General features: G+C 37.4%; 3 protein-coding genes across 3 annotated transcripts in view; 2 read left to right on the forward strand and 1 right to left on the reverse strand.

Moving 5' to 3' along the window:
* The window catches only part of rab31 (RAB31, member RAS oncogene family), a 10,192-nt gene extending 3,639 nt beyond the window's left edge, over window positions 1-6,553 (forward strand). The window contains exons 4-7 of the mRNA XM_066719045.1: window positions 669-740; window positions 2,122-2,228; window positions 3,378-3,487; window positions 5,507-6,553. Coding sequence (XP_066575142.1) covers window positions 669-740; window positions 2,122-2,228; window positions 3,378-3,487; window positions 5,507-5,604 — 387 coding nt within the window. The 3' untranslated portion in view covers window positions 5,605-6,553. The remainder of the gene's footprint in view (window positions 1-668; window positions 741-2,121; window positions 2,229-3,377; window positions 3,488-5,506) is intronic.
* A 6,658-nt stretch (window positions 6,554-13,211) lies between these two features.
* On the forward strand, window positions 13,212-37,734 carry LOC136764746 (vesicle-associated membrane protein-associated protein A). The gene is made up of 6 exons (XM_066719058.1): window positions 13,212-13,368; window positions 31,174-31,326; window positions 31,643-31,746; window positions 32,996-33,076; window positions 35,236-35,415; window positions 36,877-37,734. The coding sequence occupies exons 1-6, from the start codon at window positions 13,311-13,313 to the stop codon at window positions 37,036-37,038; spliced, it is 738 nt and encodes a 245-aa protein (XP_066575155.1). The 5' UTR covers window positions 13,212-13,310; the 3' UTR covers window positions 37,039-37,734.
* Window positions 37,735-43,946: 6,212 nt separating this feature from the next.
* Window positions 43,947-60,797, reverse strand: LOC136764756 (protein APCDD1). The gene is made up of 5 exons (XM_066719068.1): window positions 60,171-60,797; window positions 54,904-55,087; window positions 51,335-51,866; window positions 45,764-46,085; window positions 43,947-45,114 (listed from the first exon to the last, which is right to left on the reverse strand). Exons 1-5 carry the CDS (start codon window positions 60,226-60,228, stop codon window positions 44,666-44,668), a joined length of 1,545 nt encoding a protein of 514 aa, XP_066575165.1. The 5' UTR covers window positions 60,229-60,797; the 3' UTR covers window positions 43,947-44,665.
* Between the last annotated feature and the right edge of the window lie 11,292 nt (window positions 60,798-72,089).

The following is a 72,089-nucleotide window of genomic DNA, read 5'->3' on the forward strand; positions in this document are numbered from 1 at the left end:
TTCAGTCAAGTTAGTCCTAGTGGGAATGTTTGTGTTAAATCAGTCGGCTTCCTGTTGAAGCCTTTAGGACTAATAAGACTAAAATGGCACTATTTTAGAGATTTAAGATTTGTATTAGTCTTTCAAGTTATTTAAGAGTTGTATTTAATTATAGTGTAATTGTCTGCTCATTATAGCCCACTTCTTTCCTGGAGTAGTTAACAGTATTAACACTCTGGCACTTGTGTGATTATAATGATGACTAACACTGATTAGCGTCTTTAATCATGATGCTGGAAGACGGATTGACCAAACATGTCTTTTCTAAGAATCAGTTACTTTAAACTGATGTTCTAAAAGTACACATTTTCATGTTAATTAATGTAAGGTCTAAACATGGCTGTTGACTAGACCAATCAACAAGCATCATGTCATGAACTAAACATGCTCAAATTGCAAAAAAGTGTTGCAGTTTACCGTATCAGATGAGATACAGGATATTAAATGACACTCTTTGTGTGTATATTATAAATATTGATATATCCAAGCAGTGTGCACCCAATAATAATAACTGAACCCTTAAGGCTGGATTCACAGCCTAGTCCAGGGATAGTGCTAATTGAGGTCTCTGAAACCAGCTGTTAGACTCCATCTTTATCAGTATTTTCCCTCTGTTCTTTATTTTTCAGTTTCATTCTTTGGCCCCAATGTACTACAGAGGATCAGCAGCTGCAGTCATAGTATATGACATCACTAAACTGGTACATTTCTTGGTACTTTTTTAGTTATTGTTATTGTCATGGTCTAATTTATTTTTATTATTTAATCTTACAAACATTGACTAATTTGTCTGAATCTAATGAAAACACACAAACGCATATGTACAGTGTGTCTATAAATATATATGTATGTGTCTGTGTGAGTTTTCATAACAAATCTATACATTGACATTCTTATAATGTTGCAGGTGAGGTGAGTCAATTTAGAGTGACACCGTACACTGAGTTGAACAGAGTATAAAACACTGGGATCTGGTGGTGACAAGCGAATGATCTCATAGAAGTCACCAGGGCCTACATTTAGACATTTGAGATGATAATGCTATTAAGGAAGCTCTTGAAATATCAGCATAGCAAGATTATAGCAGATATTTTGTCCAGCTCCGCCTACTGAAACCTAAATATTCCCAAAATGCTTCTATTATATCCTAATCTGCTGATGCTCTCTTGCATAGAAGGGTATTTTATTATCCCATTAGTGTTATTAATAGGCTTAATTGCAACTCAAATGCACATTTAGCTTCTCCGCTGCAGTGTAGTTTCTCCACCGCATAGGAGCACCAGTGTGGAAAATGAATTGTGCAGCAGCAGTCGAATTATTAATCCCACCTTGCAAGAAAGTAATTTCATAGAACTCACTAATGGTCGGGAAAAGCTACTCAGTGTAGGTCTTGGCAGTGACTTCAACCTTGCTTTCTTAACCTCATTAGCACGGCATGATAGCTAATGGCATTTGATCCCCTGTGTACTTGTTGAGTTAAAGATGGAAAAAAAAAAACTTGCTGCCTGACAAAAAAACTATTTGCATTCCATATGTTTTAACATTAATATTTATACTGCTGTGAAGAGACTACATTTGAACACCTACATTCACATGTGAGAGGCAGTAATTTATTGGTTTTTGGCATATGATCCCCTGTGTACTTGATGAGTTAAAGGTAAAAACCTGGCACCTGACAAAATCAATTTGCATTCCATATGTTTTAACATGACTATTCATGCTGCTGTGAAGAGACAAAATTTGAACACCTACATTCAAATATAAGAGAGGCAGTAATGTATTGGTTTTGTCACTCTCTCTGTCTCCCTGAGGTTAGTATGTTATGTGCTAAGCCCCTTTTATTCCTGCCATTTTTGACCCAGGTTGCACCGACTTGTTGGTGGTCCTGGTTCAAATTCCCATAGTTAGAAACCACATACCTTGGTCGAACGTCTACATGAAAGTAATATTAATGAAAGTAATGGGATGCCTGAGTGAGTTCCAGTCTTTAATTTAATCCCTTGTCATAGTTTTTGCTTGTGTTGAGCTCCAACGCAGCACTTACAGTTTGTTTAATCCTGAAAAATGTCGTGTTTTTTGCAGGACTCCTTTCAAACGTTAAAGAAATGGGTGAAGGAGTTAAAGGAGCACGGCCCAGAAGACATAGTTGTAGCAATAGCTGGGAACAAGAATGACCTTGGGGACATCAGGTACGCTTTCATTTAAAGTACAGACTAGACTCCACAGCATCTTCATCTATCGAACAACAGGAACTGTAAAACAATATCTTTGTATATTAGGTGACACTTTACACACGCAATGTATTACTGAACATGCATTGAACTAATACATTAGCATTACCCTATTACACTACCCTACTGAGCCAGAACTATATAGCGTGTTTGTAGAGAAACACAGCAAAGGGCGAGTGTGTGAAGTCTCTGTTTTTGTACTCTTAGGGAGTGTGTATACCAAGTAATTCAGATTTTAGAGGCATCCATATGCACTGACAAATGTGTTTCTTCTTTGTTTCTATCTTACAGCAGCTTATCTCATGGCACAAGAAACTGAGTATGATCTCATTAGTTGCCCTAACAAATTCAGTGTTGCTCAGATGTTATGTTAGCTTTTGTACAGTCATTATTCTAAATTGAGTAACTTGAACCTTTTGAATCGTCTGTTTTTTTTATCTTGTTTTAATTCAATAATATATTTCTGTGTGATTCCCTTTAGCAAAATTCTGCTTAGAATGTTATTTATGAAGCTTTACTAACCAATTCAGCTAATAAATATTCTGAACAAACATGTCGAAACATTTAGCAAAGATGTGATTTTACACAAGAACAAAATTAGCACTGCTTTATACTAATAATAAATGCAGTGGAACACCAAAACACTGCATACAGGACTGCTGATAACACTCTTAAGACGAAATGAGTAAAAATATGTAATTGGATCTATAAACCGTAAGCATAAGATTCATTTATCTGAATAGATACATTTATTTATAGTTTCAAATGTGTAAAAAGTAATTGTGGGAAACTACATTACGTGTAATTTGCATACCTACAGATAATAAGGACAAGCAAGGAACCATCTCATAAAGTCAGGCATATGAATCAATCACAGTACAATTACAATTTGCAGAATTAAAATGATTTTGTTTTAGTGATTGATATGCAAGTGTTTATAAAGGGTTAAATTAAAGCATAAAATAATTGATAATCTCAATTCTGGAAATGTATTCTTCTAGGTTAAAACTGCACAGATCTGGCCAGTGTGAAGTTGTGTAGGTGGTCAAAGTGGTGCATTGGGTATCTGATGTAGTTTGAACTGTTGAACTGAATTTGATTTTGCAGAGAGGTTCCCATGAAAGAAGCTAAAGAATATGCAGAGTCCATTGCAGCTATTTTTATTGAAACCAGTGCCAGAAATGCTGTCAATGTTGAAGAACTGTTTCAGAAAATAAGTAAGTAGTTTTTCCTGTCTTGTCAATATTGACTGGTGCTGCTCAAGTTTGAGATGATTAACTAAGTATTCGGATTCAGAATGCACATAAAATTACAGCAAATGCCCAGAATGGCAATCTAATGATTTTGTTTTTTGTATTTGCATAGTTAAGTATTTATAAAGTGTTACAGATGTGACAGTATTGATAGAACAAAACAGCAGTATATCTCAGTGAAAAGTATAAAGGACTATAAACATACTGCATAAGAATTTAAACCTCATGATCACATGGAGAATTTCCACGCATGAAATGCAATTCTTAAATGTACAGTGAGGGAAAAAAGTATTTGATCCCCTGCTGATTTTGTACGTTTGCCCACTGACAAAGAAATGATCAGTCTATAATTGTAATGGTAGGTGTATTTTAACAGTGAGAGACAGAATAACAACAAAAAAATCCAGAAAAACGCATTTCAAAAAAGTTATAAATTGATTTGCATGTTAATGAGGGAAATAAGTATTTGATCCCCTATCAATCAGCAAGATTTCTGGCTCCCAGGTGTCTTTTATACAGGTAACGAGCTGAGATTAGGAGCTCTCTCTTAAAGGGAGTGCTCCTAATCTCAGCTCGTTACCTGTATAAAAGACACCTGGCCACAGAACTAATCAATCAATCAGATTCCAAACTCTCCACCATGGCCAAGACCAAAGAGCTGTTCAAGGATGTCAGGGACAAGATTGTAGACCTACAAAAGGCTGGAATGGGCTACAAGACCATCGCCAAGCAGCTTGGTGAGAAGGTGACAACAGTTGGTGCGATTATTCGCAAATGGAAGAAACACAAAATAACTGTCAGTCTCCCTTGGTCTGGGGCTCCATGCAAGATCTCGCCTCGTGGAGTTTCAATGATCATGAGAACGGTGAGGAATCAGCCCAGAACTACACGGGAGGATCTTGTTAATGATCTCAAGGCAGCTGGGACCATAGTCACCAAGAAAACAATTGGTAACACACTACGCCGTGAAGGACTGAAATCCTGCAGCGCCCGCAAGGTCCCCCTGCTCAAGAAAGCACATGTACAGGCCCATCTGAAGTTTGCCAATGAACATCTGAATGATTCAGAGGAAAACTGGGTGAAAGTGTTGTGGTCAGATGAGACCAAAATCGAGCTCTTTGGCATCAACTCAACTGGCCGTGTTTGGAGGAGGAGGAATGACCCCAAGAACACCATCCCCACCGTCAAACATGGAGGTGGAAACATTATGCTTTGGGGGTGTTTTTCTGCTAAGGGGACAGGACAACTGCACCGCATCAAAGGGACGATGGACGGGGCCATGTACCGTCAAATCTTGGGTGAGAACCTCCTTCCCTCAGCCAGGGCATTGAAAATGGGTCGTGGATGGGTATTCCAGCATGACAATGACCCAAAACACACAGCCAAGGCAACAAAGGAGTGGCTCAAGAAGAAGCACATTAAGGTCCTGGAGTGGCCTAGCCAGTCTCCAGACCTTAATCCCATAGAAAATCTGTGGAGGGAGCTGAAGGTTCGAGTTGCCAAACATCAGCCTCGAAACCTTAATGACTTGGAGAGGATCTGCAGAGGAGTGGGACAAAATCCCTCCTGAGATGTGTGCAAACCTGGTGGCCAACTACAAGAAACGTCTGACCTCTGTGATTGCCAACAAGGGTTTTGCCACCAAGTACTAAGTCGAAGGGGTCAAATACTTATTTCCCTCATTAACATGCAAATCAATTTATAACTTTTTTGAAATGCGTTTTTCTGGATTTTTTTGTTGTTATTCTGTCTCTCACTGTTAAAATACACCTACCATTAAAATTATAGACTGATCATTTCTTTGTCAGTGGGCAAACGTACAAAATCAGCAGGGGATCAAATACTTTTTTCCCTCACTGTATACAGGGAATACCATGTGCTAGTTAAAATTACTTATTTAGGTTTAGTGCAGTGTAATGTATAGTGTCATTATAATGAGTTTGCTTCTTACTCTAGAATAATAATGATATTTCTCTGTTTCAGGTCGTCAGATTCCACCACTAGATCCTCAAGAGTTAGAGAATAATGAAGCCTTTAAACTGACTAGACAGCCACCACCTTCAAATAAACGCTGTTGCTAGTAAAAGTAGAGGGTAGGGGAAAGTGACACACAGGTATTACTGCAGTTTCGAAAACATGCTCCAGTCACACTTCCCAGTGGATTGAGTTAGCAAAGGGAGAGGAATGCAGTAATGTCAAAGTTAGACGGGTACTTGCAGTTAAAAAGGTTTTGGAGTAAACCTGGTATCTAGTTAAAGCTTTATGCTACTTTAACACACTTGTTTTACATCATCTCTCCAGTTAAAGTCCTTTTTTCTTCTACTTTAAATTGTGTAAAATGAGCTTGATTACCTGGTGAGCTCAGTCCTGACAAATACACTGTTCAGTAGTGTTGTGAGTTTTACATTTACTGATGTCAATAAGCAATAATCATCTTAACGTTTTTATTGTCCCAAACCAGAGATCATGTAGCGTGGGTGTTCCACTTGACTGGTTGATGTGCTTCAACTTGACAACTTGTTTGAGTGCCTTTCTGGTTAAGATTGTATTTAACAACAATAGAGGATCTAAAATTCAAAAATTTGGTACATGGATTGCATGTTTTCACCTTTTTATTAAATACAAATTTACCCAATTAACAGTCATATATATTTGCCCTTTTGGAATAAACTATTTTAGATGACTTTTTACACTTATTGTATACCGTACATCTTTTATTGAAGTTAAAATTATAGTTAAGATTATACACATTTGGGGCTTTCAAAGGAGATCACCAGTTGTCTTCATCATTACTTTATTCAATATTGTGTGAATAGATCTCAGTGTGTTTGGTGTATTCTTATACTGGAGTATATGTCACACAAAATAACCACCTTATCATGATCAGCAAAATTTAGAAGATTTTTAAAAGTGTCCCTTTTTCATTATTTGTAGTTATTTTTAAAATGCAAAAAGCAAAAGTCTTACAATACATGGGTTTGCAGTATGTGATTGTATACCTTGAATAAACAATTGGAAAGTATAAACCTCTTTTATTCTGGAGGTGATGTTTTTATTGTATTTTATTTCTAATGACTGTGTCTAGGGCTCTTTCCTGCCAGAAGCCTCACCTCTTTTGATGAGAATAATGGTTTACTAGAAGAACATCCTGCTGGCAGGATGTCTACCAGTGTGTTCGTTGTAGGAGTGTTGTGTCCTGCTGGAAGCTGACTTTAGAAGAGAGTATTTACAAAGTCCTTTGCAACCCCATCATACTTAGAAGCACATTAATGATTTTCTTTCTCCTACACTGAAGGGGAAAAAACCCTTCAGGATAAAGTTTTTCTCAGGCTGCAGTTAGGTTGAAAGCTGCTAATGTAAAACTTACTACTGCTTGTATGTTCAAGAAGATTAGGGGAACACATTAAGTGAAAAACGTATTTTCAATTGCCTGTGTTTTCAATTGGCAGAGAGATTAATGTTTAGAGGTTTACTGCAAGTTAAATTTAGAAAGTTTGGCGCATTGCAGAGAAGTGTGAATGATCTAGGGATAGTCCCTCGAAGTGTACATTTCTACAAGGGTGTGCCAAAGCAGAGAATTAGGACATTGTACCTGACTGAGTCATTCAATTACCAGCCCTGATTAAAGAGGTGGCACATCAGATTAAACTAAAATATATACTAACATCCCCTCCATTTTCTGCCCTGTTATAAAAGTACATTCCTATTAATTACATTCAAGTATAACATATATTGTTTAAATACTAACTCTGTTAATGATTGTTTCCAGAAAAGTAAATGAATGTAGAAATACAGCATAGGGCTCAGTACAGGATAACTTATTTCAGGTACAGGAAAGTAGCAGAATATGTCACTATAACTGTTCACATAGTTTAGAAAATACAGTTTTTTCTCTTAAATAGCTTTGTATTAACCCATCTGTCTATAATACCTTGTGGGTATCATAGTACTAATCCTATTTTTTTTAATTATTTACTTTATAAATAAAGGATCAAGTACTTTATTTACAATTGTTAGATCATGGTGACATGCCAAATATGCCTTGTATAAGAAACATGACTGTAAACACTAGAGGGGAATATTTGATGTGTTGATAGTTTTCTAAAAGGTTTTTAATTTTTACACAATATCGATTTTCTAGCTTGTGGATAGTGCCGAATGGAACAATGAAAGGTGGGTGTAGGCTAATTTGTTGTTGCTCAATATTTTTTAAGTCATCGCTGCAACAGGATCAATACTAAATTTAGTATCATGTGCATTATTTTCTAAACAAACAAACCACTTTGCCTCAAAACCCAGTTATATTATTTGATGAACGACTTGAAAATTTTATTTTGTGATACAACAATTATGCAAACAGTCATTAAACATGAATTGCTACTGGGCTATCTGAGTTGTATAGCTGTGGCTCTAGATTGATTACACAGCTCCTGGGACTCAGTTTGTAGTGTTTGCACATCCAGCACTTTTCAAAGGAGCCATTCCTCTCAAAGGAGTCCTCTGGTGGGAGTGAGGGGTCATTTATTGTTCGATTAACCACATCATTTTCCTGTTTGACAATACTAGACACAGTCTCTTTCATTTTATTTGAGAATATTCTGATGAATGGGCTGGTTCCACACAAAATAAATGTGCATGTTATTGTAGGATTAGGTGTCTGTATACTTGTGTGAACTGCCATTTTGTTAAACTAGCAAAATGTATAATCAATGCAGAAAATATTAACATTATATATTAATCTGTACATGTTAATAAACCCTGATATTATTATATAGTGTGTCATTTTTATTTCTAGTTCTAAGAGTTTTTCATATTGTTGATAGTGATTAATGTTTCCTTTGGGAGCAAGGTCAAATAAACTGATCATCTTACTCACTGTTTGAGTTCTCAATTAGTGACCGAGAATTTGCAAGTTGATTGGTTGAGAAAGTCAATAATGGTGACCATGTAATGAAAAAGGACTCTCAGTATTATTTTATTTATTTATTTATTCTGCCTGTTTCTTGGCTCCGTCACCATTTTTTGAAGTTTTTTCCAGATAGAGCATAATTTGTGCTTATTATGCAGTTGGTAGCTAGTTCTGCTTTAAGAAGAGAAAGTAAACTCACATCAGTGTCACAAAATCACCTTTATAAATGTTCTAGTACTATGCTAGGCAATTTTAAGACTGCATTTAATATACATACCGATCATCTCGATAAGCATCTGCAGTACTAATGTTTAATGGATACAGTTATGCAACATATTGTGAAGGTAAAGGGGGCAGTTAGGCTTCTTTACTAATGATCTCTGTGCTTCAGCAGCCCTGTTTAGTGCAAGTGAAAAGACCAAAGCTTTTAACTGCTGCCAGTCCTCAGTAAAACACTCTGCTCCTAAATCAAATTCCCACTAGCTACTGTATATACTTACTTTATACTGTATATACTCTATCTCTTCAGTGTGCAAGTTAATATAAATATCTGGCATTCTTATTTATGCTATATGAAAAACAATGGTTGATGAACAGCTCATAAGATATTTTATTGTACATTAAACTATTAAATCTTTGTTTTTCAGGAGTTGAGACTTATGACTGTGTCGATTAACCATTTTTTCTCCTATTGTATTTTCTTGTTTTTTCATCATTTATTTACTAAGGAGAGGTTCCTAGAATAGTTTTTTGGTTTGTTTATGAATTAGAAATAAATATGAATAATTATAGAATTTCTGGCTTATCTAGTGCAAATAAAATACAAACATTAAATTAACAGAACAATTAAGTCATTCTTAACAAGTAGTAATTTAATTTCAGGTTTTGGTTCAGGAATTGCATCACAGCTTAACTTCATCAGCAATCCATTTTGAGTAACCAAATCATTTTTAAGACTGTTGTCCATCCTTCAGTGGAAGTCTCTGAGATTGTATCTTAAATGTAGCAGAAGACTGTAACGTTTATAAATAGACAATGGGAGTTACAAACAACTGGAGCGTGTCTGTGCCTGTGTGCGTTCGGGGTGGAGTTCCTGTTGCTCACGTATAGCAGTATGTGTAGAGTATGGCCAACAAGAAATTATGTTAACTGTGGTAATTGGATGGTTATTAGACAGTGGATGACATCATCACATTATAAGTACTTTAAAACTGACAATAAGTGCCTGTTTCCATTCATTCTTATGAGGTGTTTTTTGTGCTCCACATTGTTTGTGTCTGGGAGTGGGAGAGTCCCCTATTATCAAATCTCAGCATCCTGTAGTTCTCTCATATCAGTAAACAGTGCACAGTAGTGGTGATTGCTGCTACAATGACTTATCTGTATTAATTTGCTTTACATATAGCAAATTTAAAAAAAAACATGCTTTTTCACATGGAAACTGTTTTTCATTTTCTTAAAATGTCCAAGATAATTACACACATTGTGAATCTCAAATAGTCAATATTTAATTGGAGTCAAGCAAGTATGGAATCCCTCTGCATAAATGCCTAAGACTGGGCTGCAATGTGAGGATGGTGGTGCTGCACCAAGTAGTGAATTACTGATTTAGCCCCATCTGTTGGATGAAAGGGGATATAGCGCTTGGTAAGATTGTTACTGAGGAACATCTCCATAAAAACACTAAAAATCGTACTTGTTCGCCTTTTAGCACAGGCACATTTCATAACAACCATTCCTTTGGAAGGGGTTGGATTGTGACTTTTAGTTGTGGGGGTCTGTACCTGGACCCAGCTCTTTCCTCCACATCTCCGCTGTCAGCGACAAAGAAAGGTGCGTTTTTTTGTTTTGTTTTGTTTTTTAAGATTTTTTTTAATAATGTATTCAGTTTGAGCTGTTACAGAATTAGTAACAATGTAATGATCCCTGTAATACAAAGCTTATGAATTAATTCATTACACAACTCATAGCTGCAAAAAGAACTGGGAACCTACATGAGAAATCAACACACCTTTTGCCCAACTGCACTTAAGGTGTGAAATTTGAATATGAATAGCACGTTTTTGTGATTTAATTTTTGAATGAAAGAGGGGTGAATGTAAACAGTTTAAACTATAAAATGCACAAATCTAAATTGTTAATTTTAAACAGTGCAGCTTATCTCAAAATAGGTAGGCTTCTTATAGCAGTTTTATGTATCTTACAGGGTCTAGCAATTACTTTTTTGAGGTAATCCATTTACAAAACTGTGATTTAGAAATTCTAAGATTAACAACCACTTAATTGAGGTTGTTTTAGTTCTGTATTCTTAATTGGCAGCTGACCTACTAGGAGCCTCAAAATGGCAATACTTTGGAGGAGAGTGAAACACATTCCACGGTCTCTACGAACTGTGTTCTGGATTTACTCTTAGGAAGCTCATCCCTGTCTAGTGCCAAGAGACCTGCACTTCTTCACTTGTCACAAATCCACACTAATGCTCCTTGTTGGCCTTAAAAATTGGCAGCAGACTACTTTTACAGCGCTTTCATTTTCAGCTAAAAGAAGCTGTTTTTTAAGCCTTTTTTGATCATTTTCTGACAAGTGTTCAGCATCATACATCAAAACTATTTTGGAAAAAAATACCAGATCTATCTATCTATATATATATATATATATATATATATACATACTCACCTAAAGGATTATTAGGAACACCATACGAATACTGTGTTTGACCCCCTTTCGCCTTCAGAACTGCCTTAATTCTACGTGGCATTGATTCAACAAGGTGCTGAAAGCATTCTTTAGAAATGTTGGCCCATATTGATAGGATAGCATCTTGCAGTTGATGGAGATTTGTGGGATGCACATCCAGGGCACGAAGCTCCCGTTCCACCACATCCCAAAGATGCTCTATTGAGTTGAGATCTGGTGATTGTGGGGGCCAGTTTAGTACAGTGAACTCATTGTCATGTTCAAGAAACCAATTTGAAATGATTCGACCTTTGTGACATGGTGCATTATCCTGCTGGAAGTAGCCATCAGAGGATGGGTACATGGTGGTCATAAAGGGATGGACATGGTCAGAAACAATGTTCAGGTAGGCCGTGGCATTTAAACGATGCCCAATTGGCACTAAGGGGCCTAAAGTGTGCCAAGAAAACATCCCCCACACCATTACACCACCACCACCAGCCTGCACAGTGGTAACAAGGCATGATGGATCCATGTTCTCATTCTGTTTACACCAAATTCTGACTCTACCATCTGAATGTCTCAACAGAAATCGAGACTCATCAGACCAGGCAACATTTTTCCAGTCTTCAACTGTCCAATTTTGGTGAGCTTGTGCAAATTGTAGCCTCTTTTTCCGATTTGTAGTGGAGATGAGTGGTACCCGGTGGGGTCTTCTGCTGTTGTAGCCCATCCGCCTCAAGGTTGTACGTGTTGTGGCTTCACAAATGCTTTGCTGCATACCTCGGTTGTAACGAGTGGTTATTTCAGTCAAAGTTGCTCTTCTATCAGCTTGAATCAGTCGTCCCATTCTCCCTTGACCTCTAGCATCAACAAGGCATTTTCGCCCACAGGACTGCCGCATACTGGATGTTTTTCCCTTTTCACACCATTCTTTGTAAACCCTAGAAATGGTTGTGCGTGAAAATCCCAGTAACTGAGCAGATTGTGAAATACTCAGACCGGCCCGTCTGGCACCAACAACCATGCCACGCTCAAAATTGCTTAAATCACCTTTCTTTCCCATTCAGACATTCAGTTTGGAGTTCAGGAGATTGTCTTGACCAGGACCACACCCCTAAATGCATTGAAGCAACTGCCATGTGATTGGTTGGTTAGATAATTGCATTAATGAGAAATTGAACAGGTGTTCCTAATAATCCTTTAGGTGAGTGTATATGTATATGTATATGTATATGTCCACACACAGGGCAATTTAGGGTAGCCAAACAAGAAGCATGTCTTTCGATGTGGCAATAAACCAGAGCACCCAGAAACCCCTCACGCAGACACATGCAGACACCCCAGGATGAAATCTAACCTGGGTCCCAGGAGCTGTGAGGCAACAGTACTAATTATATGTATGTATGCATGTGGAGGCAGGTTGAATCTCTGTTCGATAGAGAGACTGTCAGTCAGTATTTACTTGTGTCACAGGCATAGACAGAGTACCACTATCACCAACAACTGTGCCAAGAAGCTATTGACACTGGGCTTCTTCTGGTTTGGCTCTGTGTTATTATTATTTTTTGGCCACAGAATAGCAAATTATTAATGATGTCCCAAACACCTTGAATGAGGAATATTTAAAATTATTCAAAAATCTGAATGAAAAAAATACATTTATGATGGCCAATGGATATATATTTTTTAAATATTTGTAATTTATTGGCATTCTGCTATACCGTTTATAAAAGTAATAAGGTATTTAAGCACTTCCTTAAATGCTCTGTATGGTACATTCAATAACAATATTTTCAACATCATTTTTAAAGTCCACAGATTAATACATGAATATAACAACAATAATAAGCCTTATTCTTCTTAATAATGGTAATAATAATAATAATAATAATAATAATAATAATAATAATAATAATAATAATAATAATAATGGACCCATTTCTCATGTAGTTCGGGTTTACATTTTCATTAACTTGAGGACTGTAAACAAAGAAGAGTTTAAAAGCTGATATGGGCGTATAAATATGATTTAAAAGCAGGAAACATGCTTATCCACCAGTGCGAGCACATGACTGTCGCAGAAGCCGGAGCCCCGGATTGCGCCTGCGCCGCTCGCCCTCAGTGACTCAGTGCTGCTCTCGCTTACTCTTACGCGCAGCGGCTCCTGGGCAGCGACATCACCGACACATCCCCGCAAACATGTCCAAACTGGAGCAGATCCTAATCCTCGATCCCCCGAACGACCTCAAATTCAAAGGTAAGGGGACATCGTCGCTGTCACGGTTAAAAGCGGGCATCCAGAGCCGCACTGGAATCGCCAAAACCGGAGAGAATGGCACCCCCCCCTCCGGTTACTCAGGGTAAACCGCCGCCGCCATTTTGAGAAACTGAGCGAGAGTCGGTGGGCCGCGGTGCATCCCCGCACTGGAGTGAGCGGCGCATCCCGCCCGCAAGGTGGAATTGGCCGCGTCGGTACCGGCTGAGACGTCTCTTTGGCCCATTGGCACCACTTGCCCATCCATGTCTGGCAATGCGATTAACTGCAGTTAGTGAGCTGTGGGTTTCAGTGGTCTAGATTTGTGTCAGGCCTGTCCACTTCATTGTTTTTTCTGTTGGTGATATGATCTGAAGTAGCAGTCCCTACTGGAATGGTGTTTTTTATTAAGGGTTTCTGTGTGAAATAGTGACATAAAACGAGTATTTCACGAATGCACTACGTACTGGTCAGTTGCATGCCTGAAATAACCATAGGGTGGATTTGAATAAAAATAGACTTTGCATAGTAGTATAATAGACTGCAAAGCTGCATTTTACAGTGAAGTGTATCTTGCGCGGTGCATATTACATTCATTGTACCAGGCAGTGGAATTGATTGAGTGTATTAAGTTGGCTATGTAGTAATCGTACTGGAAGTTTTACAAATCAGTAGCCAAACCGTAAAAGACGTTGTCGGTTTGTTGAGCTTGTGTATTTGTTTTTCTGTGGTTCCTGTTCTGAAGCCGCGAATCATTGTGTGCAGAAAGATAAATTGGGAAGTGTGTTGATTTCCACGTGTTAAGGCGAATAAGAAAAGTGAACACCTCTGTGCTGTTGAGCTCCTGTAAGACCTGAAACAGCTACGGATCTAATCTCGCATGTCAGATTCAAAGCTAAAATACAAATATAGTAAAACATCTGGATAATATGATCTACTGGGCAGCTAATATGTGGATTCAGAATCATATAGGCTAATTGTCACCAATATTCAGATTCAAATAGGTTTATTATGAGTTACAATAAGTGACCTATGTGAAAGCAATACAATCACAGTGACCAACTGTTGAAGGTTTTCGAGAGGCTGCTACCAGGGTGCAGTAGGTCTTTCAAGCATATCCCAGATATGTTCAAAGGGGTCAGGTGAAATCAGGTGACCTGGTTGCCATTACTTCCTGGTGATTCCTTTGTTTCTGAGGAAGGAGTGACAGTGATTGGCTACCTGAGGGTGAAGTTTTTTTTTTTTTTTTTTTTTAAATACCCATTAAACCACAAACTGAACCTATTTGTAGCTAGGCCTAGTTGTAGAATTATGTATTGTTGGTAAAAGCAGGAAAAGGGCTCTGTTGACCACATGGTGACACTATGGTGCTGCTATTTATGATGATTGTACTCAAACCTATCCCATCCCTTTGACACAGTTTTCATAGGCCACAGTGTCATGACGGCTCACATGAGCTATAGATTAAAAGGGACACAGCCAGTCTGGTATAGTGTCCATATTCATGTAGCTAATTCCAATTTGTTTGTTTTAGAAAATAACTTCCAGTGGTTGAAGTAAGATCCTGATGGTACTCTCCAGTGGTTGTCCAGTTTCTTTTTTCACAGGCCTAAACAGCAAAACAAACAAAAAAACAGTTTGCACAGCTGTATGATGTGCTTTAGATATAGAAAGCTACAGGTTCTTACACAAGCCGTGCTTGTTACAGTAGAATATAATGAGTGCTATCTGGCACCAGACTGCTGTCTTGGAAAACTTGGAAAGGATCAAATTGCTTTGTATTGACAGTCTTCTATTTCTCTGCTGAGGACCTCAAACCATCAGCTATTATAGCTGAGCATGGCGGCAAAGCAAACTTTGCATCACACTTTGACAAGTTAATAATCAAAGGGCTTTGCAAATAGCCTCCGTCAAGCTAATGGCACAAATTGGCAGACTCTGATATGTTTAATGTTGATTTTATTTCAAGATTGTTTATCCTGTTAATTACTTTAGAACCTGATGGGTCATTAAAAATATTAGGAGAGGATTTAATCCTCTTGACATGGCATGCACTGGAGTGTTGCAATCTATGTGTAGTTTGATTACAAAGTACATTATGTTATTTGTGCTATACTGAGTGACTTTGAGTCTAGTTTTTCACCCTTTTCAGGTAGGACAACTGGTGTATATCGGCATCGGCTATATTTAAGCATCGTGATAAGAAATGTTCACAGCAGCACTTGGTAAACTGATCACATTAAATGAACAATTGGCTCAGATGTGAACACACTGATTGTGTTCTTGCCTTTAGTATTGTGTCAATGGTAGCATCAAGTTATTTTCTCCTGTTCACTTTACTTATACTAACATACATTTTTTTACAAGCACTAACATACAGTGAACTATACAACAATACAAGCATTATAAAACAATTGCTTATGCATTTAATTCATGTTGCAGGTGCATTATGCTGGTCAGAGTTGGGCTGTGTTCAGGGATACATTTATTGTGGACTTTACAGAATTTATACAATCTTATTAGGGTTTTTTAAGGATTATACTAAATAGAAATCATATCTTGCATTCCGGTTTAATAGGTATAGTTGTTTTCAGGAAGTCTTACTGCCTATGTATACATACATGCATACATTTATCATCTGTGACTACACCCCACCAATAAAAAATGTCAAGTTGTATTTTTGAATAGAAAAAGCATGATTCAATCTGAATGGAGTGTAAAGGAGAACTATACATGATTTATTTTCCAGCCATCTTAATTTAATGGTACAATGTAGTTAAGTATTAAGCCATTTGCCTAACATGATATATGGTCCGACAGTGATAAAATGACTGCACCTAAGTCCATTCTGTTCAGACAAAGAGTTTCTACAAATGCATTGTGAAATTGGAAATCTAAATGCTCACTGACATGCATTGGGTCAGTAGAAAGACATGTATGTTGCGCACCAAAGACACTGGATGAGATGTTTGGTAATTTGCAGCATGCCGATAGGCACTTCACAGCAAGTAAGTACATTTAAGTAAGGAAAATATATCTTGTGATTCAGGGTCAGGTTAGAGTCTGGTCACTATCAGTCCCATTTTACTTGCCATTTATGACAGAAAGAAATACTGGTTCCAGAAGTAAAATTAGCTATCTTATGTCCTGCAGTACTTATTCTTCTTGAGTAGATATAATGCACCTGTCTTCCACATTACCTATAAACAATATTAGAAGGTATTCTGAACATCTCTCTTCAGTGTCATGTTACATCAGTGATTTTCATTGGTTTCCTGTATAGCTAGACATCAGGATTCTCTTTCCCATATTGGCAGTTAATCTGGTAAACTGGTAAAGCTTCTACTTATGTCTTCCACATAGCCTATAGAAAATAGTCTTCAGTGTTGATTGTATGACTGAATATCTTCTACTTCCATTTTTATTATTATTTCCTCCCTCTACTGTTTCCTCAGCAGCTGATGTATAGTTTGTATGGTAGGATCCCTCTTTTCCTTGATGTTTATAATAATCTCTGCAGAGGGATTCTCTCAGTCTAGATCTTTTAAATCGATGTGGCTCTGTGTTTCATGGACACAGGGCACTGGCTTCGCACTGAGTTGAGCTTTTTAAAGCTGTGTGTGGAAGGAAACACAAGGCAGCTGTTTGTGTAGTACTGTCATCTGTATTCTCGGCACCCTGCATTTATTCTTTCATCTTTTTTGCAGAGTCCTTCTCTTAAATTGCCAGATTTAGACTGTTTATTATTTTTGCATGCATCTGCTAACCAGTTGACAAGGAACTACATGCTAAAACCAGCACTTTCAATGAACACAGAATAAGGTTTGTAGTATGCACATTATTATACACACACCACTTGGATACAAAGCTTTCAAGACTTCTGCTGTTGCAAGAGTGCATCTTACACTGGACCACTGAATTTCTCTTACAAACCATTAGATTTCAAAGGCACATTCTGTTAATTTAGTATTTATAGATAGCAATGTGACATGCTTAAGGTGTAATCAATTACAGATAGATTATTTAATTAATCAAGTGTATGTCCTGTAAAAGCTGGCAGTAGACTAATTATTATGTAACATTGCAGTTTAACACCATATGATTCTATGTTTTTTTTAGCATCAAATTAACATTTAACTGGCCTATACGGTACATGGAAGTGTGTGTTTGGCACGGCTAGAATAAATTGTTACTGAACAATGGTTAGACTGTCTCTAAAAAGATAAAACTTTGTGATAAATTGTAATTTCAACTCTGCTTTTATAGTGGTTTCTAGCTTGTGAATTAGGAATGTTAGTGGTTTTCTGTAATAGGAATTCCAAGCAACCGTTGCTCTTCCTGGTAGTTTCAGGCTGATTTTCCCGAACAGTGTGATTTCAGACTACTGAATGTCAAATGTAATGTGACCTCTTGTACCTTGTAGGCTATTCAGTTTACTTCATATGTCCCTTCCAAAAGTCATGGTAAAAAATTACAGGTTTCTTCCTAAAATAAAATTTGCTCAATTTCACCAAAACAATATTATCCAATATTAATCAATTGAAGCATGTTTGTAATTAGGAAATACTACCTAAAGAAGGCTTAAAGGGCTGATGATGATTTTATTCAAATCCCCAGAATCATGGAGTGTCAAAATAAAATATGTTTTCTGTTATCTGAAATGAAATTATGTTGTTAAGTTGGTCAATAAAAACACAAGTGAGGCAATGGTCCAGGAAACCCTATTTCACTGCATTTTTCAAAAACAGAGGGCCTATATTCTGTGTCCCATCACTTTGTATTTTCTTTTCCTACAGTCAACAAAAAGTCAAGTGTTGTAAAGTAAAAATGCTGCCAGTTCTGAATGTGCTGTAGAACTGCAGTGTGTGTACTGGTCGAATGAACGCCTCTTTAAATTTGCATGGTAGTGATGGAAGGTTGCATCTCAGTTTTGCCTCTGGCATTAGGTTGCTTGCTGTCTTTCATTACCTGAAATGCTTTCATAATTATTGAGACAAGTGGATTTTTTTGTAACTGACAGCAGTAAAATGAGGTGTCGTGAAGAATTAGTAATAAACTGGCCTTATTGATGGTGTAATACTTGTCCTTTCTCTCTTGTACTACATTTACATTTGCAAATTGGAAGTTGTTACATGGTGAATATGCAATGTAAATGACATGTACAACATTGCACTTGGTATGGTTTCCAGTTCTATTGTCTAGGCTAGGGATCTGAAAATATTGAAAGCATTGCATGATGAAATAGAAAATGCATAGTACTCAAAAAATACTATTTATTCTAGAAGCTCCTCAGCTGCTGCTGAATAAACTGTAAATAGAATTAAAAGGGTAATGGAGAAAACACTAAATTGTTGAAAATAACCCTTTCCTGTTGTGCTTTAAAAACAGGCTTTATCTTCCACAAGGGAAAAAGGCCAGTTTTTATCCAAGTTGCCTTGAAGATTGTACACTCTGATTTAATACTTTATATGGCTTTGGTTTCATTCTTAGCATAAATAGCTGCATGCTCTTTGACTTTTTATCAACACTTTGTCCATTAGAGTACTTCCCAACTCAAAACCACAATGCCCCTATCTCTTTGTTTCAGTTTTATTTATCAAAATATTTAGATTGAGTAACATTTTGGTTACATGACACATCTCTGAAAATTGTTTTCTGCTGTTTGAGTTGAAATATGTTTGGTTTGACTAAGAAATAAATGTGATTCATAGCTGTGATGGATAGTTTTTTATTAAATCTCATTATCCATCTGTCCCATTAAATATATTGTTATTCAAGCTGCTTAAGCTTATTTGTAATGTCATAACTGCATCGTTTTTGAAACACACAAATTCCAACTTATTTGGCAATATAAAGGCAATAAAATATACATGTGCATGTTGGCGGAAGGGTCTTGTATCCTCTGAAAATATAGAGTAATCATCCTTCCTGTCCTGTTCGAGGAAATTGTGAATTTGCTTGAATTTAGCAAGTGCTAACATTTTGTTTTCTTACATACAGCTCTGGAAAAAATTGAGACCACTGCATTTTTTTCTTAAATCAGCATCTCTACATGTATGGCAGCCATTCCATTCCATTCCATTCATATTTTTATTTTGAATTTGGGAGAAATGTTGTCAGTAGTTTATAGAATAAAACAAAAATGTTCGTTTTACCCAAACACATACCTATAAATGGTAATACCAGAGAAACTGATAATTTTGCACTGGTCTCTTAATTTTTTCCAGAGCTATATATATATATATATATATATATACAGAAGCAATATTTATTGTTTGTGAAACCCTAAGAGAAGTGAATGTATAAATATATAGGAACACTTGGGGACAGATTCACTGTCACAGTGCTGACCTGCCCAGTCGAAAAGAGGAAGTGCTTATCTTCCTTAAGAGGAAGTTGAGTCACAATGATTACTGGCAAGATGATGATGTATTAACCACACGATGGGGCTGACATCCAGGGCCATCCTTGCGGGGGGTGGGCTTTTAGTTGTCCGTATAGGATAGGAAGGAATCTGGTCCAGTGACATCCATATGTTCATCCAAGTAATGATGATGATGAAATCATGTAAAAATTGAAGTTACTGTTGAAAAGATGGCAACTAAGGCAAATGTTGTGGTGATTTACAATCTTTGATTTTAGTCTTAGTTAACCTGGACCACTTACTTATTCATAAAACCATGACCAGATCTGATATCTCTGATCTTTACCTGTTTCAATAGGAATTCACGGTCTACTTTACCATCCCTGAATCTTGATTCCCTGAAAACTGCTTAAGATGTCCCCTTATTTTCTTTAGCAGCTCGATCCTAAATAGAGAGAACCTTTATGAAACCTAAATGGATTAAGTGAAATGGTTTTGCTGAAGTTGAATGGATGGACACATGCTAAATACCTTTTCAATTTCAGCCAGCTTCTGGAGATGTACATTTAAAATCTACAGCTTAACTTCTAGCCCTATTTTAGATCGCATCCACTGTGCAGGGCTGTTTGGTTTGACTAAGATGTTTATTTACAGATTTGTTGTTGATTCTGTAGGATTTTATGATTGCACTGTGGCCTGCATTTTGACCTTCTGTCCTTTAGTTGAATGTTGTTTATGGACCCATGACTAGGGATTAGATGTGGGAGCTTGTGAGATTTATCCGATACATTGTTTAATTAAATTTTATTTACTTTTATGACATACGGTCGCTCCATATAGCAGTTTCTGCAGTTGGCTGTTGTATTTATGTATGGTTGTCTGCAGGTGACTGAACACAAAAGTCCTCAGGTGAACCTGCTTGCTCAGGACCTGGTGCTGTGTTTGGCCTTGCTGGAGTAAATGGGGTGGGAGCACCTTGCTTTGAAAGCAGACATTCAGTGATCTGTAAAATTGTGTTAATGTTTTAAAGTGCTTCAGCCACCAGCTGTGAAAAGGGGAGAAAATGCTTTTCCTTCAAATATTAAATGGAAAAAATGTAACGAATACATAAAATTATCCTTTTGCAATTATATTTCCAGCAGGTCCCTTAGGCTAATTGGATAACTTTATTTCTAAGGCATTGATAATATTTCCATTCAATATGCACTTATATTTTGCAATGGCCGGTACAGTACTTTAAAATGATTTTGGATAAGTAAAACTGATTTGATTGGAAGTTTAAATGTTTTTGTGATTTACCTTGGATCAAGTGTAACATTTTAATCAATGATACCTTGACATCAAAAACGAAGCATATCATATTTTCCAAACATTTATGTACTTCCATTAGTTTTTATTAAATATTTTACTTTAATGAGTACAGTTTCTGAAATACAATGTATTGTTCAGCAACTTTGATCTCTGCTTTGGAACCGATTTGTCAGCTACAGTTTCGTATGTGTTGGATGTACCCATGCACCACCTATGCCTTGCACACCTCTTAGACATTCAAATTGGAAAGTCCTATATTTACCATTGCCTGCACAGTTTTTCTTGCTGCATCATTAATAATAATTAGGGCTGCCCCCTGAAAATCGACGAGTCGAATCATCAGTCGGAGACCCCTCAGTCGACTGAGATTCTTCAAGTCGAGCAGTCGTTTTATTTTTGTTTTTTTTTTGTCAGTCAAATCAAAAGTTATTGAAGTATTACAATAATTGTAGATGTAGGCCTATATTTTATATTCTAGCAGGGCAAGCTGGCGTGCTTGCACCAAAAAGAATCTGCGTGACGACGTGCGCTGCCTGATGCGGCGTTTTGTGCAGCTGACACTGCCGGCTCATCTGACAGTGCCGCTGGAGCCTTGGCGCTCTGGAGACGCAGCGCTGTTTCAGTGCTATGATACGGATTATCCACGGAAGTCATGTGTTGAAGTACCTGATGTCGCAAATAGTTTGTGTTGCTAACAAATACTGAATGTAAAATGTCGGCACAAGGTAGAGTAATTGCTCAGGCCCTTGCTCTGGATGAAGGGAAGGCTGAAGCACACAGATGCACTTTTCCACCGACAAGGTGCCGGTGCCTAATCTGGAACCGGGTTGGTTTGCGCATGATTAATAATACTAATTTTCTTAGCACAGGGCGAATTACACAAACCGTACATATTCTACAGTAAGAGAAGATCAAATACACAATAAGCGCTGTTACAGTGATGCGCTTTGTGCTCACACGCCAGCAGTGCTGACAATGGATTATTATTATTATGTATTTGTTAGCAGACGCCCTTATCCAGGGCGACTTTCAAAACATAGGAGCATTGCTCCGGTGTCTGGCAACAGTGATTTGGGACCATCATCCCAGACTTCATCAATAAGCACAATTTCCCATCAAACCATTAACATCACCTGAGATCTCCGACAGTTATATTGATCTGCCCATGACTGTGCTGCAAATACCCCCAAAACCGCCACATTCATAATCAGTAGGCTAGCCTATAGTCATTGTTTTTAAACAAGAATAAAAGTAAAAATACGCCACAAAATGAATGAAAATGTATCCACTTATACAAAGTATATTCACAATGAACTGTGTGCGTGGTGACGAATGCATGTTAATTCTAACTTGTATTTTATTCAATACAGTACAAGTGTTTGAAATAGCGAATCGGTGTAAATCACTTAATGCATCAATACAAATAAATACAAATAAAAGGCTGAGTTATCTTAGCATATTCGTATAGCGCAAAGATCAGCTGCTTCCCAGGCCGAGCAGCGGCTCCAGCACTGGCACCGGCTCCTTGACGGTGGAAAAGCGCTAAGAGAGAGAGGACGGACGGGCAGTGTGGTATTTGTCCCGCCCCTCCTCCGCTGTGATTGGACGGCTTGGTAAAAAGTGACAGTGACGAGCGCAGCGTTTTACCGAAAGTTGAACATTTGTCAACTCTCTGTGACCAGAAAACAACGCGCAGCGCTCAGCGGGGAAGAGACACGCCGCGTCGCGCTGTTGGCTGTTTAAATACGCGGCACTCCCATTGCAAACAACTGAGAAAATAGGCTGGCCTCATTGATGAGAGAAGCTGAAACCTGAGGTGGTGGAATTGTTGATAAAGGCTGTCTCAGAAGAAGTCTAAAGTATGGCAGTATTTTGATTGATTTATTAGTCGTTTAAAGATAAATAAAGAAGTAGGCCTATCTTGTTGTAAGAAGAGATGTCAGTTGGGCAGTGTCGTGAATTTATTTTAAACGGTTAATTGTTTACTCATTTACACGTTTTTATTGTTTACAGTGAAATAAAGCATTTTGTTTAGCCTGATTTAAAAATAAATACGTGTGCTGCCTGTCACATTATTCCGACAAATCCATATGGTAGCCCGACATTGTGTGCAATTCAAATAAACCACAATTCAAATCCTGCATCATATGGAGCTGTCTTCTATTGATTTTTAAATGCAAAAAAATATGTTCCCATGACTCTGTTGTATTTGCTTATGTTAATGTTTTCCGAAATCATCACTGAAACTCATGCCAATGGATTTTATGATTGCCAGATAGTCTATTATGAAAAAAAAAGAAAAAAGGAACCAATAGTCGAATCTCTGTATTGATCAGCCAGATCCGATTCGACTGACAGAATTCTGAGTTGGGTACAGCCCTAATAATAATACAGCCATTCTGAAAATGAAAGACTTATGTCCAAGCTATATTTAACCATTTGTGTGGAATACGTGATGTTGCAAATTGTCCACTTAATTTACACACACATGCTTGGGAAATACCAAGATGGTTTTGTGGCCTGTTGCATAGGTATACTACTTTATTTCCTGAGTGTAATATAATTTTTAAATAAGCAGATTGTTTATTAACACACATCCCCTTTACATTTAATTTGGCACATGTTGTAAAACATTTATTAAAAATGATATACACGTGGATCTTGGTTGACATACAGTGCTGCTTGAAAGTTTGTGAACCCTACAACCTTATAAAACCTTATAAAATCTTATCTAAATCTCAAGTCTTTGTGAGGAGAACCTGAATTAGACACATAAATATAAAAAAGATTCAATAAGTTGTCACCTCCTTTTTTGATAATTCCTTCCTGTAGAACTCCTGCAAACTGAGATTTGAGACATGTCTTGCATGAACTGCCAGTTTCAGGTCTTGCCACAACATTTCCATTGGGTTGAGGACTGGACTTTGACTTGGCCAATCCAAAACATAAAATGTCTTCCTCTTAATCCATTCTTTGGTAGATTTTGGTTGGATAGTTGTCTTGCTTTAATACCCATTTACCCATTAGGGTCATCAAAGGTGGTCCTTTACAAAATGTAGATGGCTAGCCTCCGATGAATACCATTGCCATTCAGTTTGCATCTTGTTGTAGAGGTATGAACATTGTATACCACTTGTCTTACCGTGGACTGATGGAGCCCAAAATGTTTTGAAATGGTTTTATAACCATAGTTGAGCACTTACAATTCTCTTCCTGATGTCCTTTGAGCTCCCTGCTATACCAGGGATGTTCTGGTTCAGCAGCAGTTGAAATAGGTCACAGAATGGTCTGCTGCCATACTAGGACTGAGCCTTGCCTTTGCAACTGACCCTCCTTTCCTCATCTACCTCCACCCAAAAATGCCAACAAAGCCATTCCAAAGTAGCCTGCAACCCAGCCCTCACACTCCACACAGTCAGCATCTAACACTCACCTCACTCTTGGTTGCCACGGCAGGCTGTATTTCAAATTTAGGCTGTCCTGTTCTTGTTCTGAGAGAGACTAAGAAGGATGAGATAACCGCAATAAAACCTTCTATATGAAACTAACAGCGAAAAATTAATATAATGATTAAAAAAAGGAAATGTACCTGATCATTAATACAGTCTAGTGCTGTTTTAATGTTCTGTTGTCACCTTTAGGCAATTGAAACCTTAAAAATAAGTGATCACAGGTTCTGATGAACATTTTTCAGTGTTACTGTTTTTGTACAGGACGTTTTAGGATGCAAGATTGTGTCTCAGCCCAAGAGAAATCCTTTAAGTGAAGGTACTATTAACATCGAAATCTGAGCGCTAGAAATTGGATACATCTCCTTTGGTTGTCAAAGTGCATTAGATGATTTAACATGCATCTAAGTTGTCTCCTTATTTTCGGAAAAGCAAGCTTGACATTGCTAGTGCATTATCAGTGCTTTTGATTTTCTGAATCTTTTAGTTTAATTTATTTTTTTCCCTCTACATAAAGTAGTAGGAGCTTATAAACTTTCTTGGGTCATTAAAACTGAATTGTGAAAACTTCGCCTTGCAGCAATAAAATTTGAATAACACGTTCAAAATTTCAAACATTTCACTTTTGTGGAAAACAATCGACCATTTTACTTTACAGCTCCCACACATTTTGGGAATCTTGTGTAACAAGTTTGCGTTTGATAATTGCTTCACTCGCACTTTGTCTTATCACTGTAAATGTGCGATACGTATCGGTTAAATCTTCTCATGCAGCTTTTAGTTTTAAAAGTGTACAAACTTTGGCAGGTTGCTGTATTCTCTTTTCCCCCTTATTGTTTCAAACCATTGTGCACTTCCGTGGAAAGGTGTAGGTTGAGAATGGAACTCCTAGCATGCCAACATGTCAGCTGTTTTAACAAGGGCCTTTAAATGTCTCTCTGGATCCATGCCCAGTAGAAAGCTTGCTTCAGCCTCCATTCACATGGGGATGGCCTTAGACATGCTTCAACAGAAAGGTGTTGAGACTACTTTTGACCTGACTTGAGGTCAGATAATCTTTATAAAGGTTTGTTCCACAGTGAAATAAAATCATCCAAGATTTTAGGCCTGTAGTGCTTTGTGGAGATGATCTTTGTTCACGTTTGTATTTAAGACTTTGCATTGCTCTGCTTTCCAATTAAATCTCCAACATTTTCCATATTGACAGTCTTTTCCTCCCTTACCAGATCCTAATGTGTAAATTGTTTACACTTAAATTACATTTGCATTTCTACTGATTGTTTTATTCCCAATAGATTACGCTCCACCTGTCATAGGGAAACAATATTGAACATGAACTAAACTGATTGTCTTATTAGAATTATAGTAATGGCAGGGCTTTTTATAGAATTAAGTTTACAGTGGTGTAATTTGTAATAAATATTGGCCTAATTGATACATTTCACTGCAAGGCCAAATTATGCCAGCTAATTTTGATACCTACACCTGGTAATAAGTTCAGCCTTTGTTTTGTACTTCTGTTAGGTAGGACAAATACAGAAGTAATGGTGCTTCTCTAAAGAAACACAAATGCACTTCAGTATTAGCAACATATCAGAAAACGGTGATGTTTTGCAGTTTGAGTCCCAATCCTATAAAAATATTTTCTTCTATTGTAAAGTGGATTACATTTGTCGTTTTAAATTACAAGTAATAGCTTTTTTGAGATATGTCAGTAATGGAGCATTTGGCCAAAACAAAATTCAATTTTCCTGTTCTGATTAGTAAACTAGCCATATTTTTATATACGTTTAAAATACAAGCTTTATGACCTTTAAATATACAAATGTATTGATTTCCACTTCATTTTACTCCACAGTCACCACATTATTTGCAACAAGCTAGCAATGCTTGCCTAGGATGTGATTTCACACTAAAGAAGTGTGCAGATATAATATTTATCTACTGCTCTGGTTCATTCTCTCAAGAATATGTCCCCAATCTCTTTCCTCTTGGAGCCATTTCTATGATCAAACAGTTGTCTGCAATATTGACCTGTGAGCACTTGGTCAGTGACTGCACCCAAAATTCAAAATTGTATTGGAACCAGTTAAGAAAGAAGCAAAGTCTGCTTTAAAACTACTTAATGGGTCACTTATCTGTTATCTGTGATTGTCTCTGTTTTTAATGCTGATATTTGATGCAGGTACACTTTATTCAAAGTTACATAAAAAAAAAAGACGAGTCCAGTGATATCAGAGGGATTTGTGTTTTGCAATTATAATTTCCTTTACATTTTTATCTAAATTGCTGACAAATGACATCCCTAAACATAACTGATTGCTTGCATTTAATGAAAATTATAAAACCTAAATCTTAATCTGAACCCTTACAAATAAGGAACTAAGTAAATTCCTGGATCTCTTTCAAATTTTACATTTTGTTGATTTTTAGGTCCATATAATTACTATATATTCAGTGTTTTATCCTTAACTTCTATATATATATATATATATATATATATATATATATATATATATATATATATATATATATATATTATGTTACCAATCGCTTTATATGAAAAAGGTTGTCAAAGGTCAACAGTGTGTATGTATGCGTGTGTGGAAAATGTACATTGACGTTGGTTGTGTAGCACTCCTGACCTCTAGCCTACTGTGCATTGAGCAATAATTGAATTAAGTGTAAAGTGAAAGCGCTCTTGTTCGGTTCTCAGAAGTTCTCCATATTTCTGAGTTCAGCCAATTTTGCAGTCCTCAAACATGGGACCGCCTTGGAACCATGTGATTCCACTCGTATCTGGCACAGAGTTCAGCTGCTTTAAGATCCTAATTTAAACATTTGCCATTGTTTTCATTATGCATCTCTAAGATCTCTACAATGGTACTTTTACAATATGTATTATAGTATTAAATGTAAATGTAAACGTTGTATATAAAATGCAATTGTTATCCATAATTTTTAAATGATCTAATAGGAAGTTGATAGAGGTCAAAAATCAGTCGGAGATGTCAAAAGCTGCTGCATTGAGCAGTAAATTTAAAGTCAAGTGCTATATTTGCTGTCGGTGCTTTTTAGGTTTCACAAAATTCTGGTTAAGAGCGTGAGCAAGGGAAGACTAGGACTGCATAGAACCATTGATTTCTGCTTCCAGGAAAACTTAGGCTGATTCTTATTGTGATCCTTGCTTATGGGGCAATTTTATTTTTTAATCCTTTCAACTGTATTCCTGCTTATTTTTTCCTTTAAAGTAGTGTCCTGGAGACATCGAAGGCTCTGTATTTAAAACTAACGTCTTGTACTAATGACATGTACAAGCATAATTGTGTGCATGGTGTTACATTATATCAAAGTAATTATATGGTATTTAATACAAGAAATGCTTTAATGGGATACAAGCAATTGCAGGTTTTCTGGTAAATATAGAATACTACTATAATAATAATTTTATCTAAATGTGTGCATCTGCAGTATTTGACCAATATAGCAGAGGGAAAGAGCACAAGTGGTGATACTGCTACTGACAGGAGAAACATATTGTGTGATTTGTCTCTCTATCATGTACCTTAGTGATTAGAAAATGCAAGCAGTGTTCAACTGTCTTTGTCTCATGGGCAGAACAAAATATTTCTTGAAAACATTGGTGTCCTTTGTGGTATGCAGTTATAATGCTTTATTTTTAGTGCAGCTGCTTCGTCTGGGATCAAGTGCACGAATGGGCAGAAGCAATGGTGCTGATGGGAGACCAAGCCAGACTAATGAAATGCTTCTGTGAGGGTTGGGGGGTTAGAGTTTCAGAGTGTGTCCATTCAGAAACCACTGTGTGAGGTCCAGTATCATCTCTTATGGCAGATAAAGGGGTGTTTGCTAGTGTAACCCAAGCTTTGTATTCAGGTACCTGGTGCTGAGTAAAGCAAGTTAAATCTTAGGGCCTCAGTCATGCTGGATGTCGTACCTGTTGACTGACCTTTTCTTAATGTTTCAGTCTAGTTGGATAGCTATGCTTTAGCTAACATTGCTAGTGATTCACACTTGCTTTCCCACTTCAGCGGTTTGTGTAAGATCCTAAAGACCTCAACCTTTTTGGTTTGAATTTGTCTAGGATTCAAAATGATGATGATGAAGGATGATTCACTTGTTCAGAAATTCCCTCTTCTCATTTAAATATTAACAGTTTTGTATGCAAGATATTTACCACAAACTATTAAACTAAATAATGACTACAGCTTGGTTGTTAAGGTGAGGTATTCCTTTTTGTTTAGTTTCCGTTGATCGTCTCCATTACAATAAATTAACCCAAAGAAAAGGATGTCTTAAATGCTCAGGTGATGCACAAGCTCTTAGGAATAACATTTTACTAATGTGCTGGAGTAGCCATGTTTTACTATTGTCACCCCCTGTGGTGCGTGCCGCTGTCACCAGCGTTGGAGCCTGCAGTTCAAGTGATAGCATTTTCCTGTGGTCATATCCATTGAGACTTCCAACATGAAAGCAGTCTGTCAAAGGCGAGCTGGCGAGTGTGTGTTTGGTTTTGTGTGTGGCTGCTTGGTAACCCCTTTCATGTGCAGCTCACGAGTCACTGCTGGACTGGCAGATTCCGATTTCCTCTTTCTGGCTGGTCTGTTTCAATAGGCCACTTATTTATTACAGGGCTTGGCCACAAAGCATTGCAAATTGGTTAAGGAAGCTCTTGCTGTGAGATACAATGTGGATCTGTGTTCCTAAAATGAACAGGCGAATCAGTCTTGTAGTCGATGGAATACAGTTTGAATTTCTTGGAAGCGTTCTTGTGCAGAAGCTGGAAAGTGGAAGCAGGTTCCCACCATTTCATTTTTTTTTTTTTTTTAATTCTTCAAAATGGCAGTGTAATTCACGGATATCAGTAAAAACAAAAACAAAAACTGATATCTTAAAATCCTTATTCCTTGGAAATAAAAAATTGAAAATGAATGTAATCTTCAAAATGTCTACTTTAATATATTACGAAGATAAAAAGCTGTCAAGCTTTTAAAATGTATGTAATTACACCTGCTGTATTTTTTGGATGTTATTAACCTATTCCCACAAGGAGTTCTATCAGATTGCATTTGTTTGATGGGCCCTCTTCGCTCTCCCCTAGCTCAAGTGCACTACCCAGATTCAAATCCTCCCCTCGCTGCAGCTGCATAATCCCGTCCCTCGAGTGCTTCCTGTTCCTCTCAAAATGTATTCCTGGGCACTTTCTCCCAGCTCTAACTCCTGCTTCTCCTACTCCAACTCATTGGTGGTTTCCTGGCCTTTCTTCAACAGAGACTAGCCTTTTACCCTCTCTGCAATGTTTAATACACTTTGATGTTCATGTGTTGCAGAAATGTGATGTTGGGGGTGGGGGTCCTGCCCAGGTCCTATAGGTTCTGCCATGGCTTGAGAAACTTGTCAAGCCATGTTGATAACCTGCTGCACTTTTGTAATGTCAAATAAATGGATGTTTGCTATGGTAGTCCTAATGTTTCTTTATTTTGATTAGATATGCTTTAGAATGCAGCTTTTAATACTGTGATTTTAAAAGGTGGCAGGGGTTCACACCTGCTTTCCCTGTTCAGCAGGTTGTGTAAGATCCCCAAGAGCGCACCAAAACATTTAAATAACCCCTTTTTGCTTCAGAATTTGAATTTGTCTGGGATTTAAAATGAGGGTTATTGTCTTGTTCAGAATTTCCCTCTTTTCTCATTTAAATGTTAGGCCTAATGGTTTTGCATGCACGCGGTCGGTCAAAGGCAAGCTGTTGTGTGTGTCAAGCCATGTTGATAACCCGCTGCACTTTTGTAATTCAAACTTTTGTTTTTAAAGCCTTAACTAATTTGCATGTGTCTTACTTTTTCTTCATCTAAATTTCTTTATGTAGTGAAATCTCTGTTAAGATGTTGGTCGGTGATCAATCATTTATAATTGGTGTCTTGTAGACCCCAGTTTAATTCTTTTCTCTGCAGTGTCATCAAGAGCTGAAACACAAAATATTGTTCGGTTTCACATGTGGGGAACTGATGTTGACATTTGTGTCGTCAAGAACATTAATTCAGTGATTGTAAGCATATATTTTCTTATCCATTTCCTACAATAGTAGTGAGAATGGTTTGAGTTGAGGGGCTCTAGACTACTTATACATTTGATCCATACTCCCCTGTTTGTAGAGGGGACAAATTAACCTCTCAGGATGCAGGCAAGAATATTATCCCAAAAATAATGGCAAAGGTGTTTTACACGCATTCAAGCCTTTGAGTTCTAGCTGAGGATTCTTAAGATTCTTGTTGTGCTTGTCCAGTAGGTGGCATTCTTGTACCAGATTGAGGCACCTTCTGCTGAATGCTGAAATAACTATAGATGTATAACAATACGGGAATGTTGGCAAACAGTAAAAAATAAATGTATGCCTAAATAAGAAATGGATGTATCTAGTTTTATTTTCTTCCCCTTTTCATTTAAAATGTTATTGGCATATAATCAATGATGAATTATTGAAGTTTACCTTACACTTGGAAGCCGTTCAGTTCTCCAATTAATAATTTGGTGCTTGAGGATGTGTGATTATTAAACCAATGTATGGTGTTAAAATGTTCAGTGTATACTTTACTGCTTGTATCTGGTGCTTGCTGTGCTGCTTTTCCTGTTTGCAGAGGCACTCAAATGATCTCTTCTCCTCAATAGGTCCCTTCACAGATGTAGTCACTACAAACCTAAAGCTGAAGAACCCCTCAGACAGAAAAGTATGTTTCAAAGTGAAGACGACGGCGCCGCGCAGGTACTGTGTACGACCGAACAGCGGTATTATTGACCCAGGGTCCACCGTAACTGTCTCAGGTAAGGACCACCACAGGCTTCACAATGTGCTGTAGATCCTCTGTAATCATACTTGTCTTTTTTTGATTCCTCTGATATGCAGATTTTTGCTAATATAAAAGATAATTTGGTTCATTCCATTTTTAGTGTGTTGATCGTATCATATTGGTTTCAGTACTTAAAGGGTGTGTTGAAATTTGTGAAATGAATATTGTTCAAAGCCATCGCAATAATGGTATAATTTTTGATCATTTTAGTACAAACGAGAGGTGGATTCTAACGTTAACGTTGGGTCTAACATTTATTTATTTATTTTTTATTAACTTGTCTTTTGCAGTAATGCTACAGCCATTTGACTATGATCCCAATGAGAAAAGTAAACACAAATTTATGGTACAGACGATTTTTGCTCCATCTAATGTTTCAGACATGGAGCTTGTGGTAAGTCTTTAATTCCCATTGATCTATTATGCATGAGTCGTTTTATTTGTGTGTATGTATTGTGTATATATAGGTAACCATTTATACTTTGTTCAATTAGTTTCACGTTTCAGTAGTTTATAGCAAATTCTATTTTGCTCTTGTAATTTAAAAATAATTTTAGAAAATCAAGTGTAAAGAAAAAAAAATGTAATGTCTTTTTCATAGTTTCATGTATTTTTTTATTTGAGTATTTCTATTGCACTATTAACTCCAAAGCTAGTTCATAAAACTGTATTGATGTTTAAAAATAGAACGTTTTCCTCTCATAAAATAGCCCTCATGGAATACAGTTTTCCACAAATGCTATGACGTCTTGAAAAGACATTCATTTTAGCACAGATGTTTCAGTAGGTTTATATATGATAAATACATTTTCAGGTAGTATTCTTTGAATGCTTGGTTAATACAGTGAGTTTTTTTTTTTTTTCATGTCAGGAGAGAGAATTACTGCTACCAAGGTGTCATAGATACAGTTTGGAAAGGTGATCAGAAAGCATTGATTGCAGCAAAGTCCTTTCTTACAGCAGAGGGCAGCAGTGTGTATGTTATGAACAAAGCAAAATTAGAGCAGACGTGTTGTCCTTTTTTATAATATATATACTCCCACTGTGTGGTTATACCATAAAACTATTTGTTGCAAGTTTTCCAACACATAATTGGGAGGAGTTATTGAAGCTGTGTTTATGAATTGTATAAATAAAAGGACCACAACAAGAATAATTTTTTTTTTTTTTTTAACATGTATGTGTAGCCCTTTAAGCTGCTTCTACCAGCTTTTATAATAGACTAATAGGTGCGTGACAGTAAATAGCCTAATGACAGTTTATTTAAGTAAATTGGTTGACATGCGTCACCCTGCCCTCTCCCCTTGGTTTTGATCACTTCAGTCTACATTGGAATAGGGGGAAATCTTGTTCCTTTTGTAGAAAGCTATGGCTTTATAAAGTATCTACACTATAAGAATAGAAAAGAAAATTCTCTTCTTTCATAATCTCAAACATGCCTTATTTTTATGTTCTGCAACTTCAGACTAGGATTTCTCAAATGTGTGTGTTCATGCATAACAGCTTAGTCTAAAGTTTAATTGTTGTTTTTTGCAGTATGGGTGGAGAGAACTTTTTATGTTTAGTTTACATGCCTGGCTCATGATTATGTCTTGTGTAGTCTCTTACTTGTTGAATAACATGCAAACTTTTAATCTGTGTAGTGGAAAGATGCAAAACCCGATGATCTCATGGATTCCAAACTGAGATGCATCTTTGAACTGCCTTCTGAAAACGATAAAGTGGTGAGTAAAATGTCTCGATCTTGGAAAGAACTCTGATTTATCTTTCCTCACTTAGATCACAGAGGTGCAGGGGAATTACTGTCATGCTTTCAAATCATGGCTTCCTATAGGTTTTTCCTGGAAAAAGGCGCAGTTGCACTGCAAACCGAGAAACCCTGAATGATTTTAAACCCACCCGGCTCAGGCAGTGCCTGCATCTGCAGACTCAGTCGTGTGCTTGCCTTGTGGGGATTCCCGGCCACAGTTGGCTATGACATTAGTTCAGGGTCAAACCACTGATGCCTGGACTATAGACCACAACCTGTACACCAAATGGAGGCATTTACCAGTTGAGCCTAGAGCCCCTGTTTACTCTTTTAAAGTTCCATGTTTTCATAGGTTTTATCTTGGAATACTCATAATAAATCAAATATTTGTTTTAGTGTTATATAGGAAGTTCACACATAGATCAAAAAAGACTAGACATTATGCAAAATAAGTATGGCCTTTATTAATTAAAACTACTATTGTTTTAAAACACTGTATCATTCTTGGAATGAGATGGATTGATAAAAGGTGAAAGTATCCAATGCATTTATCTTTGTTTGTAGATCCTAAACTTGCTTATTGTTCTATTATTGGTATTGGTTGCTGTTTTTCTTCCTTTTTGTTGGGTACATTTTCACAAAAGTGACCTTTTATGTTTATTGATGCTATCTAGTTGTTTTTTACCACATAAATCTGTATATTTAAACAATCCCTTTGTTAGAGTAGATGTTAGATTATATGAGAAGTGTATTAAAAATTAACTATGCAAAGTCTTGATTTATAACCTTTGTAAAAGCCTGCATGTTTTCAGATTTCTTCTGCATGAATGTCATTTCTTAAAAACAGGGAGAGCAGAAGATATTAGCCAGTGGTTTAGTGACCCCCTTACAACCAGCCAGAGTCCGTAATCTCTATCCAAGCCTTGGTTTAGAAAGTGGAGCTCGCCTGCCACCAAAAGCTGCCCCAACTCCAATGGGTGCTCCTGAGTTTCGCACCCCTTTCAACACCTGGCTCTTGAGCACCCCCGACAACATTAGCATCAGGAGTGACCTTCAGGGTTTTGTGTCTGTCCCCAGCAGTCAGGTCAGCGTGAGAAAGAAGCAGGTTTGTTCCAGGGAGACTCACTAGTGCTTTACTGAGGTTCAAGAAGGATTATTAGCAGTGCACAGTCTGTATATATCCACCTCCTCTCTAGAGTTGAGGACTTCAGTAATAATGCACACACCACCCCAAAATGATATCACCCATTTGCAGCAAAAAAAACAAAAAAAAAACCTCCCAATATGTGAGATACTTTGGGGATTTAAATTGCATTGAAAAGGTTTAAAAAAAAAAAAAAAAAAAAAAAAAAAGAAATGTTCAAAAGCACGTACTGGTCCCACACTGCCTGTTTAGGTTAAAACAAAGCTGTTGATGAAACTGCAGTTTGTTGACCTCATCACATAACTGCTGTACCCCCCACCCCCACCCCGGTCAGTTCTGATCAGGATCGGCTCCATTCAGACGAGCTTGACAGGACGGAGGGTTGTTGAACAGCGATTTTCTGAATTCCATCTTGTTTTTGAAAATATTTGTATTTTTCTAAATATGGTTGTCCTAGTTTTCTTTCAGATATTTACGTTATAGTTTCTCATGGTTTTGTTCATCAACTAGATTAGGAATTTGTTTTTGCGCGTTTGAAAGAGCATTGATAAAGAAGAAAACTCTAAAGCTGAAGATATGGTTGGAAATAAAAACATGCTTTTAACATGTCCATTAGTAAATGTCAAGTAAAGTGGTTTTGAAGATTTAATAATTGTAATAATAATAAGAAAAGCATTTAACATCAATAGATCACCACACTTCAGATAAGTTGGAGAAATTAGGACTGTATAATAAAAAGCATGTTGCTCTTGTGTGGAATAGGGTCCATACAAGAGCAAAGGCGAAGTAGCGCCAAACAGTATCGCTTATTGTGTGCAATCATGGCTAACATTGATCAATCACTAATATTATAGAAATCTAATATTGCGCATAAGCCCTTCATCAGTGCTATAAGGCAGAGTTTACATTGTCAGCTGTTTCTGTTTTCCTCACTGGGGAAACCATGGCTGGCTGAAACTGTTCTCACTGATTCTTTCTCACGTTTGCAGAATGACATTGATTCAAGCAAATCTGCCCCAATCCTTAATGCTTCTAAGCAAGATGGTCCCTCTGTGCCAAAGCCAAGCAGCATGTCGATGGATGACACCGAGATGAGGAAACTAATGGAAGAGTGCAAGAGGCTCCAGTCTGAAATGATGAAACTCGCAGATGAAAACCGGCAGCTTAAGGTACTTGGACTGTTTTACATCGCTTAACATTTTGGGTATATCACTCTTGTCTGCTTGGACTCTGCATGACATGTTATAGGTCATTCATTTCAGGGGCCTCACTGGTTGTACTGTAGGAGATAGACATCTGTGAGACTGTATTCGGGCTGACGTTGTCAGAGCTCATGAAATGCTTAAAGGGATTCATCAAATGAACAGCTTGTTCTCTCCTTGGGTAAATGTAATTATTCCCATACCTTCATTGGCAATACTTTTTATGTAATGTGGTGAATATATTAAGTTGATGTAAATATCTCTTGTATGTCTGTCAGTATGAGAGAGAGAAAATCGAGATAGTGTTTTTCAACCTAAAATATATCTATCTTGTAGAGCCACGGAGTTGGTTTGTTTGAGTGTGTGTGTCATCACTATCATCCTTTATCAATCTGCTGCTGGATGAAGGTCTCCTTAAGATGTTTCCACTTGCTTCTGTCTACAGCTTCTTCTCCGTGTCATGCCGGCAAAGTTTTTCATCTTCCCATCTTTTATGTGGTCGTCTTCTAAGTCTTTTTGTCTCTTTGGATCCGTTCTATAGCTTCCCTTGTCCATCTTTGATCTGTTCTTCTTGCAATGTGTCTGCCACATTTCCATTATAACGTTTTCAGTCTTGCAGTGTGCGTGCATGCATGCATGTGTGTTGATGGTGGTGGGGGTATTAAGGGGGGGGTGGTTATATTTGTTATCTTTAATAATTAAACACTGAAATATTGTTCTTGGATATGTCTCCACCACCCTGAGGTAATACTAAGAAGCACCTGCTGTCATTCTGTTGGGATAGGTCTCTACCAACTATGCAGTGAGATTTGGCAATATTTGAATATTCTTTACAAAACTGTTCAAGCTTGTCAAGTTCTCTGGGGAGCACTGATGGACAGCAGTCTTCAATTCATGCCAATTATTTTCGATTTGGATTATGTTGGGGCTCTGACTGGGCCACTCCAGGATATTTACCTTTTTGTTCCTTAGCCACGCCAGTGTATTTTTGGCTGTGTGCTTCAGGTCATTGTCATGCTGAAAGGTGAACTTCCGTCCAAAGTTCAGCTTTTCTTACAGAAAGCAGCAGGTTTTCCTTCAAGTTAGTTAGGTACTTAAACTTCTCTGGTATAAGACTGTAAAAAATAAACAATGGGTCTAGGTCAAAAAGTAAGTGCTGTAGTTCTCAAAGTGTTGTCCCTGGACCTAGTGGTCCACGATGATCTTCTCGGTCATCCATGAATGTGTATTGTCACCAGGGCTGGGTGGTCCCCAGAAATGTTTGCATGGACTGAGTGGTCCACGGGCAGAAAGTTTGAGAAACACTGCTATTGTTTTAGGAGAGGGTCCAATTACCTATAGTAACCCCTTTGCACAGCTTTTCATAGGTACTAAATGTTTTAGTAGGGCTACTTTTTTAAACTTTTCATCTTTTTCTTTTTCATTCAGGATGATGGCTTGAGAATGAGGAAGGTAGCTCGATCAGACAACATAGTATCAAACACGGGAGGATTAATGGGTAGAGACAACGGATCCAACTCTCTTCCCTCTCTCCTTGTCGTAATTGCAGCCATTTTCATCGGATTCTTCCTAGGGAAGTTCATCTTGTAGAGGAGAAGCATGCAAACGTGCTCATTTAGGCCTGGAAATGTCTTTTCGTTGATCTGCCATATCATTGGTAGTATGGCCCACAGTGACCATGTTTGTGTACAGCATCATAAACAGGCCTTGCCTTTAACAATCTCTCACACGGTTAGTACACACACAAAAGAAGAAAAGTTTTCCTTTATTTTGTTTTCAGTTCTTCGGGGGGTTTGGGGAATTGAAAAAAAAAAAAATGTACATTATCAAAACAACAATAGCAGGCGTGTCAAGGTACTACATAGAGCCCTTGATAAAAAATCGTAAAAAATGAATTGTTCTCTCTTTCTCTCTGTGGTTTTAATAAGAGTTGAATGGAATGTTAAGTGTCTTGTAAATGTTATTTTAATCCTTTTAAAAAGAATTTTTGCTACCTGTTGCTGGATTGCCTCTTGAAATTCAATTTGTTAGTCCGATTCGTACTCTTCCTTTCTTTGGGAATGTCAAGAGGTCTGCTGGGGAAATCGGTGCCTCCTTCCTTGTAAATTTTTCATTCTTTTCCTGTCCCTGCTGATACCAACGCAGACTTTATTCTTTTTTTTTTTTTTGCCACAAATTATATATCCTTTGTGAGGCAAATGTTGACTGAAAAAAAGCTCTCCATTCTTAAAATCCTGTCCCATGGTATTTAACATTGAAGAAATAAAAAAAGAAAAAAATCTTTAACCTTGTTTGATGTTTTTTTGCTTCCTGTGTATCCCTTCGCACTGCCACACCTGAGCCAGTTTTCTGCTCCACTACAGTCAGGACAGTAATAATGTGCAGTGAATGTGCTGAGACGCTTGTTATTCCACCAGCTCACTGGTATTAAGGTCCAAACCTTTATTTAACAGTTTTCATCTGTCAGAGTTTGCCAGTGAAATAACAGCTGCATTAGAACAGTACAGTAGAAATGCATAGTACTGTCTATATATTGTTTTTCTGCTGTAGATGAATGTTCCATTATTTAAATTACTGAACAAGATCCAGAGTAACAGTCCCCCCAGTGATTTAACAGCTCCTTTGCTCAAATTGTTTTTATTAGGAAAAACTAAAAGCTGTTAATTGGATTTGTGGGTAATCTATTTCTTAGCCTGATCCATAGTGGGATTTTGATTTGGGGGTGTCCCATGGCTGTACTTGTCATTCCCCCTGCTCACTGCTTGTTTGTCTCTCTCAAGCGGTGCTGAAATACAAGCAAAATGGTCAATTAATTTAACAGGCTTTTTTTGTTTTGCATTTTTAAGAAACAAGTCTAATGGATTATGCATTTCTGATGTATTATTGTGTGTGCCTAGGGTCTTTTTGTATTATTCTGAATTATACACTTGGAAAAGGTTATAGCTTTGTCTGTAGCTTCAATTGGGTTGATAAAGGCAAGTAATAACTGCCTATGTACGCAACGGATGACACGTTTGTGACTGATGCTTGCTACTGTACAATTTGTACGTGACTAATGCATTTGTCATAAATCTCCCTTCTGTAGTCGATTGCCTTCAATATTAAGTTTCCTCCATTCGCTCCCAATCATTTGTTGAAAATGATTTTATTAAACATGAAGTCATTTATTTATTAAGTCTTTAGGCTTGATCTTTTCTTGACAGTTTCTTAAAAATACCAGGTGTCCAGAAAGTGGTGCAGGATTCCGTTTAAAAGCATTTGTTTTCAAATTAATCGCATTGAAAATGTTATATCGATGTATGTTTGGCGCATACATATTGTATTGATCGTAATACTTTTTTCATAAATGTGTATCTTCATTTTAGTGATGAGCAATTCATTTCAATTTTACATTGAAACTGCAATATCTTGATTGATCATTCAGTAAAAAGGTAGTTTACAGTCCACTAATTTATTTAATTTATTAAGTGCATGCTTATAAAATGTTTTGTATCTGTAACCACTGGCTGCTCTCACTGAGAACCTTGAGACAGGCCAGAGAAACACATACCAGCGTCCTGTATAAAATGACAATCACAATATCAAGCAAGTGTAGCATGGCATCAGAACTGGACCATGGAGCAATGGAAGAAGGTGGCCTGGTCTGATGAATCACGAGTTCAAGGTGTTGACTTGGCCTCCAAATTCCCCAGATCTCAATCCAATCGAGCATCTGTGGGATGTGCTGGACAAACAAGTCCGATCCATGGAGGCTCCACCTCGCAACTTACAGGACTTAAAGGATCTGCTGCTAACGTCTTGGTGCCAGATACCACAGCACACCTTCAGAGGTCTAGTGGAGTCCATGCCACGACGGGTCAGGGCTGTTTTGGTGGCTAAAGGGGGACCTGCACAATATTAGGCAGGTGGTCATAAGGTTATGGCTGATCAATGTCTGTGTATGTATGTATGTGTATATATAATGTAAATGTTTAGTTACTGATAATTAGGTAAAGTAATTTATAATGTTAAAAAAGATATATTGATAGGCTAACATAATATTTGAAAGTAAAAATATGAAACAATATGCTTGTTTTGTTTTCAGGCTTAGTTAAAGGCATAATTATATTTTTTGTTGTGTTTACACATAGATTGTTTATTCTAAAACTGCAGATTGACTTCCCTGGAGAATAACTGTTTGGTCATTAGTAGATGCCTGTGTGATGTTTCCCAGGTGTGGCAGGAATAATAGACAATATTATTTGTTTTTATATATAAAGAATAATCATAATCGTAGAAACATGATAACAAAACCAGTTTCCATAATTAAAAAATAAAACAAAAACTGAACAAATGTCCTCCATCAATAATCACTTCAAATGACTTCCAAAGTGGAAATCATAATAGATCTTATTGCAAATGGCTTGTGAAAATCAGTATTTCCAGGTGTGACACACCCTCTATAATGACACAGCTGTACAGCTGGTCCAGCTGTGTCCTTTCAGTGCCTGCAGGCAGTATGTGCTGTACTTACACTGAGAAGTCAGTTAACAGAATAACATCCTTCGTGAAGTTTATGATTTTGTAAACACAAGCAAACCATCAATTTCTGTTTCAAAGCATGAGACACCATTTATACAATGAGAGTTCAAAACATGAAATAGACTGACGAGGTGAATCCAGGTGAAAGCTAAGTTCCCTTAATGATGTACCCTGTTAAATCCACTTTAATCAGTGTAGGTGAAGAGGAGGAGACAGGTTAAAGAAGGATTTTTAAGCCTTGGCACAATTGAGACATGGATTGGGTATGTGACCCTTCATCCCTTCATGACAGCAGTATATCCATCTGCTAATAGATGTTTTCAGTAGGATAATGCCACAAGCCACAAGGCAAGAATGGTTCCATGAACAAGACAGTGAATTCAGCTTACTGCAGTGGCCTGCTTAGTCACCAGATCTTAATCCAATTGAGCGTCTGTGGGATGAGATGGACGAGCTATTCAGAGTATAGATGCACCACCACCCAACTTGACACAACTGTGGGAAGCACTGGAGTCAACATGGGCCAGGATCCCCTGTGCAACGCTTTCGACACCTTGTAGAGTCCATGCCCCGAGGAATTGAGGTTGTTTTGAGGGCAAAAGGGGGTGCAACTCAGTATTAGGAAGGTGTTCCTAATGTTTTGTACATTCAGTGTGTATATACTACGGGTGGCAAATTAAAGGAAAACCAACATAAAGTGTCTCAGTAAGGTGTTGGGCACCACAGGCTGCCAGAACAGCCTTTGCACAGATTCTATGGACTCTACTGGAAGGATGGAACACCATTCTTCCAAAAGATATTCCCTCATTTGGGGTTTTGATGATGACAGTGGTGGAGAGCATATCTGTAACACAACTGTGGCTTAACTTTCTAGTATTGATGCTTCCCCATAATGAATACAGATGCACTTTTTGGGGGGCTTAATTTAATATACTGTGCTACTAATATCTTGTTTGTGTTGAACATGGTATGCATACTTTCAAGATTCATAGGAAGTATCACTTTGCAGTATGTTTCATTAAATATTGCAAGGTCAGTTTGCTTAAAATTAACTGTTTTGCTATTGGTGTAATGGAAATAAGCCCTACCTTTTGTATACATTCCTGCTGGATATGTACTTGAAAGGCTAAAAAAGCACATGCAGAGGCAATGTAAATATTACTTTCTAATCTCTTTTCTTTAACCTATTCCCTTTGCATCTGTTTGTCCTATGATCTGTCAAAAAATAAATAGTTATTGCTTGTTGCTTAACAATTTCTTCTATATCAAAAGGCGCAAAAAGTTTATTTCTCTTGAAGACTCATATATCAAACTGACAGCTATGTTAAATACACATACATAGAAAATTGTGCATAAACATTTATTTTAAAAGTTCAGATCTGGACTTTCTCTGCCAAGGAAGACAGATATCTCTTGCCAAGTCAAAGGAGTGAAATCTGAGATCGAGAAAAGAGATGGTTCACCACACCTCGTCTGCTCTTTGGCATTGAATTTTGGCAAGGTCAGGTGTTTTGATAACTGTGCTTCTTCATGTTGAGTCTGTTGAAAGGAACCCACTTTGCCTACTTAAACAGAAAGTAATGGGATGGAATCCTAAATCCTTCAATGGGAGTGAAAGAGCTATGACTGTCAATCCTGTATCTTCACTGCTTTTAAGGACCTCCAGTTAAATGGACAGAAAAGTATTGGTTACTTCATCTAATCCCAAACCATCCTCTCACTGAATTTAAACTTATGTTCTCCACTCTTTAATGTTGGATTAGCCAATGTTTCCTACCTTGAAAAAGCTATACAAATTCTCTGCAAAACCTTTTGTCATATGGCTTATATATAGTATTGCTCTTGTCATTAGACTGTGTTGCTATCTTATTATACGTATCATTGTTTTTTTGTTGCCAGGATAAAAGTTTGATCATTGTTCTGTTAAGGCCAATTAATTTCCTTCATGTCTGTGCTTGAGTTTCGTAAAGTGAAACCTCTGGGCTTGACACTTCCCAAATGATTGATATATTTTCTACAGAATCTTTCAGTAGGTTCAATGCCACTTTGTTTGTTAGAATCCATGGCAAGTTTAACAGACATCATACAGTACGTGTCTATCTTGAGAAAGTAAGGAGAACATAGAGTCCCTTTATAGTTTTAAAAAGATGTGGCTATGAGCGATTGCAGGATGCTTGGTATGTCATGGAACAGAGAGAAGCAGAAGAACTGCCCAATCCTCTGCTTAGCCCTGAGAAATTATGGGTGGTGCTCAGATACATTTGGCTGTTCAGTGGGAAGATGAAGCAAAAAACGTACAGACTGAAATCAATAAATCAATAAATGGCTTAATCGAAATGACTGATGAACCCCACCCTTTGCAATGACTTTGGCAGAGAAATAATGGTTTCCATAGCTGATTTGCAGATCCATTTTTTTTCTTCCGTAAACTCTGTCTTTTCAAAGTTGTCGCAGTCAATAGAATGGGATGAATGAGGTACAGGAATGTTGTTAAAATAGGAGGTCTATATTTATATATTTCGAACCGTTTTAATCCAAAGGCAAACAATACATAATCCCCTGGATAGCACCAAGTGACAACAGTGATATACACATCTCATGTTATGTGGCAATAATCCAGCTAGTAGAGTTAGAATATCTGGCGTAATGTTTTCACAATTATGTGTTTTACTTATTTATACTAAAAGGAATGCTTACATTGCTAAACAAGTCGACAAGCCAAATGACCAATACTTAATATCTCACATCCCATGTTCAGTGCAATGATCTGTTAAATGTCACTGCACTGCATTCTCTTTCACTGAGCTCAGTTGTTATGCATTAAAAGAAACAACAGAAGTCTATTGAAACGTTGCCTCCAGGATGCTACTATTGTGCAAAAATGAAAATGATTCATTTAGATCATATTTTGATATTGTTGTTTTCATGTTTTTATTAAGACAGCTGTAGAATATACTATTGTTTCAGAAGTATGTATGCATTTATAGGATGCTAAAAGTTGTTTCTGTAAGTACATACAGTAATATATGTCTGGAGTCTGGAGTGTACAAGATATTAGCTTTAGAACAGAGTGATTTTCTCTCTGAGGAACCACACTATGAATTATATCTGCACATATGAAGCTTTTCTTTTTGATAAAGCACATAAGAGGTCAAATGAAGAACAGCCGTTGGGAGTTTTTCTTCAGGCGCTTCTTTGAACTGTGGCCTTCTGGAAGGTCACCAAGCCACAGTGTGTTCTGGTGGTTAGACAGAGGGCCACTGAGCCAAGACAGTGGAACACAGCCACTGGGTCTCCCACAGCAACTTGATGTTTGTCTTTCCAGATGGAGGGCTGAGAAACCAGGCATGATCTCATCACAAGGCTGAATAGGAGTTTACCTGAGTAAAGATTTAGAGAGGAACACATTGTCTATTCGGAAAAGTGTGAAGACGAATCTTTGTCTTGGTAGAACGGCCTACAGTTTGGTGTGATCAGGGCTGCTACCCTGTGTTGTAAACCAAGAACTGTAACAATCATTATGCACTTTGTGTATTACAGAATCACTCCAGATACGGTGCCCCCACTGTGTTCCCAGTCCTAGGAAGCGGCACTTGTATATTTGTCTTGCTCAGATTCTGTGGAATGGCATCTGTGGTGTTTTTTAACACTCATTTTCTTGGAACATGTTTTAAAAGACATCCTGCAGGGTCACTCTTAGATACACAGGATGACAAAGGAACAGGGTACAACAAACGCTCCAAAAACAGCTTAAATGTTTCATATGCGTAATGATTCCAGTTCTGCAGAATAACAGCTTACAGAGTAATTTACTTGAAGACTGAGCCGTGACAATCTAACAGTGTAAAATAAATAAAGACCTTTGCAAAAGTGCAACTTTCATCCCAAAGCATGTCTGGGACTAAATCAGTTCACAGAAAGGTTAAGGGACAGACTGCTAATGCACATCCACTATCTATATTCAGAAAAACACAAAATTATGATTTAATCAGTCTTTAATGTTTTTTTGTACCTGGAGAAAATACCACTATATTGTAAAACATTTTCTTGGTTCTGAAAGGAAAGTGGGAAAAGCAAGGATAACGTAAATGTTGAATATGGTTCTTTGTTCTTCTCTCTAGCCCTCAAAGTTATTGCGTATCGACCATGTGCTGTACTTCCCTTTTAAAACCCAGACTGTAGTATTTTCTGTGCATCTTCACCTTTGGTGTATGAAGGCACCGTAGTCATCAGTACTAATCTCAATTAGTAATGTTAGGCACAGTAAGCTTTGCATATACATGTATATATTTCCCTCAGATTGTTTAAAACAGCAAAAGAAAATCAGTTCCACGCAATTTATCATGTCTTTTCTTCCTGTCTCCTTTCAGTCACAAACAGCTTGAGATTTATATATACACATCTGCTCTACTAAAGTGCAGTTACTGTTGTGCAGCAGTTTTTAGTCTCAGCTTCACTGGATGGAGTTCAAATGAAAAACAGCGGATGGCAGCATCAAAGGACTGTCTCCTTGCACTTCCCACCCCCTCCGCCTCTGCCCCAAAAAAGGAGCGACAGTTTCAAGGCATTCGAGTACATCAAGTAAACAAACAGGCTGCCTTTGAAGATAGAAGCTGCCCCACCACAGGATGTCTCAGTTGCCCTTCTTTGTGATGATCAGCACGATTAAAAAGGCGGCCTTTCTTCTTTTCTCTCTTTAGCTGAAATACAGGAGGAGGGTGAGTACGGTCAAGGCACAGATGGTGTCCAACCGAGAACTATGGCTGCTCCCTGAGCCGCCGCTGGGTCTCGCATCGCTGTGTTTCTCCTTTCCGTCCCCCTCTGAGCTCTGACTGCTGGAGGAGCACTGGACCAGTGGGGTCTGGTAGGAAGTGGCCCTCTTCTCCGGCCTGTCAGGGCTGGAGCCATCGCTGGGTCTCTGGCCATTGTACAGCAGGTAGCGCCCGCGCGCGTCCTGCTCCATGCGGAAGAGCTCATACTCGGTGTGGGGCAGACGGATGCCCAGGGCCACACAGCCATTGGTGTGAGTCACGTCCTGTTCCATCCCCACCTGCCAGGAGCCCTCCGCCCCGCACTCGTTGCCACTGAAGACGTTGAGGAGGGATGTGGTGGGCAAGTCCATGGGCGTCACTCTCATGTGGTTCACTGCCAGAAGGAAGATGATGGAGAAAGTATTCAGTCACAGAGGTTCAGTAATGTAATCCCCTGCTTTATTCACTTCCAAAGGGAAAGTCATCCACTACATTATGGCCAGATTGAAATAATTATAACTTAAATCAATTTCCCTGTGTTTCGTATTTGCAGAAAACTCCTGCCACCTCATTAAAATGACATAAGAAAGTCAAGGTTCAGCGAAAGGTTCTTTGGTACTCTATTCTATATAAGAAGTTGAAACTTTAATTGTAGGGCTCAGTAAAACACACTAAATGATGGTACAATGGTCTCTCTTGATACTGATCTTGGGTCAAATTACAAACCCATCGGCAATTATGTAAAGGATATTCAGGTTGCGGTTTACAAAAAGGAAAGAATGTAAAGAAATGCAAAAGTGTAATTCCTGTTATTTATGGAAAACCAAAACCTTCTGAGCAGTGTTGTCTTCAGGATGCATACAAATTATATGTATGTCTTTGGTGTTTCTTACGTCTGTGGTAGAGGATGGAAGTAAAAATGTTTCGGTTTGCACCATCCTGTTTTTATTATTTTTACATACCTCACATTTATTTTTATTTTTGATTGAATTTTGTATGGAGTCTCCTGAAGAACAGGAGAAAATGGGGACTCCTACAGTTACCTTTGAAGACGAACTCGGTCCCTCCCATGACCTTGGTGGAGTGCACCCCACGGCTGTAGCGGCCCTTGGCGTATATGCTGAACGTGGGATGCTTGCACACGGGGTCGGAGTAGTGGAAGTAGTGCCCCTCCCAGGTGTGGTTGTGCTCGTGGAAGACAAAGTGGCGTGTGAGGAAGAGCACCTCGGGCCGCACCTCGCAACGCTGGCTCACCCACTGGCCGTGTAGGCCGATGGTCATGTCTGCTTTCGGGGGCAGGATGGGAGGGTGGTGCTCATCAGAGCGGAAGATGATCCGGCAGGCGATGCAAGTCTGGTCGTGGTTCTGCAAGACAAAACCACCGTGGTCACCTTACAGCTACTCCAACACCACCATCACAGTGTGACCTTCACCGTAAAAAGGAGGGTAAGACTCCACATGTGTTACTAATGTGGTATATATTACTATATATATATATATATATAAATATATAACAGGGCCCATCGTGTAAATGTGTCTGTTACAGTGACATCCCTACCCATTACAATCCCATTCCACATTAACTGATCTTGATGTGGGGAGGGACTGATCTTTCGGTGCTGCAGGCCTGTTGCTCATTTTGAGCTCTGAGGTGTGGTTTGAATCCGGGGTGTGATTACATGTGCTACAAATTATTATATTTTTTAGCAGACAAGTCACCTCATCCAGAGGGACTTACAATAGTTACAATATATGACATTATATTCTCCTTACTGGAATAACCAGTTAAAGCCCCTTGCTCATGGGTACAACAGCAGTGTCCTCCACCTAGGATTGCACCCACAACCCTCCGCTCAGGAGTCCAGAGCCCTGACCGCTAATACACACCTCTACAAATAAGCATTTTTTCTTTGAAGTGATGTATTTATCTTTAAATTTATGCTACTGCTTTGTAGGGAGGTGGATAACGAACTGGGGTCCTCAGTTTATTGTGGCACGGGGGAAGTCCTGAGAAATGTAGATCTCAATCCCATTACGTTACAGCAATTACTAGGGTAGATTAAATTCCACCAAGTGGCATCAAAGGAACTGATGTTGAAGAGTGACTGTGAAAGTCGAAAATCCCCTGTAAAGTGGTTTAATTTAAGATAAGCAGAACGTGTTGTTTAATGATTTTTATTTTTATTTTATAAAATTACTTTTGTTTTCCAAGAACATTTGAGAAATGGCTTTCCATATATACAAAATCACTTCACAAAGATCTATAAACATAATGCTGGAATTTAGCCAATTGTATTAGATCAGGTTGTATTATTTTGTGGTTGAATCTATCAGTGTTTTTGGCATGAGTGCTTAAGGGTGCTATTAAACTTCTGAAATCCCAGCAACCTAACGTGCATTCCATACTTAATAGCTATGGAATAAAATATGACCATTATTTCAATATAAGGAAATTAACATCCCACCTACAATGTTTACTCACAAGAAAGACAGTAAGCCACCGATAAAGTTATGAATGGCTGTTTGTTTAATACATGAGTCCCTGGCTTATTGTGGTTATTTAAAGATTGTGAGTTCTTGTGGTGTCTTGCTTCATCTATATTAAGAACGGATGTAGAAATATACAGCTAACGCAAAGATGACAGATATTGGTTTAAAAAAGGGGCATCACTTGGGAGGGGGGGAGTAAATCAACATAGAAATGACTGCACTTTAATGAAAGAGCTTCTCCCAAACTGCTTCGCTTGCCCCCACCAAGGTTACTGAATGTCAGGCTAGCTCTCTGATCTACATGACTTATTTTTTCAGCTTTGCAGTTCTTTCCTATTGTGTTTTCACAATGTGGCAATTGCCTCACTTTGCCGTTTCTGTGGTTGGCTACTTGCGTACACTATCCTGCATAATTTGAGGGTGCTAAAGCATCAATTTAGCTACATATGGTTAGTGATTCCAATGAGAAACAAAAGAAATTGTAGCCCTAGGTAAATGCTTGTCTTTTTTTAGTTGTGGCTTCACTCTCGTTCTCTTAGCTTCTCATTTTCCCTTTGATTTGGTGGAAGGGATTAAAAAGTTTAAAAAGGCTGTAATGAAAACACAAAGGCAAATATGAGTTAAGTAGCGGAGATCAACTTAAATATAACTTGACGAGCCTGTAAAATACTCTGTTCTCTTTCCTCGGTGCATTCAGTCTTAATTTATAGGTGCAGACAACAGAAAAACAGAAAAGCCGAGCCCAGGGTGGCTTTGACAGGTCATAAATCTTTCCAATTGAATCTGGTAATAACCCTGGTCTTCATTTTATCCGAACAGACTAGAACCATTATCGGGGTAGTGTCATTGTAATTTATATTCACAGCCATATAATGTCAGATGTATAATATTCCACTGTGTGTCTTCAGTTACTTTCTTTATCACATTTGGTGTGGAGTTTTCCTTTGAGTGCATTTTATCTGAAACCCCAGGGTAATCAAAAATATTTCTCTCCTGCAGAAATGTGAAGGGGTTAGAGTTGCCGTCTGTACCCAGAAAATATGCCAGTGTATTTAAAGGCAATACAAACATATTTCTGGTTAATGCACAGCCCTGAAACAGTCACATTTCTACAGCAGAGAACAATTACATATAGCACTGGTTGTGATATATAAACACAAACCCAGCACCAAATGTACTTAAGAATCTAACAAGACATCGAGGGAAGATATTATACATCAAAAACACAATATTGTCAACAAGGACTTTAAAATATTACTCCCTTCAAGAAGATGTGTATGATCGAGTTGTTTTTACATTTCTTACTGAAATTCTATTACATTTGAGCTTCATAATTCCCTGTTGTTGTTTCCAACTTGCTACCCGTTGGACTTTGCCATTACAAACAGACAGTGAAACGGTTCTTCTAGCTTTCTGGGAGGAAGTGTACAGGGGATAATTAAATTAACCTTCTGTCAGCACACTGGTAAAACGTGCTGCACTTCTGAACTGTTCAATGCCAAGCCAGCCATCTTTATTGAATGTCTGGATCACACAGTTGCAATTTCACTAGAACACCTGACCTTCTATCACAAATTTCTCTACAATGAAGCCAAAATCTCTTGCAAAATTGAACACCTACTGACAAGTTATATCTGAATCGCTACAATAAACCACATTATCGTAAATATCCTGTGCAGGAACAAAAAGAAAATGTATTTCACTATCAAGAAGGATCTGTATTTCCTCTGATGCACATGTGGGCACCAAAGACATCAAGGGAAAGAGCAACAGTTCTTAATACCTTTTGTATTATTCTGGTTTAAGAGAAATACTTTTTTTTTATGTGTTCAGATATTTCAATTTGCAGAAGACTGGTAGCCCTATAACTCTGTCTCTAATGTCACTACAATGACAGGCTGGAACATTTTCCAACTGGGAGCCCACACTGTAGTCTTGTGCTGTTGTACTGGATCTGAGCAGTTATTGCAGACCTTGCTCTGTTATACGCAGATCAAGATGCTGCCCTTTAATGTGGAGAGCACTTCTGTTTTTTCAGCGTTCTGTGGTGAAGTCACAGAAGGAGCTTGGGACACTGCCAAATTGTATTTGTTTATAAATGACTCCTGTGGATTTGGCACCAGTTAAGTCATACGGCAATCATTTGCTTTTAATTAAAATTAATTTACACTGCGTACATTTCTAAATTTGGTTGCAGAGCATCAAAATGTATCATAAAAAGCAAAGAAAAATGTATCGCTTTTGTATTGCATGGCACTCTGCACAGTGTGAGAGCTCCATGGGCTGGAGTCATTTTCCAGGCCTTTAATTCATCTACTCTGTGTGTTGCTTTATTTTACAAGTCTAACTTGTATCCATTTGATGTCGACTGTACAATAGTGCCAAGCAAAGACACAAATAAAATCAAAACAGCAATGTGAATTTCAGGATCATATAAGCATGATAAAAAAATTCCACTCCTAAAATGCAAAAAGGATACTGTGTTCTCTTAAGATTGCATTTTGATTGGTGTAAGTAAGAGAGATTTATTCATTTGTCAAGTTTTAGTTAATGGCACATCGTTTTAAGGCTGGCAGGCAAACCTTAACCATTCTGGCATTTCTTAAGCTGTGTCAAGTCTTTTAAGGATAGGATTCCATCTAATTTTCTTAAGGCGAACCAAACAAAAACACAGAAATAATCTCCCACTAGTCTCATTTAGTAAGTGCCAATAAAAAATGTGTTTTGTTCTTGTAGTATGATTTGTTGTACAGTAGAAATCAAACCACTGCAAACTGAAAGACTGTCAAAATAGGCTAGGTTTAATACTAAAGTAATGACTTTAATATGCCACATATGTCACTGATTTAAAATAGGGAGAGAAAGGAAACACATAACTGGTCAAATTCATGGGAGTATTTGGAAGTTTAATTTTGTTCATTGTAACAAAATAGCCTTTAGGTAAACTGTGCAATAATGTAGCACTCAAGTCAAACTCCAAGGATCAAGGAAGACATATTCATTCAAGTCACTGTTGGGTTCAACTAACTGGTTCATGATTTCACTAAAGCTGTCTCACATTTTTAACTGTCATTTTAATAGGGACATTGACAACATTTTCTTGTAATAAATTTACCAATCTGGTAGTAAACCAGAAACCAACAGTAACGTTTGAGTTAGAAGAACTTGATGAATATTAAAATCTTAAATGCAAAAATGCATGACCAGCATAAATCACATTTCTTAAAAATATCTCAGACATTTAATTTTGTTCTTGGGAAATATTTCATATTTTATGTTCCATACTGCTAATAAAAACACACTTATAATAATAATGGTTGATTAGGTGTTTGATAGAGAACACATACTTATTACCTTTTCCACATATCCTTCTGACCTAGTTCATATACACTGTTTATTCTAAAATCTTATTTCTGCATAAATAAAATACTTATGCACACATAGTTTTATGTTTACACACTGAAATAAACAACCCACTGTTCAGAAGATTTTGTTGCTGCACATTTTTCTACTTTCGCCTATGTTTACCTTTTATGGTCCATTTTTATTTTGATAGTAAATGGCATCTTGTGGGGTTTTAAATATGTTTTAATGATCAATATTTGTGCAATGTCTAGGTTCACTGAAATTCAGACAGAGCAGAAAGCTGAGCCAATTTGCAACTCTGGAGATTCTGAGATCCATGTTGTGTCTGTCATTCCTGCTCGGGGAATCTTTCATGTGGAGGCTCTCCCTGACTCTCTGGAGAATCTCCCTGGCACCTTCAGTGTACAGTGTGAGGCAAGACTGCTATTTATTTATTTTGAAACAACCACAGACTGCCTACCACATGGAACCCATGAGCACAGCACTCACTTCTGTTTCCCAGGTCACTGACGCTGTGGTTATCCACATTGTGCAAAACCAAAGAAGAGAAGCTGAGCTGTGGGACACAAGACGTCTACTCTTGTGCATACTAGGCTGCAGGGGACAGTAACCTTCTTGGGTGATACTTTAAGCAGATAATCTTAGGATAAAACACACAATGAAAAAAAAAAATATATATATATATATATATATATATATATATATAGTTAAAGTGCCTTTCAAAATCAAGCAAACAACTGAACCAAAAACAATCTTACCTTGGCATTTTGCAGCGCCGCCTGGTAGCTGGAAGGTCTGTAGTACATCCTTTGTGCTGGCTCGGTGTGGATGTCTCCCAGAAAGAGCTCCTCCACCAGGTGGTCCAGGTTGTGGTGTAGGTACTGCTTCTCCACGCGCATCAGCTGCAGCTCGTGCATGGCGAAGTTGAGGTCCTTGGAGCAGTCGCAGCCCATCTCCTCGTTCCACAGGTCATAGCTGACGTTGGGCTCCCAGGCCCCGTCTCTGGACACCACTCCTCGGCAGCTATGGTTCAGCCGCTGGCTCATGTCCTTGGCCACGGCCTCGCTGTGACAGACCAGCTGGGTCCGGAACACCTGATAGTCAGCCTCCGTTCCCCCACGGATGATCCAGGAGGCCTGCCGCAGGCGTAGCTTGCCCCGGACAACCAGCGTGTAGGTGGGGGTGGTGCAGTGATTGTCCCCGTAGTAGAATTGGTAGGCTTTGAACGTGTTATTTTGGTAGAACTTGTAGGACCTGGTGATGAACTCGGGGCCGGGTCTCACCTCACAGCTGCAGAGGCAAACAAAGGCACCACAAATTAGCATTTTTCAGATTCGGACATCTGCTCTGATTTTACGACTAAAGCAAGAGATCCTCTTTAACTTCTTGGCCTTTTTACTTTTTATATATACATTTCTTACATGAAGCAGCTGTCCTCCTATGATAAACAGCACCACACAAACTGTGGTTTAGGCTGGAGAATGACAAATCTAACAGTTAGTTTAACAACATCAAACAATGTACAAAATAGATTTTTTACAACAGAGTATAGTATAACGAAGCCCTCTTTGTCTTGAGAAGCTGTTTTTCTTCTCTTTGTAAGTTGGAATTCACTTGTGTGTTTTTTTGTTTTATAATTTTTTTCATGACACAGAGATACTACTCTACCCGGCTGCTGTGAATGGTCTGCAGTGGTGGGAGGGTAACAGGTGATGCCTCTTTGCTCACAGTATGAGTCTGTACCCAAACCATGTATACAGCAATTTATCTCTGTCACAAGCTCTCCCAGAACTCTCTCATTAACAATCGACTCACACACACCTCATTCAGCAACCCATGTTTTGCTTCCAAGTCTTTCGCCTTTGTGACATAGTAGCACCAGAGGAATCCTGAATGGGAACAGGCACTTTGTCGTGTTTATTTGTTTTTTATTTTAAAACCAGAGCAAAGTGCCAGTATCCCACACATCCTTCTCAGAAGAGTAACTGATATTCCCTAATGTTATACCTCTCAACTGTCAGCGGTCATGAGAAATGTTGAGGAGCCCCTATTCTTGGGTGTGTGAAAAAAGAAAGAAAAGACAAAACAATTGAGGAAACCTATTACAGCAAGCGTCTGCTTTTCAGTATGTGAAAACAAGTAAAGAAAGCACCGGAGTAACCAGACCTCTGATTACAAACCAGTAAAAAATCATATTTTTTCACATTTGTGTCACATTTACCTCGTACGTTTTTTGGCATATAATTCTCCCAGTTATCTAATAAAAGACAGATGACAGTTAATTACTATTTTCTCTTCTTTTTGTCTCTTTATTTTAATACTTTTTTAAACCTGGCCAACAAGGTTATTTTTTTCCAGTACAAAGAAATAATGATATATGCACGAAATCCAACATACGCTGTGTTGTGTCAAAGTTTAATCTTTTCATTCCACAAGAAACATTTTTTCTTTTTTTTTAGTCACTGTCTTTGTCTGCTTATTCTCATCGTTTTGTTTTATCTACTTCCTTCAGACCCAATACCTTTAAAATAATACATATTTTTTAAACTTGAAAGGTTTATCTCACAGAGATTGTTTGGTTCTGTTTAAATGTATATGAGAAAGAGACAAATTATATTGTTTAAGCCCATACCAGCATAGAATATGTAATATATATATATATATATATATATATATATATATATAGTCCAGAATATCCGATGTAGCAGTTCTGTGTTTATTGCAGTAAATACTCTTTAAAGAGAAAAGATTAAGAAAATGAGTGAGAAAGTTTTTACATCAACACATTTTTAAGAGGAAAAAACGTACAGAACTTCTAAAAGAGTAACGTCAAAACCAGTGATGATGTAAAACAAATTCTTACTCAGATCCTTATATTTACAGCTCCAGAACAGGAAAACAAACCAAATAAATGGCATGGGATCTCTGTACAGATGGAGAAATCAAAACCTTATAATGATTTTGTATGTTTTGTACTGGATTTAATTGTCCACATGAAGACCTTTAAAGAGTTAATGCTCGTGTTTTGATGATAAATGAGAGGTCACTTAAAACATTTCATTGGTATGCCTGATATACTCTCATGCCAGAGCTAATAAAGTTTAAACAAATCAGCCATCATAAAAACCCTGGTTGTATTTTTCATTCCAACTACTTTATTTACATTGTTTGCCGCATAATGATTTATTTCAGCCTAGGCGACTTTTATAGCTCCCAACATCTTCTCTAAAGTGAACTGGAATAAAGCCTATGACAGCTGCTGCTCTCTCCTGTTACACATCTGAAGACAGCTGTTATTCCTACAGGGAACGCTTTACTCCGATGCTGCACTTCTTGAAAGACAGGGGACTAAGCATGAAATGTTTGAACCATCATGTCTTTATAAGGAGTTGAACCCACTGGCAAGGCACATTATATATCATGTGAAAGCTGAAAAACCAAAAGTATTTCGTTCAACTGTATATATTAAAGTTACTGACGTTACCTTTTTCTCAAGGGTTTCTGGGCAATGCGGAAAACGTAGAAGCTTAGAAACCATTTGGAATGTTTTACTGTACATTTGAGAGCATAACTTATTTTAGATGATGGAGACTCCTATTTCATTATTATCATTATGTTGCCTTATGTGCCCCCTAAATAATTTTTGGTTGTGGTTTTTATGTTGTATGTAAAAAATGATGGATCTTCCACATAAAATCCCATGCAGTTATTTATAACTGCGTATACAGTCCAGCTGTGTATTACATGACTGTCCTTCTGGACTTGGGCCATTTAGTGACACACATGTGGTGAGGACTGAAAAAGTAGGATCTTGCTTGGTGTGGACATACATCTCATCCAGCAACCATCCAAGACAAATTAGTCTTTCTCACCACACTCTGGTCAAGGACCAAACTGTTCATACCAAGTCAAGATGATGATTATTTCCTATTGGGGTTTATTTTGTTCCCTGAACCCTAGTTGGGCTCAAGCACAATTCTGGGTGAACAGCCCTTCACTAGAGAGGAAAGTGTCTCTCCAGGCTGCTGGACATCATGGACAACCAGTCAGGTGACATCGTGGACAACAGGTTATTTCCAAAATTGACATCAACCACCTTGAAAGATCCAGAGTGCCCTGTGCATGGTTGCCTTTTCCAGTGTCCCGTGAGTAGTTTGGTCCACAAGACAAAAATGCAATATCTTTTATGGGCAAAAAGACCAGCATATTATTTTGTGTATATTAATACCTTGATCTTTTAAAATTAAAAAGCTTAGTTTATGAAGTGCTTTTTTCCTGTTGCTAGATTGCTTCTGTACTTGTATTTGTACTGGTATATAATTCTCACCTTGTGGAGACCCAGTGGCCCTCAATGTTAGGTGGCATCTGCACAGTGATCCTGGCTCCATTGTGAAGGTGTTTCAGCATGTGGTGGCACTGGGAATCCTTCGGCTGCCTTCCCACGTTCTTCTCCAGAGACAGAGGGTTTATCCTGCTGTCTGGAAAGTGGGGTGAGGAGCACTCTCCTGAACCTGTGGTAATGAAATGGAGTGATCACTATCAAACATGAACAATGCGTTTCAAGGAAGGATGACAGTCCATAAAAATAAAAAGGTAACTATATATACTTTTACAAGCAAGACACTGTACACAGTGATGTTTGCACTGATATAACATAGATATTTATGTAAATACACAGTGTTACAGTCAGTAATTGAGGATGAGATATCCTGTGGATTTTCAAACCCTGTCTGAGACATTGAAAAGAGGAAGGCCTTGTCCTTGTGTTTTGTAAAAATAAAACACTATGTTTTTCCAGTACACAAAACATGCTAATGCTTCGTTTTTGTTGAATTCCCGTGCGATATTGTTTGCATTCAGACGGATAATGCACAACACATAATCCTGAGATTCAGCTGGTATCATTAGTAATGCTATGCTATTACCAGCAGACACAGCTGTATCAAAGAATTATTTCCCTTTGCCCTGGGAATATTGTTTGGTTGTTTGCACCTGCACATTTCTCCATTATTCGGCACAATCTGATTGAAAAGTCTGAATGACTGCCAAGATGTTTGTTTTTACACTGGAATTCTTAAACTTCATAGCATCGGTTTTCTTTGTTTGTGAAAAGGTTACGAGGCATGTTATGTAAACAGACTCCAGCTTAAATGATCACCTCTTATAAGGCAACTGAATAACTTGCTTAGGGTGTACTATTTAAACTAGACGATAAGAATATTTAATATATTTTAGTATTTATTTTGTAAGAGGCACAGGGGTAAAGTGCTTTTGAAAAACAGTTAAATCCATGAAGTGTAAAGAATGTGAATGAAAGTGTCACAGACTGGAGAGGCATTGAGCCTTGAGCTAAAGGAGTTGCTATCCCTCGATGCATGCCAATTTCCCATTAAGACAATCTGTATCATCAACAAAGATTAAAGAACAGCAGATTTACAGTTTGACACACAAGAGGGATATAACAGTATAAAGTAATAAAGTATTACAGCCACCAATAAATAGACAGTTAGCAAAGTTTATGATGCCTGCTTATGTTTGAGCTGTGACTGCTTTCCTTTGACGGACAGTTGATATGCATATCAAGGAATACATTTGCTGTAAGGTTACAGAGTAAGATCACTGTTTTATTGTTTTATTGCATTTACGTAAATGCATTTGCCTGATGGCTCTTGAACAGAACAGATCTTTGGGTTTAATGTATATAATTGGGGATAGAGCATTCAATAGTTTATCAAGGCTTGTGTTACATGTGTGGTCGGCCTGGCAAGTTTAGAGGGGATGACATTACCATAACAAACTCATAAACTATACCTATCTAAGCTCTTTAATCTCTGCATGGGTCTCATTGCTCCAAGTCATGGCACCCTTGTAGCGTCCGAATTCCCCTTTCAGGTTCGAGTGCATGATCTGCACAGCGATAAACCCTCAATGCCAAAAGACCAGTCTCCTAACATGAGGGCTCTACCAAGTTTAGAGGAGATTACATCATTGTAACAGGCTCATACACCAAGAGCCCCGTTACACATGGAGACATTTGCTCCAGGAAGCTGGGTGTATTTCTCTTTCTAAAAATGCATAATCGTGGCAAAGATGGGAATGCCATTTAAGTTCATTCCTCCAGAGCCTGAGCTGGACTGAGCTCCTCTGCGAGGGCAGACTAAGGAAGTTGTGGTAAATTTCTGCTGGTTTCTGCAAACCGTTCCCTCGTCCCTTTGCTTTGGTGCAGTGGTTTTCAAACCGGTCCTGGAGTACCCCCTGCCCTGCTGGTTTTTGTTCCAACCGAGGTATTAATTACTTAATTTAACGGTATATTGCTTTATTAGTTCAATTAAGGATTCAATTAAGCAATTAAGACCTCGGTTGGAACAAAAACCAGCAGGGCAGGGGGTACTCCAGGACCAGTTTGAAAACCACTGCTCTGGTGAATAAAGCCACCAGCCATAGAGGCCTGAACCTGATCTGCCCTAATGTCTATTACCATTTTAATTTCCATTTTCACAAACCCTGCCTTTCCAATTCAAAGACCCTATGCAAGTTCTAATACTAAACCACCAACAACATTTACAGTTGGCACAAGATGTTCAGTGAGGTAACTGTTCTGGGACTGCTGACAAACCTAAATGCTCTAATCATTTAAAACAGAGAAAAACAGAACTAGTCTGACCACACCAGCTACAGTTCCAAGTTTAGTTTTACCCAGGCTTCCTTGCTTTGCACCAATTGGCAAGCTGTCTGATTTGTGTTCCTGATACAAGTGGTTACGGACTGCTCTTGGTAAAGCTATTCAGCGTTTTAAACTCAAAATACCATTTTGTTGATCACAAACAAAATACATTTCAGTTTTAAAAAGGATTAGCATGCTTTGGATTGTCATGGGAAACGCAAGATGGTCCATTAACTCCTCATTTCATAAAATATTATTATGGAAGCTTAAATAGCAACATAAAAATACACAATTAACAACCTTTATCAGACCTGCATGTTTTCCAATACAGTTTAGAAGCTTTAAAGAAAATCCGTGTTAATGTTCAATGAAATATACCATGGAGAGAATGTATTAATTACTTTCAGAATATCTAGTGTCACACCATGCTATCCATAAGTCAACTTTATACATAATTACATAACTTGAATGCAGAGCTTCAAAATGTTCACTTCTGTCCGGCTATGGTGCCTTTTCAAAAACAAGAAAATTACATTTAAGATGTATTGATTTGTTTTGGAAGTAACAGCCTGAAATAACCTTAACATTTACTTTATTTTGTACTTATCATAAGCATTAGCCATTTGGTTTTAAATACAGTCACCGACAGTATTGATTGCTGTGAAGAAACATCTGAACAACCAAATCTGAAGGTCTTTGCAACCTGTTAACCCATACACAGAAATGTTTTGCTTCACATTTATTTTAAGATTAATTATAGGTGTGCATATATACAGCTTTAAAGGTTCTGTGCTGTGCTAATTGTAAGCGTTTGTGTGCATGTGGTAGTTTTTCACGAATTTTAATATAAAGTATTGTTTAATGTTTTTCAAAATATGAGGTAAAGGGCTGCATAAAATCAAGGCAGAAGGTGCACCTGATTCGTTACGGGGAAGGTATCAATATGCATAAACACTAGGTAGCATGCACATTTCTATTCCCCAAAACTTTACTTTTAACTTTTACTTGTTATAACCCCATGATTTAGCCTATATATTCACTGGGTGCAACGAAGCTTCTATTTTGAGACTCAATTCACCTGTATTTTTAATACAAGATTACTACTTCGCATTATATATATATATATATATATATATATATATATATATATATATATATATTAAAAACCAATACACTTCATGCATGTGTAATGAATACTTGAATCGCACTCTCAAGTGTTTCTCACAGTTGATAGGCGTCAAATTAAGCAATTAAGCAATTAATTAATTAATTAAGCCGAACGACAAGCATCGGGCCTTTTTTCAACAAAGACTGAAAAAAGTAACAAGGAAAATATAATCCTGATATGGATTTAAAACCTCAGAAAAATAAAAGTATATTGAGAACACTGTTTTAAGACAAAAAAGGTAGTGTTATTATTATTATTATTATTTGCACAAGCAAGAAATAGCCCAAAACACAACTATACCCGTGCATGTATTGTTGTTACATTTTTTCGGATTAATCTTAATTAACACATTAATTACTAACAGGCCCATCCCAGCTAACACACAAAGTTCTCACGACGTTGTAGCAACTTAATTGTTAGCTGGGATAATTTATCATTCACTTCCCAGCTTTTAAAAAAGGGGAAGCTTTTATCTCGTTATCTCCCTGTTTTATGTAAAGCTCCTGCCAGAATGCGGAACTACAGTAATGCTCAGCAGATGGGGCCGCTCAGGTCCAATCCTATAATCATCAATGACCGCACGCTGGTCTTTAAGTCTGAACTTTACAAACTTGTCTCAACGTTTCCTACTTCTGTCCTTTCTTTTTCAGTCATGAATCGCACCAGAACACGTCCATATTCGTCCACACACTCTTAAACACGGGTTTGATTACAATTTGCAGAGGGGACATCTGAGAATATGTGTGTGGAACAATCTGAAATTAAGTGTATATGCTAGTATGTAAATGTGTATAGGCCTGTGTATGCATTGCAGAATGGATATATTATTGTCTCTACTAATTTCCCATGAATTCTAGGCTACATTTTATAGTTTGTCTTAATATAATTTATATTTTTTGTATACTTATTTAGTGTGGGGTTTTCTGTCCCCCCCCCCCCACCCTCTTGTACCGTTATATGATTAGCCTATTATTTGCATGGTATAAATATTTGTATTTAATTATTTTAATACATTTAATCTATAGAATGCGTAAAAAACATCTCCAATGTTATATCATCTGGGGTTTCATACGGTTTTTCTGCTTGTGGTATTCTTTCCAAACTTCAAACTTTAAAGTCAGCCCTGGAAAATCCATATTAAAAGTTACCTGTACTGTAGTCTACGAGCAAACCTAAAACAGACAAACAAACAAGCCAATTACAATATTCGGGTTTTCTAGGGGCCACTCTGGGGGTCACTGAGGACCCCCTGGATCCAAGCATTGCGAGTGGAGACCCACAGAGGGATTTGCTTTTATTTAATACATTGCACATACAGTGTAACATAAGTATGTTCTGCAACATCAAGTTGTTAAACTTTTCCCTCTGTGTGATTGGACAATGATTAATTGCGACTGTAAACTAGTATTTAAGTGCAATAAATTTAACACCCTTGACCCTGGATATCAGAATTAAAACGCAATGTATTTTCGTGATGCTGCTGGCAGCTCACTGTGAATGGGAGGAACTGTTGGAGATTTTCATATGGAATTAATAAATATCTGCAATATTCCTGAGATTTACATATAATTATTCCCAAAGGGTCCTCAGTCTACCGACATCTCTGTAATTTGCGTGTACTACGTTAACCACAAAATACTCGCAGAGCATCGTCTACAGCATCTGTTTAATCAGAGTTAAAGAAACTGCAAAAATGGTTTGCAAAAATCATGCAACATATTTCCTAAGTTAATAATCACTTATTTCTACAAATACTACTCACCAAGGATGCCAATTAGTAACATAGATGTGTAAAGGGCACTGAGGATAGGGTGTATCATTTTATTTGTATTTTAGTTTGTATCTTCCACGTTTCTGGGGTTTCAATCCAAGCTTTCCAGCTGCGCTTTAGTTCCAGCTCTCGGTTAATGTGTAATCCTGTTCATCACTGGGAAAGGTGAAACACTTGCCACACTTCAAAGACCAAAAACGAAACTGTCCCTTGTGCCTAGGAAGGATTTTAAAATAAAGCTTCAAACCGCATTCCTCTATTTCTTCTTTTTTCCCCCACCAAGACTGATTTTACAGGATATATCAAGTCAGGACACTGCTTTTCCAAAGACCATCTCTGTGCGCCTAGCTGGCATCAAAACCTACTGCTTAAAAGGAAGCAAAAATGACAGCAGTGATTTGCATCGCAGATTAAGGATGAATTATATTCCCACAGGAACTGTAGTAAGAGATCGTTTCCCAATCCCAATCAGGGAATTGCTTAGGATATCCCGGACAGCTGAGAGAGCTCTGGCTCCTGGACGCGCTCAGATCAGCCGTCTGTGGGAGTGATATTGAAGAGCATTGAGTCTGTCTGCCCTGATCCATTCGGGTCTCTGTGTGTGGAGCCCCTCACATTGACATGAAGCCGCTGTGAACAGGAGGAGGGTTGGGGGCGTGGAGAGAGAGAGAGAGAGAGAGAGAGAGAGAGAGAGAGAGAGAGAGAGAGAGAGAGAGAGAGAGAGAGAGAGAGAGAGAGAGAGAGAGAGAGAGAGAGAGAGAGAGAGAGAGAGAGAGAGAGAGAGAGAGAGAGAGAGAGAGAGAGAGAGAGAGAGAGAGAGAGAGAGAGAGAGCTCCATCAACCTGATGAGAGATTTCCACTATTGAAACCCGAATCTAAACTGCCCACAGGGGATTAGACATCAAAAGCAACAGGAAGGCTCAGCCCTTGAACCTCAAATAATGCTGCACAAGTGCACCCTAGTTGAAAGTAGTTTTCTTTTATGTGAATTACTGTTGAAAAAGTTAGTAGTCTATTATTATTATTATTATTATTATTATTATTATTATTATTATTATTACATCATAGGTTGATCTCCTATAACTCTGATTTGTGATAGTGATGATTTTGGAAAGGTGATCTTACAAATAAACCTAATAGATCATGGTTTAACGTGTGTCCCAAATCATACAAAGAGATGGCATATGCCTACGTTGCTCCAACTTTGAATACTTATTTGGAATTAAATAGTGGTTAATCTTAATAGATTTGAATGTATAATATGTACAATACATCCACAACACCTTCACTTTACACTGCATGTCCAGTAGCTACCAGATTATGCATGCCTTATCTCAACATCCACTACACTGCCTTGGATAATGTAAAGAAGAAATAGTAATACAAGTCATGTCAGTACAGGCCATTCTTAAAGAGAGAGAGAGAGAGAGAGAGAGAGAGAGAGAGAGAGAGAGAGAGAGAGAGATGATAAGGAAATGTTCATATTTTTGTCAATTAAATGCTCTTGAAAGGTAGAATTGTATTTTTATGTTTACATTGTAACCTTTTTTGTTGTTGTTAATATTTTAAATATATTTTACAAGATAGCACAATATTTTTTCAGGGGTAAAAAAGTCATGGTAATTAAAGCTTTAATTTTAAAAATTATTTGTGTGTCCTAGACTGTTAGATGTATCCATGTGCTTTAGTCATTATTAAGCACAAAGCATTGTTGTGGCCAAGCAGTGTTTCATAAAAAGGATATCTCTGTCCCCCGTTGAGGCCCACACTACATCTGGAGGCTGGTGGTGTATTCAGAAGAACAAATGGAATGAGAGACACGTGAAGGCGAAAAGAGAGCATGTACGATTCTTATGAAAAGGCATGGCAATTCTCCTAACAATACTGCCCTGAAAGAACTTAAGACTTATTTGACAGCTTGATCAGCATGACTGGCAAAATGGTTCGTGACTTTTCATCAAGTTTAATTTAACAGAACGACCGTAAAGGTTTTATTTTTGGTCTGACATTAAACATACAGGCTTACATCGTTTTTATATGACTAGTAATTGCCTGGGGAGAAAGCTCTAATGCACAACTTCCAACACAATTGTAGAATAGTAGATTCACTACTTTGGTTTATAAACTCGGATAAAGTAGCATTCAGAAGTCTAATTTTCATTAAAACGAATGAATTCTCTGTTTAACTCATGGCAACAAATGATCATCTGACTTTTTACCTGTTTTCTCACATAAAAGGTCATCATCTCAGTGAGCATTTGATATTTCCATAAAACAAAACATCTTTAACCTTTTAAAAGTATCCACAGGGCTGTGTGGGTATCTGAATGCAACAATTATAGTAATGAGATGGGCAATTATTCATAACAGAAACTGAATATGTGCTTTTCTTTTTGTGATTGGTAATGAAGAACTCAACGATAGACAATATGCTTTGGTAACTTGGGAAAACGTGAACTTGACATTATCCAGGATATCTTCAGCACATTTAGAAATGCATACAGACTTCCCTGGCAGAAACTCTCACTTTCATTGTGGTTCTTAGTTAATTAAGCTTCCACTACGCCTGTGTGGGCGATAGCAGCACTGCCCACTGCCAGTTTCTATTTTATTGTGTTTCTATTCCCAAAGGTTTGTATATGTGCCAATTCCTAAATGAAGAACTATGTAAGCAAATAAACCACAGCCTTGTGGCCATATTGAAAGCCAGGAGTGCCTGTAATCAGGTGTAAATACATCTAATGACAAGACTACAATCAGTGAGAGGTTTATAAGACTGTAACTGGTATCTATTGTGTGTTCAATCTGTTTTCCAAATTATATCCTATACTGCTGTCTGAAAAATGTGAAAGACCATGTTGTTTTTGAGCGAATATCCCGTTCATATTAATTATTGTTTCCAAACTGCCTGCTGAGTTAAATGATGTACAGTGACTTTCATAGACAACTGTTGAGGTGATCTAAACACCCTGTTCTATTAACGTTTACCTTAGTGCAGACTGATGTACATTCGCCTCAAGACTAATACCACCATCATGCTATTTACTTTTCCAGTCCTAATTATCTCAGCTATAAAATGTAATGAGATATTCTGTATGACCCTTGGAATCCAGGGTCAAGCGTAAATTCATATGTCTTTGAATTGAACATTGGTATAAGCCCCTGTTTACCCCATCCATCTGGTCATATGCTACACAGATGAGGAAAAAAAATGCAGTGGTTATGTCAACAAAGTGATCTGAGTAAAACAAAGTAATTTGTAAATCTAAAACAGTCTCCATATTCTCTTTGAGAATCAATGCCTCCAAATGTTATTTTGTTTTATTGTATTTTTTCTTGAATTGTTTCTCAGAATAGAGAAGTGTTCTCTTGTTGCTGCTGGTTTCTAAATCTCACGATGATGTAATGTGAACAATTCTACCTCCTGGCAAGTACTGAAAAAGACGCATTATGAAATGTTCATTTTTTTTCATTTCATGTTTTATCTTAAAAACAAATTATTTAACATCAAGATAACAAATATTTTTCTTTCCAACCTTTAGCAATTGAAACTTTATAGACACAGCCAATACTGCAGAATTTCACAATGTGTGGGATGTTATAGTTAGGATAATTATTTATATGCCTTAGAGAAAGCTTTATAGTTTGAAGAAGCTTTTATATGTCTGATTTTTGTAACACTACTAAAGCAGTTCCACTTTCATGATATATGGTGGCATTTACATTAATAACCTAGCAACATCATATTAATTTCTCCTTCCCACACTGAAGCTATTCCTTGCTGTTATTGTATCTTCAACAGTTTGTAATATTTACAAACCTTATAATAGCTTTACAAATACGATATGCATCAAACTGTAGGCTGGAACAAAGTATTTGAGTGTTTGTTTTCTTATTAAACCTTATTCACCACCTACAAAACGACATTTTTTGAAAACAGCATTATTTAAAATACAATTACTTAACAGCTAGACAGCCTTTTGTCATTTTAATGCACTGTATACATATTTCATGAATAAAAGGTGGATTTATAGTAAATTATAAGAAAAGTAACAGGGTATTAAGATGAACAATATTTGATGAAAAATCCTGGCATAGGTATACAGCTAGTGCTGAGAAAAGTGCTCCAATTGTCTGGTCATTTTCCAGGGTTGATCTCAGCCTTTGTGATAATGGAAACAGAACACCTGCTAGAGATTCTGGCAATTCATGCCATTAAACTGAACAGTGCTAATTCCAACAGAAATACACTTGCTTTGCTGGTTATTGTATTTGGTTTTGTTTACAATTACAATGTGAATTCAACCCATGATCAGGTCTAAGCAAAGAAAAAGGAATGTATCTAAAATCTTGGTTAAATTATGAACAACAAGATAGCTTTTTAGAGTGATAAAGTTGAAAATCCAATTAGTTGATAATAGCCATTTCAAGATATTTGATATATATGAGTTTCCTGTCCTGTGGATTTTATTGTCTGAGAATGAAATTAAGATTGTCAAAGAGTGTTAATCATCCACTTAAAAACAGGATCAGATTGCTCAACTGCACAAGCATATCTGGCTTCAGTTTCAAACAAATACTTATTTTATTTAGTTGGAAAAGAATGAAAAACCTTCTGAAAGGTTTCCAAAGGATCTTTATCAATTTCTTCTTAATGAAAAATATATTTAGTCTTTCCTGCACAACCTATGGCACGCATCATTTCCCAAAACAGAAATGCAATTATAAAAAGCTGATAGTATTCAAAAAAACAAAACAACAAATATCAAATCCAACGTTGTTTCTCGTAAGAAAAAGAAAACCGTTATGGTAAATACAACATACATTCAGTAAATTTATAAAAGAATACTTATATTTACTTCAACCTGTTGGAATAAAGAGCAGAGAAAAAAACAAGAAGGTACTGGAAGCTTAAGAATCCAAGCTGCTTGAAAAATATTCAAAAGGGGGGACCAGGATTTGTAGACATTTGCAAGTTCCAACAAAGCAAATCATTTATTTTTCCTAAATTAAGATTTTGATCCATTGAAAATACAAGGGCGGGGAAGTCTGCGTTGAACATTGCCAAATTAGAAGTCTGTCCAAATTGCTTGGGTGGAGGTTTGTGGTATTAGAAATGTTTTTCTCTTATCCTTGGGTATTTCTAAGGCTTTTCTACCACTGAAGTAACCACCCAGGTTTTTGACTAGTTGACTTAGAAATGTAGCAATTCCAATTTAAGATATACTGCAGATGTTTCCATCATGGATAAGCTTAATATTGGAGAATATTTCAATTTTTCCAATAAGCTATTCACTTCTGTGGTTTCCTGATTACTGGTCAGTACTTTTTAAAAATATATATATTCTTTTATTAATGGCAAAACAATATTTATTTATTTATTTCCTCCTAAATCTACTTTCAAGGGTCAAGGTACTGTATAGCAATTAATGCAATTTCACTCATAGTGTGTCAGTCTTAAGTGCACAATGACAGTATGTTAAAACTGTCATTTTAAGCTTCTTTTAAGCTGTTAAGTAGTACAGTAGGTTATTACCCTATCCATTCATAAGGAATTATTGGATTAAAATCAAGGTTTTGATAGAAGGTGGCATTTCTGTGTTGTCTGAATATCTTGGATTAGAACTTTCGTCACATCTACAAACCATAAGAATGCAATGAAAGCAATGACAGGCAGGCAAGAGAAAAGCTAGAGAGGAATTTGAGCCAGAAGTACTAACACACCTGATTTTTTTTTGCTAGCAACATGCTTGGCACTTCACAACATTATCACCCCCAGTTTCCATAAACACTAAATACATTCACAAGCTCTATAGTAATTATTACAATAAAAGAAACATCCCAACATAGTTATATTGAGCAAAATAATACAGCTGGAGGTTTTCCTTCTCAGACGGGCATTACACACAGTCTTTTGTATATGTCTGGCTAGGATCGTAGTCTCATGGATTTGATGAGTAAGTTGAATAAAAACAAACATCAACGAACACGCAAATAAGAAATTAAAGTTGTAGTGATTGAATCGTTCTCTAATGAGTCTCTGTAATTGGGATCTGTGTAGGAACATACCTCATGGATTTTGGGACTAAAACAAGGCAGCCTCCAATTTAAATACACGGGGTCCGTGCCACCCATGCAGCTGTCGATCAGATGTATTTCTGTTCTTTTTATGCCAGAAACTGACTGTGCCTGAAACAGAAAATCGGTTATATTTCCGTTGTGGCAGCAAAACATATATATCATATTAAGTTAATATTCACTAACTCCTGTGGAAACTTGTTAATGTAATCTATCAGGTTTCTGTGAGGCAGGGTTCAGTTTGGTCCTGTTACATCTGCACAGTTGGATTGTTGAATGGAGGCTATCATAGTCTTTGATGACACTTGTTCTTTTTAGAGAATATAATTCGGTCTTTATTGAAGCTCTGGTAATATATCACAATGCTTTTCTCAAAACTACGTAGTGGAGGCTGTATAGGAAAATACGGCACATATCCACTGATGTAAGCATACATATAATGTGTACTCACTTAATTTGCTTATTGCATTTGTGTTTTAACTGAACAACACACTTTCATGACATTTGTTTGTAAAAACATATTGTGACATGTGACAGGTGTTTTCCCAACCCCACACTATAAGATAGCATCATTGATTTTCTCTTCAATAGACAAGGAGGGTTAAGATAAAAGACCCACTTATTGCAACCCCCCAACCCCATATTATCAATCACTACTCTGCTGTGTGTACATTTCTTAATTGGATAAAGAGGTACACTGCAGTTCAAGTCTTGTACCTGATGTATAAAGTGCCTCACAAAGTTACATACTCTCCAACATGATCTCACGTTATATAAAATCTCAGGAGACATTTGCAGAAAACACTAGCATGGAAACATAAAAGATTCAATTCAAAATGTTTCCTGTTACCATACATCTCTGTTTGAAAATGTGGAGGATGTAGTATTAACTCTGACCAGGTTTATATCTGTCTTATCGTATTTTGCATTGCAGTGGCTGGGCCTAAGCGGTGACAGGCTGTAGCTTTATGGATTGTCAAACGCAAACAAAAAGTTAACTTTTTAATCTCATATAGATTAAATAAGTATATGCCAAGAATGTGCGGTGAGCCATATGTTGGGCAGATTTGTGTACACATCTTGAACACAGTGATTCTGCTTATAGGAATCCCAACAATGGAGAAGCACCGGGATTGTGTTACCATGACAGTCCATTGGAGTCACGCAAAATTAATTGCATTTTCGTGCCTTAAAGTGAGCTACACATTGCTTCAGGAAATTAACTATACTACTTCTTCTCAAAAATAATATAAAATATTAGAAAAACTAGGATATTAGGAGATGACTTTCTCCAAGATGCCTTTAAAATGAATAGGCTTTATCTTGCTGCCTTTCTCCTTTGGGGTCTCTTGATTTTTTTCATTGAAGCCAGCAGAACATTTCTCATCATGATGAAACTCAGGGAAACAAGAAAGTAACATTATTAAGGGAATTTGGCTGCAGGTGAGGCTGACTGAAATTCACTCCAGTGGAAGTTGGCTTACAGAAGCAAATAACATGCATTAATGAAGAGATTTCATGTGGAGTTTTCCTGGATTTTTTTCCTTCTCTAGTAATGATACTAGTAAAGATGCAATGCATTGGTATGCATTTGCCATACCCTGCTGTTCCTTAAGTATGTATGTATGAATGTATACTGTCAGAATCTATTAATACAGTGCATCATATTTGGCAATTCTGAAAGCAATATTTTATACAATTAAAAAATAATTGATACAATTATGTATTTTCTTTCTGTATGCTTACAACATGTATTTTACTTTCATACTGTGTTGTTATCATACTTTTGATAGGCATATGATGGAACAATCAACAATTCAGTGTGGAATATTGCAGGTCACTGAAAACAAATATTTGTCTTCCGTTGGTTGCAAATGGAAATACATACAGTATTTCTAAATATATTTAGTTTCCCACTGTTACCATTTCTATGTTTATATTACCAATATTGGAGAAATTGTGGTTTTTATTGTTGCACAAAGTGCATTATCCCACACAATTGACAAAAAAATACAATAATCAGGCCAACAAAAAAGTACCTGTTTCTATATGGGCAGTATTAAATATATTTTTTAAATATTGGAACTTGTGTTAAGAAACAAATTATTGTCAACATGTTTCCATGCTTTTGGAAATTAGGCTTGGCACAGAACCACATGAATGAATACTGTCACTTTAAGCACAAGTATTGCCACAAAGCTACAGGCACTTTCCTCATTCTTCATAACATATAAGTGATCCCTCTGTCTGCTGGTTGAGTGAGTGCACATCCCCTCAAAACAGGAAAGGATGACATAGCTGGGGCCAAGAAGTGTCAAAGATATTAGACGTCTGGCCCATAAATTTCACACGTAATTTCCCCTTTCAAGCATGGGTCTTTTAATTCAATACAGGTCTTCGCTTTGCTGCAGGTGGAAATCATTACTTTTAATGGTGAACTGAACAAGATAGTTTTCAACAAAAATGCATGTGAGCATACACATAACCATGACAAATCTGACCATGGGGAATGTTGCTGAAACAATAATTTCAAGCAGACCAAATCAAATCTTTGACCCACCAGCGAATTGCAAAATAAAAAAGTTGTACCCTATTGCATTTTGATATATAAATAGTATAAATAGTGTCTTCTAACAATAAATGAAACTGCGATAGGATAAAGATTTGTACTTAGTGTGATTCGTTGGTAGGTCAAAGTTTTAATTTGGTCTAGTCCTAATTTCTGGTATACTCTGAACACTATGAGCAGTAATAAATAAATAAAACAACATTAATTTGAAAAAGTGTAGCATTACATATTGTTCATTAAACTATATATATTAATGTAAACTTTTAACTGATTTATATTGTGTGGCAGTTAAAAGCTTGAGCTTTTAGATTTATTTTTAATTAATATAATTTGATTATAATGTAACCAAAGTGGGGACACTATTTATAAGTGGGGACAAAATGTGTTTTCTAATCTGCATGTCATTTACCAACAACCAGCTTTATCTTGTCCTCCATGCATAATGGTTATAAACAAGATATAGATATAGGTCAAAAGCTGAAAAAGGTTAATTGTGGAAAAAACGTATATATATATATATATATTAATCTATTCCCAGCACAGAGTAGTTTACACAACACACTGTAGTATGACATATATCATATGTTCACCCAGCTCCCCAGACATTGCTGTATGTGTTCAGTGAGGTTCATGACAATATCACTGGAAGTGTTGTGAAAGTGGGTGGGGGAACAAAGGTGATGACAGCATCATTGATTACATTGATGTCATAACAAACGTGCAGGACAGGCCATTCTGAAACTTTCTTTTTAAAAAGCAAGATTGACATGATGTGTCATGTTATGAACAGTGGATGGGCTGACCAATATTAACAATCGGTGTGTACTTTGTACAGGAAGATCATGCTTGACAAAAGAAAGTGAAATAAATAAAACACTTGCAAAGAAAACTAGCTTTTGGATAAAGTTTAATGATTAGGTTCAGGGCTTGGACTTAAGGTTAGGCGAAGAGTTATGTTGGGTTGTGTCAATATTAGGATGAAGATTAGTGCTAGGTGGTCTAGAGTCAGAGTTATCTCTGAATTAGGATTAAAGATGTATTTATGTTAACGTTAAGGTTCATCTTAGATCTAGGGAAACGTATTCTTGTCTTAGAGTGTGTTTGAATTAGAGTTACAGTTATGCTAATAATCATACCTGTTTTAGGGTAGGGTTGAGTTGAAGAGCATGGATTCCCTTAGGCTGAGGCAATCTACTACTTTAATGTGTGAGAGTTTTTAGAAAAAGATCAGATCGTAATTGTTAAGCTCATCTTGGAATACAGCAGGGCAGGGTCTCCTAGTTGCTTGTGGGCTTCTTCCAAATTTGTGTATGTCAGTGAGAGGATTCAGGGATTGGATGTTCGCTTCAAAGTATCTTGCACCTGCAGGATGAAGAAACAGAGGCTTAGACAGACTGACTTGGTCGCAATGCTGAGCTCTTGGCCTCTTTTCTCTTGGGTTGGTGACCTCTCATTCTCAGAGCTCCAATCCTTGAAATGCCTCTGTAATCCTGTTATCCCCATCTATTCACAAGCTTCTGCAGAAGCACCAAGCTCTAAGATCTTCAAAAAGCTGTTACTATAGGGTGGAAATCATCAAGGTAAACCCAAACATATACAAATATGTCCTGTCATATACATGAGAGGAGAAAAAAAGACTAGACATGCTTTTCTTTTAATGCAAACCTATTACTAAAAAAAGAACCTTGCAATGGTTAATTTGGTCTGCACTGGATAAAGAATGAATAAGATTAGTTCAAGAATATGATAAGAAATTTTAAAAAAAGCCATGATGAAGATGAAAAAACAGTGACATATCCAGGAAACAGCAAATAATCTCACGGGAATTAATGCAGAAGGGATGGCCTGGAGTAGGGCTGGGAAATAAATGTTTTGAGAGAAAGAATGTAGAAAGCTTGAAAACACAACAGTGATGATAAACTCAGGCAGCAACAAATCTGTTTGATATAACCCTTCATCGTGCCACAGCGAAGCACTTTAGAAGAAATACGATTCATTGAACCTCAGTCTGGAGAAACTAATTTAAAGTTCGAATGTAAAAGAGAAAGAAATGTTTCCAGTTGAGTGGCCACTGAACTGGCATCAGAAATCCACGATAAACCTCTTGGAATGCAGGAAGGGAGCCGTGCAGAAATGTTACTTGGTTCAACAGGTTGTATCAGGTGTCATTGTTAATTGACGTTCTCCTGCACTCCCCTCTAGTTTAGTTGTACTGTACTCAGAAGATACACACATGGATACACCTCTTTTTCCAGTACTAGTAATAGCTGCAGGAGAATTTGAATTAATAATAACTAATAACAAAGCATCTACAATCTATTATTGATAGCATCATGTTTTGTCCCTGGGAAAGAGCAACATCAAATCCTGATTAGCTTCTTACTGAAAGCTTTACCCTTTTGAGTATAATCTTGTGGACAAACACACTCCACAGGGCAGGGGTTTCCGGAAGCTGAGAGGTGAAAGGGACTCCTAAGCCACCCCTTCACTCAGATCTGAGGGAGATTTGTCATGGTGTGTTACTTCTCTCAGGGTGCAGAGCAATAAAGGGATTGCTGATCTTCCTTTGTGCTGAGCTTCAAAAACTCTCAGATTTTCTCCCAGTGCTCAGATAATCAGGCCTTTGAAAACTGCTGGGCTTGACTCAGGCACAGGTTGGGCATTAAAACATATAAGTGTCATCTGAATAAAATGTATGTTATTCTTCCACACAATAAGCTAATTAAAACAAACTGATTACAAACCCACCACGAAGACCATATTAATTGTTGCTCTGAGAATGCAACTTTGAAATACCTTACAAGTTAAAAGCTGTGGGATATAATTAATGCTCCTGTTTTGTGATAAAAAAAAAGGCAACAAAAGCAGCAGCACAAGCACACACATGCATAAAACAGTACGTGGACACGGTCAAATATTTAATGAATACTTTCTTATGTCAAAAATCATCCTTGATCAGACTCAAAATTTGATACTGCCAAAACATTTTTTTACACTAATAACTGGATACGGATAACTAAAAACATGATACATTAGTTTGTACATGCCCAACGCTGGAACAACATGAAAGAGATAACCTAATTAACTTCTAAAATAACAGACTAGTGTCCAAGAAAATGAGCTGAAGTATCATGAGCAGTGCTTGAACCTTACTGACTTCTCGGATCACAGAAACTATACAATTCAATTAGATCAAACGTGCATTGTATTGTGCAGCTATAACCTATAAAGCTATAAGCTTTCCACACACAGCAAAACTGGAA

The sequence above is a fragment of the Amia ocellicauda genome, chromosome 2 (assembly GCF_036373705.1).
Source record: "Amia ocellicauda isolate fAmiCal2 chromosome 2, fAmiCal2.hap1, whole genome shotgun sequence".
Lineage (NCBI taxonomy): Eukaryota > Metazoa > Chordata > Actinopteri > Amiiformes > Amiidae > Amia > Amia ocellicauda.

Coding starts and splice junctions, on each gene's coding strand:
- LOC136764746 (XM_066719058.1), top strand. CDS start 13,311: ATGTCCAAACTGGAGCAGATCCTAATCCTCGATCCCCCGAACGACCTC. Junction 31,327..31,642: donor GTCCACCGTAACTGTCTCAG/GTAAGGACCACC, acceptor TGTCTTTTGCAG/TAATGCTACAGCCATTTGAC. Junction 35,416..36,876: donor ATGAAAACCGGCAGCTTAAG/GTACTTGGACTG, acceptor TTTTTCATTCAG/GATGATGGCTTGAGAATGAG.
- LOC136764756 (XM_066719068.1), bottom strand. CDS start 60,228: ATGATACACCCTATCCTCAGTGCCCTTTACACATCTATGTTACTAATT. Junction 55,088..60,170: donor GTTACTAATTGGCATCCTTG/GTGAGTAGTATT, acceptor TCATTACCACAG/GTTCAGGAGAGTGCTCCTCA. Junction 45,115..45,763: donor GACCGAGTTCGTCTTCAAAG/GTAACTGTAGGA, acceptor TCCTTCTGGCAG/TGAACCACATGAGAGTGACG.